The 72,089-nt window shown below is 37.5% G+C and overlaps 3 protein-coding genes across 7 annotated transcripts in view; 2 read left to right on the top strand and 1 right to left on the bottom strand.

The window, feature by feature from the left end:
• The window catches only part of LOC113079180 (transmembrane protein 161B-like), a 19,942-nt gene extending 15,976 nt beyond the window's left edge, over positions 1-3,966 (top strand). The window contains exons 10-12 of the mRNA XM_026251389.1: positions 837-1,011; positions 1,600-1,696; positions 1,784-3,966. Coding sequence (XP_026107174.1) covers positions 837-1,011; positions 1,600-1,696; positions 1,784-2,049 — 538 coding nt within the window. The 3' untranslated portion in view covers positions 2,050-3,966. The remainder of the gene's footprint in view (positions 1-836; positions 1,012-1,599; positions 1,697-1,783) is intronic.
• A 26,043-nt stretch (positions 3,967-30,009) lies between these two features.
• On the top strand, positions 30,010-35,707 carry LOC113079160 (cyclin-H-like). 3 transcript variants are annotated; one of them, XM_026251367.1, is made up of 10 exons: positions 30,012-30,317; positions 30,534-30,663; positions 30,869-30,991; positions 31,086-31,159; positions 31,234-31,444; positions 31,582-31,745; positions 31,825-31,895; positions 32,618-32,720; positions 34,518-34,581; positions 34,665-35,707. In XM_026251367.1, the coding sequence occupies exons 2-10, from the start codon at positions 30,547-30,549 to the stop codon at positions 34,695-34,697; spliced, it is 960 nt and encodes a 319-aa protein (XP_026107152.1). In that variant the 5' UTR covers positions 30,012-30,317; positions 30,534-30,546; the 3' UTR covers positions 34,698-35,707. The 3 variants fall into 3 exon arrangements, with proteins under 3 accessions (XP_026107163.1, XP_026107159.1, XP_026107152.1); XM_026251378.1 differs by lacking the exons at positions 34,518-34,581; positions 34,665-35,707 and adding an exon at positions 33,620-33,710 and having other exon boundaries at positions 30,010-30,317; XM_026251374.1 differs by lacking the exons at positions 34,518-34,581; positions 34,665-35,707 and adding an exon at positions 33,499-33,594 and having other exon boundaries at positions 30,010-30,317.
• Positions 32,809-67,310, bottom strand: LOC113079136 (ras GTPase-activating protein 1-like). Of its 3 annotated transcripts, XM_026251344.1 has the most exons (27): positions 66,328-67,310; positions 53,319-53,471; positions 52,684-52,819; positions 52,429-52,499; positions 51,234-51,351; positions 51,094-51,125; positions 50,280-50,332; positions 49,192-49,342; positions 48,354-48,432; positions 48,135-48,258; positions 45,353-45,509; positions 45,044-45,131; positions 44,232-44,312; positions 43,742-43,899; positions 43,575-43,651; positions 42,531-42,703; positions 42,205-42,364; positions 41,166-41,308; positions 40,942-41,057; positions 39,354-39,440; positions 39,201-39,268; positions 37,423-37,511; positions 37,244-37,321; positions 36,998-37,132; positions 36,260-36,339; positions 34,412-34,511; positions 32,809-34,172 (listed from the first exon to the last, which is right to left on the bottom strand). In XM_026251344.1, exons 1-26 carry the CDS (start codon positions 66,696-66,698, stop codon positions 34,448-34,450), a joined length of 3,042 nt encoding a protein of 1,013 aa, XP_026107129.1. In that variant the 5' UTR covers positions 66,699-67,310; the 3' UTR covers positions 32,809-34,172; positions 34,412-34,447. The 3 variants fall into 3 exon arrangements, with proteins under 3 accessions (XP_026107129.1, XP_026107137.1, XP_026107141.1); XM_026251352.1 differs by lacking the exon at positions 34,412-34,511 and having other exon boundaries at positions 66,328-66,698; XM_026251356.1 differs by lacking the exons at positions 32,809-34,172; positions 34,412-34,511 and adding an exon at positions 34,769-34,832.
• Positions 67,311-72,089: the final 4,779 nt, after the last annotated feature.

Raw genomic sequence — 72,089 nt, 5'->3', positions numbered from 1 at the left:
ATTTAATTATTTAAATCTGTTGTATTTAATTGTCATATCAATAAATGTTTTTATTGAATTTATTGAAAGCAGTTTACTCATCTACTTAATAGGCAATAACATTTCTGTGCATGCTGCAAACCATAGATACACAAAAACACAGCATAAAATTACAAATCACATCCATTTTATTTGTTTGCTGTACTCCATATCTGGTGGTTAATCTGATACCACTTTTGAATGGTTTATACCACTTATGTTTGTTTGTCTGTTATTTGTTTATTTATAAGTTTTCAGAAATGGTTATGGGTAGGTTTAGGGGTAGGTGTAAGATTAACGTTAGTGGCTCAAAATAACGTTTTAATGTTATATTTTTACTAAAATTGTGTTTTATGATGTTTTATTCTTTTAACATTCTGTATAAAATGGGTAGGTTTAGGTTCGGGTGAGGTATAGGGATCTTACATTTATCAAAAAAAAAAATTATAAAAAGGGAAAATATACATAAATATTAAAATAAATTAATCCGATATGCATTGAAAAGCAGCTTTATGAGCAAATTTCTATGGATAACTGACTGGTCAGAGAACACGTTCTATCTGTACGTATTTGAGGTTGTTTTTACGTAAATTCCGATACATATCGAACCTGTAATTACGTCCAGATAATGCGTAAATGACACTGTAAATACGTAAAGGCACATACGTATTGGACAGTTTTAATTTACGTCTAAATATGTACGTTTTGATTGTGAGATCAGGCTGATGCATCACATTGATGTGGTGAAATAGGTTGTGATTGCCATTTTTCTGTTGACTTAAGATGATATATATTTTTTAATATTCATCTGCTTTCAGTATGTCTGAGAAGACATACGATACGTTGCGACTGTGGGTGATCCTGCTTCTGTGTGTGCTGAGACTAGCCATGATGCGGCATCATCTCCAGGCCTACCTCAACCTGGCCCAGAAGGGCGTCTTGCAGATGAAGAAGGAAGCGGGACGCATTAGTACCATGGATCTCCAAAAGATGGTGTGTAGAATTTCTAAAACCTTACAGATCCTTACAGATAAACAGTTATTGCAATGCGAAACCATCTTATTTTGCCCGATATCCCATCTTTCCCAAGCCTCCAATCTTTAGGAGGTTTCTCATGTGATTTTTGATCTCTACTGGTTAATAAATGCACTCAGGGACCCTCTTGTGGCAACTTCTCTTGGGGCCTGCATTACAGTGTCGACATTCCTCAAAGGTGGAAATATGTCGGTATGAAAAAGGACTGCGTGGCATTGTTGCCCTCAGAGCTCTAAAATGAGGAGGCTATTTGAGTTTAGTGGAGCGCAAGGATCAAAACCCACAGCACTCCACAGCTGGAGCTGAGGAAAAGAGCCCGTTTGATGTTCCAAGCCATAAGTGAGACTCGCAAATGGCTGTAGAGTCGCAGGGGTGTCTGGTCTTACATCTGCTCCCGAATCATGTGCTTGCAGCCTCCCTCTGTACTTAAGCTCCCAGTTATGGTTTCAGCGAGTCTGTTTGATGAGCTCCTCTCCTGCCAGGCTGCTTGTTTTGAACAAAATTTGCCTAAATGTTTTAACTGCAAATTTGTTTTTCCTCACACAGGTCGCCCGAGTCTTTTACTACCTGTGTGTAATAGCTCTTCAGTACATCGCACCTCTGGTGATGCTGCTGCACACTACTTTCCTGCTAAAGACATTAGGTGAGTAGATTAATTTCTTCTTGACATGTTCGCCATTGCCCCGGGTAGGGTTTCTTGAATTCTTGAGACTCTTGTTTTAACCCCCAGGTGGATACTCGTGGGTGATTTACCCCGAAGAGAATTTGCCGTGTCTGTCAAATGAGGACTCGAGCCCCGCTGAGGTGGGGCAAGACGAGGTGCAGGCCTCTCAAACAGTGGCCCAGCTATCGGTTGCTCTCGGGGGGCTGAGGACTGTTTTCTCCCCCTTGCTTTTTCGAGGGCTCCTATCCTTCTTCACTTGGTGGATTGCCGCATGCCTGTTCTCCACCTCTCTCTTCGGCCTCTTCTACCACCAGTATCTAATGGCTGCATAGCATCAGGAAGGGCTTGTTCGACTGAACTGTGCAACACGAGGTCCTGAAACATTCCCCCTTTTCTGCAACCATATCAGCCGAGTTCTTCTCTGATGGGCTTCCTCCATGTACACAACATAACCAATACATAACCAGCCACCACAATAATTCAGTCAATGATCGGAGGATGGCGTCCAAAGGAGACCTCAGAAAAATGCTGTTTTTAAAGGGGATGGCATCTTTGAACCACCAGAAGGTTGAAAGCAAGGGATCACTCATGGTCTTTGACATACTGCATTTTATTTTTTAGAGTTTAAAATTATGACAGATCAATTTCATAAGAATGATGATTTTTTTTAATAGTGTTTTAAAGTTGTTTCACTTCTCCGAAGTAGAATCTGGGTTCTGCTTTAGGGGAGTTTTTCATTGCTGATCCGTGAAGATGAAACAGTGTTTTAGTCAGGCTTGAAGGGTGCAGTGAGGGGACTGATCAAGGTGAACAGTATGTGTTGTTAAAGGTATATTTATTTGTACATTTCAGAGGGACTGAAGTCAGCCTTCTCACAAGCAGCGTTTCGTTTGACTGTAGAAGACTGGGAGATAATTTAAGTGTGCGTGTGCGTGCGCGTGTGCAAGTGACGGTTTGTGTGTTAACATCAGTGCCTGCAGGCTCCTCATGACACCTGCCGCTGGTGGGTAAATCTAAAAAGGGCATTTTGAACAAGTATAAAAGCTAACTCAAAAACTGTCTAAAGCACTGGCCTCGGCTCTTCTGATAGCCTTCCCTGTCATTTAACCGGGCAGATGTTTCACTTTGAATTTCTGGTGGCATCAAACACATCCTGTAAGCGTGTCCTGTGTTTCTGTATGCAGCCTATTGATTTTCTGTAATGCATCAAATAACAGGATCGGATTTGTTTCATGTGAAGGTGCCAAGTATGCTTGTACTCCCCGGTGAGTGTGTACAGTACTTTCTGCTGGAAATCAGAAGCACACATACTGAGGTACGAGCCAAAGCAGAAATATGTGGCTTGATCACAAAGAAACGTCTACGCGTTGTAATGAGGTCCACTTTAATATTGTGAGATTATGGGCACTATAGTTACCAAAACTGCACGGAGACATATCTGAAATATTTTGTTTTTGTTTCATTTTACTCTTCATTGGTTAGTCTTTTTTAGTGTTAACCTACTGTAAAAGTCTTATTCTCACCTTCCATTTTGAGTGTTTGGAAGGTACACAGACAATGAATGTATTGATCCTGTCAGATGTTTTTTTTTTTTATTATTATTATTATTATTTTAGAACAATTCTGCTCCCCTTGGGGCCTCTAATAAAGAGCCACATATGACAAAATCTTGGCTTTTAACAAATAACAGTTGAATTAGAAATCCAGGGATATTTATATTGCAAAGGATCATCCGTTATTATCAAAATCCCAATATACAATCATTATTTGTTAGCAATGTGGCAGTAAGGTGCTTTTGTGAATGCTTTAGCTGTAAACATTCACAATTTTTGGTAATCATTAACAGGACCATTTTAGTCTTACACTCAGCTATAGTTTTTCTCCCTTTATTTTGATTTTCTCTCCCCAACTACTGAACATTAAAAACAAGTGACCAAAATTAATCAAAATATTTATTAATAAAATCTTACTAAGTATATCCCCCTTTAGAATGTTTCGAATAAGCATGTATTTAAACATTTTTAACACTAATGCCAAATAACAGTATATGAGGCTCAGAACTGAGGCATATTAATTTGAGATATTCAAGGCAAATCACTCTTTTCTGTTCCACACAGTGTTCCAGTAGTGAAGTAGAGGATCTCTTTTAAAACCTGAGCCTAAATGGATCTGTTGGTCTCTAATACATTTTAAGTACTCGTCTATATTTATTACTTTTCAGTTTGTTTAATAAATGATTGTCAAGAAAATCTCATGACTTTGTTTTACTTTCCTCTACTCCATCAAGGTACCCCTTTCTCATCTCCCACAGTATTTTGTTGACATATGATATTTACCTTTTTTTATTTTTTATTTTTTTTTATACACAATTTGGTCATGTTACTCCCTCTACATCTACTGCTATCATGAATAAAATGAATTTGCACCGTGAAAGGTTCTCGTCCACGTGACGCTGGGCCTCCTCTTTTAGTTCCCGCTCTTGGATCATTGAGACAAATTCCAAAACAAACAGCCGAAGAGGCTCTTTTCTTTTCCTAAGAAGACTCCATTCACACAAACCATTTTATCCGAGGCCCACAAAACAGCCCCTTTGAGGGTCGTCATTCCCGGTGCTCGAACGAGCGAATCTTCTCGAAAAGGTATCTTTTTAATGACCAATCCGCTGTCTGCGCTAAATAATGGGAGTTTCATTATTGTGTTAGCTCAGTTGAGAGCAGCAAAATAAATAATGAGAACTTGTAATAATGGGTGACCTAACCTTGTTCTTTTTGTCCAGAAATGAATAGAGTTAAAGTTTGTGGAAGCTAACGAAACGAGCATGGGTGCTTTGGTTTTGGACCGAGAACTGTTTTCAGAGACAGCTAGATTTTCCGTAATGCAAATATCCTTAATACAGTCTATGGCAAATACACTTTAGAACAGTAGGTTCACGTGCTTGCAAGAACGTGTTGGTTGCAAAACAAGACATATTTGTGTGATTTACGTAGCTGCATTTGTTTACATGTTTTAAGATGAGGGGAATGAGAGCTAGCACATGATCTGTCTGTTTCGTTGTTGTTTATGATAAAGCATTTGTGGATGGAAGCTTCTTGTAGTGTCAGTGTAATTCAGTTGACTACACTGCGTGATAGGAAACAGAAAAGAGCATTTGGACAGAAGTGACTGCCCCCTTGTGAAACCATCATGTAATGACAGGCTTAAAATGAATGAGATCCCAGAGAGGATTACATTTTTATTGCATGCCTTGTCACATAAAAGGTTCTACATTAAAAAAAAAAAATTATGTAGTTTAAATATTTGCTTTTTTTTTAATTGGCTATATCTCATTAAAACATTTGAATTATATCTTGAAGATATCGAGGGAGCACAAAGAAGGAGCTGCTAGATATTAGGAAAAGACAATCTGAGAAATATAATATTGTTTAAACCTTTAAATGTGTGTGTAATACTGATTTGCGTTTCTTACATATTTATACGTCAACGAATGATTTAATATATCATTGTATTTTATTGCAATATACAATGAAAACATTAGTCACCTTAATATTGAATTCAGAAAAAAAAAGGTTTAGATCATAAAATGATAACTTTTTTTTATTTTTTTTTTATAAAATTACATTTTATAAGAGCCAAACAATCACATGCATGCTTAATTTTCTGTTCATTGCTCTATTTAAATTAAACAGATTAAAAAATAAATAAATAAAATAAATAAATCCCACACATATAGCAAAGCTTGCAAAAACAAACAGTATTTATTACAATGTTTCAGTCAAGTGACCTTCATCAGGCTGGTGTCCGCTGATCTGTAATCCTCTTTAGCCCTTAGTTGCCCTTGATGTGTCCCTTGTGCCTCTTGTCTGAACTGTGGCTAGTGGTCAGAGGGCAGCAGAGGTCAGCGAGCAGTCACCCGAAGCCCCCGTGGGACACCGCCATTTAGATTCCTGCACACCAGCACTATCGCTGATGATACTCAACATATGTATGAGTAGAAACAGAAAACAAATACCTGTCAGTGAGTCTCCTTATTAAAAGTCACAAAGCTGACAACCTTTCATATGAAACAGAGAGCCTTGTCCTTTTAAAAATAATCTGAATGAATAAAAACAGAAAGCTGGGCTGAGTAACCAATGCATTTGGATAAATTTGTTAATTAAATAGGAAAATACTTCATGCTGTTACAATTATTGTTATTATAAAATCTGCCTCTAGTGGAATAGTGGCTAGTATTTTTGCCTAAAATGGAAACACAAGGTTAGCAAGCATTATTTCTGTTACACTAATGAATGACTGGAGGATAATAAGAGAGAAACAATGTATGGAGAAACATAGGATGTGCTTAGTTGCACGTGTTATTAATACAATATGAAGGCCTATCTGAGAAGAAAAAAAAAGTAAGAAACTTTGCTTCATACATGATATTTATTTCCACAGTCAGACATGACCACTTTGCCGCCCTGCTCTTGCGCGGCTAGTCTTGGTATATATGTGGTCATAGTGAGGATCCTATACAGAAGTATTTGTCACCGGGGAATGGTTGCCGCTGGAGATAGTTGCCGGGTGCAGTGGCTGGAGGTATGTTCTGTCTAGGCCATAGGAGCTGACTCCCCATAAGTCACCACTGGAGGTGAGAAACTCATATTATGTCCTCTGTTTGCTGGCCTGAAAGACAGGGGAAATAAGGGTTGGTCTGTATTCGTCTGCAAGTTTGCAAGGGACGTATTTCAAGAGCGGCAAAAAAGTGATGTGCCACTATTGTGTGAATGGCCCCTGCTCACTTTGCTAAAGCCTGCCCATTTGCCAAAATATTGCCTCTGTTACCTAGCAACAATTTAATTAGGATGGTGCATGCAAGGTGGGGCTTTCTCTCAAAATGCAGGATTTTTTGTGTCCCAATAAGAATATGCCATATCACATTATTAGCTTGAATTCTCTTCGAATGACCTAAATTACTTTTTAATCTTAATAATTACCAGTAATAAAAGTAAGCCAACCTGGCTTTAAACTCATTAAATGTAGTTATTAAAAGTAATTTAATTATTTTAAAAAATGCTTGTCAAAAACGTATAATTTGCGACAACCATTTTTTAAATCTGGTTAGTTTATCCATGTTTTTTTTTTTTTTTTCATCTTTCATTTAATTGATCCTTTTGTGGTCCCTGCCAAAGATTGTGAATTAGACACATATGTGTTATGTGTAATCATATGGCAAATATTTTTTTACTTATAGACTATGTCGGATGTCAAATGAGACAAATACATATCCTGGTACTGCATAAAAAATTCTTCATCTTATATGTACATGAGCACACAGCTGAAACAATCATAAATTGTTTGCATTACAGGCAAAAAAGCGCAGAAATGAGCTGGACACTACTAAAGCTAAAAATATTATCACGTATTATTTGTTAATAAAATAACTATCAAATAAAGCATTATCACGTTACAAAAACATCCTATTAATTAATGCTGAGCAATACATTTGTTTAGAGTATTTATTCATCTTTATTAATGGAAGTTACTGAAAATACAGTTGTTCATTGTTCATGCTAGCTCAGATCCATTACATAATATGCATTTAAAGCTGTAGTATTTTAAAGTCAAATTCTCTGTGACCTAATGTAAAATATAACTGTGCATCCAAATTATTCAACAAAGCCTTGCCATAGAGGGTGATGAAGGGGTGCGAGTGGAAATGATTTTAATATGAAAAATCAATTGACTTCATAATTGTAATGTCTTTATGTTCAAAATTACTCAAAGGGTGTCAGTTTCAACAAATCAAACAAGAATACGTTTTGCCATTGGCATCTTCCTGTCCTAAAAGGTGATGAATGAGAATTTTTGATCAAGCTCCCGAAATGACAGAAACTCATTTTAACCAGCTGCTTTAGATACCTCATCATCTGCCGGAGGTGTGCGATTCATTATTTTTCTCTCAGTTTAGAGTGTAGGAAAACACACAGAGTAGTTTTAGGTGGTTTATAGGATGGCACAAGCAGATGGTACAGGAACTGTGGATAATATCTGTTCTGCAGTGCCACTAAACAAATATTTTCATCATTCACCAACTGACTGCTGTAAGTTAAATCTGGCAAAATCATATTCATGAAATAGCTTGACATATAGTTAGAGTAAGCAGTCGGTGTGGAACCTTCCTCGAATGTGATATAGTTGTCTATTTCTGATACAAAATTATTTGACAGAGACATTGACTCATTCAAAGCATGTAAATTTAAATCAAAGTTAATGACAGGGTCTCGGTTGACATTATGTCTTTAGTAGTTCTGCCCAAAATTTGGGCCTTGATATTAACAATATGACTAGGCAAGGAAACATTTGTGAAACCGTTGTGTGATATGTGATCGTTGGCTGCTGGGATCGGTTCGCACTGCCTCGTGTCTGCTCCTCCAGACACATTGCCAATCTTACAATGGTGACAATAATGGTGGCCCATCCTGCCCCGCCACTCCAGACAATAGGAAAGGCCCGAGGCCATATGCTGAGCCTCTTGACACGGGTTCGTTTGCAGGATTGTCTGTGGGAAAGCAGGAACTAGGACTATGCCAGACATCGAAGGTCAAGAGGTCTTTCAAAAGAGATGACGTGGTCGAGCTCCTACCATACATGCGGAAAAGAGGTCATTTTTAGTGAACTGGCTTATTTTAAGTCCTTTATTTCCATGCTTGATGTCTTGGTAAACTGTACAATTATTAAAATCATAAAAGTGCATATTTTCCAGAATAAAATTATGTCGCCATAGCAACGTAGCTGCTGCTAATTACCACCCATTACTTGCCGTGTTATTTAAAGAAAAATAAATACATCCCCCATCATCTTTCAAATAAAAAAAAAAAAAAAATTGCCATGGCCCAAAATGACTTTCATTATCCCATGCTGTGATTAGCATTCACACAATGTAGATTGGATGTACGGCTTTGTACGCACATATACAATTGCACAAAAGACGGACGGCCTTAGGCTGCTCCTCTTTACCCTTCCCCCACACTTCAGCGTTCCCGCCTCCCTTCTCCTCAATGCTACATAAATAAGCATCTCGCTCCCTGTACCGCATTAATCGGAGTGTAGATAACTAGCTGCACCCTCCATTCCCATTTTATACTCTTTTATTAGCATGACACTGGTTAGAGGCCTGCTCTGCTACGATCTCTTTGGGCTCCTGATTAAAAAGAGGACCCCTCAGAACACAAATCTCCTGTCCCCTTTCATCCCTGGCCTCATATAACATGGCTCTCTGATCCATGCTGGCACAGCTAACTGTCAAGAATACCTGTTCGCTTCCTTCTCATCACCTACATCCAACCCCATTCCAGCTTGTGCCTCTCCAAGTGAGAGTAATTGTTGCTTTCAGCTGAAAGCCAAGCCTTACAGATTTAACTCTGACGTATGGGTGTCGCCCAGGACAAAAGCAAACAAAAGAAAGCGGGTCAATGTTGGCGTTAAACAAGCCAGCATCTTTTGTAGGGTCACTTTGCCACTTGAAAATGTTCTCCTGTCATAATCCACTCTGGTTTGAGAGCATAATTCCTGTCTGCATTGGATCACACCATCTCTCTTTCTCTCTCTCTCGTTCGCTGAAGGATCCAGACCCAATTGTGATCCCCCTATGCTAGCTCAGCTCAACAGGGTCTCCTCCTGTCTTGCTCTGATTTCAAGGTAAAACGTCTCATTAGCTCTGGCCCTTGAAAGACACCCGCTCCATCTCATATTCAGTTATACATTCCCTTTGAATAGCTTGTGAGAGGCAAGAAGGGAGAGAGAGAAAAGAAGGCAGGGGTGAGAGCTGATCCAGCTACCTGAGAGATAGGGAGGGGGAGGCCTGCTGAGGCCTCTGTAATTTCATGCAATCATTACTGCCTTGTGCCACAGATACATTCGACTGTCATTTATGCCTTACTTGAGGATAAAAGCTCTCTAGAAAAAGGAAAGTAGAAAGTGTCTCCACATTTGTATATTCTTAATATGCTGGACAAATGAAAATGGCTCCATGATGGTCAAATTATTTAAAATACTGCTAAAAGAAATTAAGGAGCATACTAGATGCTTTTATAATATTGCATTTGGATTATTTAGTTCATTATGGAGGTATTTAGTTCATTAAGATGCACTATTTAAGAGTTGAATAGTCCATCTTAATGAACTAAATACCTCCATAATGAACTAAATAATTAAAGACGTTTTAGTCTCTCATTAGTAGTAAGTTATGGTTAGGGTTAGTTCATCCAAAAGTGAAAATGAGCCCATTATTTACTCACACTAGAGCCATCTTATGCGTATATGAGTTCCTTCTTTCAGACGAATCCGATTGGAGTTATAATAAAAATCAAGCTGTTTAATGGCAGTCAGCAGGTGTTGCAGTTCATCAGTCATAAAGAATTGAAATAAAGTGCATCCATCCTTAAAAAACAAAAAAGTGCCTCACACAGCTCCAGGGGGTGAACAAATGCCTCCTGTAGTGAATCAATGCTTTGTAAGAAAAAAATCATACATTTATATCAAAATCTGATCAGTCTAGTCAAATTTCATAAAATTATCACAAAACTCATGATTTTTCCCTTTAAATACTAAGAATTATTACATTTTCAAACCTGCTCTATTCCCTATAATGAATTTATGTCTTTATTTTAATATATTTGTTAATAGGATTTGAAAGAAGGTCTCTCAGCACACTATAAAAAACTGTATTGCTAGACCAGGGGTGTCAAACTCAGTTCCTGGAAGGCCACAGTCCTGCAGAGTTTAGATTCAACCCTAATTTAATGCACCCGATCCAGCTAATCAAGTCCTTCAGGCTTATTTGAAAACTTCATATATGTTTGAGCAGAGCTGTTGCCCTCCAGGAACTGAGTTTGGTACCCAGGTGCTAGACTAATGAGACTTCGACTTGATTAAAGAACTGCTGCATTGTTAAAAAGTTAGCTAGAATTCTTATTCCCCTTGTGGAAAAAAAAGTGTGTGGAAATTCGTTAATCATAGTGTAAAAATGCTTTGCCCAATGATTTTCATAAAATTCCTCAATAATGATTTTACAACAGGCGGGCAGACTGAGACCCTTTCCAAGTACAGGCTTTAAGGCACCAGAGAATGACTGGAAGTTACTTTGATGTGGCCCTTTGCCACAGTGAATAATGATCAAGCCAGCCCTCGCATCTCTGAATAAGCTGGGAGAGTGGTGCCATCTATAATAAGGACTCTCACCGTAGAAAGCTGACAAGAGCTGAAGTAAGAATACAGCAAAATCTACAGAGAACTCTAGAAAACAGAATAGCTCCTTTATACCCCAAACTCAGATTAGAGCAGGCTCAACAGCTATGCCATGAAAACCAGAATGTTTTAAAGAACCTTAGTTGGCGAATCCTCTTCTCAGGTCCAGAATGGAATGGTAAATGACAGGAAAACACCTCAACTAGCTCTCCTCCTTTTGACTCCTTGATTTGATACATCCCACTCTAAGATCTTTCTTCAGCCCCAAAGGATCTAAGGCTCTGAGTCTCTTATGTGTTGTGTGAGTGTATGTGTGTGTGTGTGTTTAAATCTGTTATGCTAACCAAAGATGCATTAATTTAATAAAAAATACAGTAAAACATAAACATAACATCCAGAGAATGAAAATTTGTCCATCTTCTACTCACACTTGAAGCATCCTAGGTGTGTGTGACTTTCTTTTTTCAGAATAATTAAATCGGAGTTATATTAAAAATTGTCTTTGCTCTTCCAAGCCTTTCAGTGGGGTAAGCAGGTGTTTGTTGTCAACTGTTCAGAAGACGTGAAATAAAGTGTGCATATCTGTAATAAATGTCCCTCACACGACTCCGGGGGGTGAATTGGGAACCGGAAAACTTGCAGGCAGAAGATGGAAAAAGTATAGCCCCTTTCACACTGCACGTCAGACCCGGCAAATTGTCGGATCATTGCCGGGATGTCTTCTGTGTGAAAGCAAACACGTCCCGGGATTGATTTCGGCATTGAACCCGGGTCAGGGACCTAGTAACATTGCCGGGTTCAACCCGGGACGAGCGCTGTGTGAACAAAAGCCAGATCTAATGCCGTGTCGAAGTGATGACGCGCATTTTATCGCGCAACTCTTTTACCGGCTGTTTTGAAGGAAGAACAATGTTCGCGATGAAAAAATATGTGCAAACTGTAATGAAGCAGAGATCAGTTTGTTCCTCACTTTCTGCGCTGATGCCAAGATCGTTCGCTTTCTTCAGTTAAAGTATATAACGTGCCTAACGTTTTCGACTCGTACATTACACATCACGCCCTGATGTCACATGTTGTTACGAGATCTTTACGGGTTGTTTGTGAAAGCACGCACATATCCCGGGTCATCACTGGCAGTGTGAAAGTACAAAATCTAGCGACCCGGGAATAATTGCCGGAACACTTTACCCGTGTATTTGCCGGAATGGCAGTGTGAAAGGGGCTTATGTGTCACACGCGCACCTCTGGGAAATGTAGGAGCAAAGGAAACTAAATTTCCTTACTTTAGCAAAGAAAAACTCTCCTCTTGGCTTATTTCTAAATCCTCCGACATTTTTCTTTACAAAGCCTTGTTTTGTGCTTCTAATTCATGACCAGCGTTTTGTTTTGGTCTCTCTCCATTCTCGTCACTAACCACACAGCGCTGACGTACTACAACATCCACCTGCACGTATTCCGGATCCCAACAGTCAGTAGAAGTGAGTAAAAAAAGTGTTTATTACATTTGAAATCTGAATATTTATCTTACAAAAATGCATGGATTCACTACAGGGGGCCTTAATTCACCCCTCGGAGCCATGTGAGGGACGTTTTATTACAGATGCATGCACTTTATTTCACGTCTTCTGAACCGTTGACAACAAAAACCAGCTTACTCCCATTGAAAGCATTCTAGGTGTATGCGACTTTCCTCTTTCAGAATAATCCAATGTTCAATCCAACAATAATCCAACAATCCCAAAGTTATATTAAAAATAGTCCTTCCTCTTCCATGCCTTTCAATGGGGTAAGCGGTAGTGATTTACCCAGCCCGCCCCACAAATAAAGTAACATTTCTTGACCCGCCCCGGGGACATCACAAAAGTTACACTACCTTCGTATCGTAACCTTATCAATATAGGTAATTGCACTATGATGGTTTGTTCGTGAACAAATCTTTTAGGTGAACGAATCATTCTCATTAACGTAATCCACTGACCATAGACAGTAAAAGACTAATTTCTCAATCAATGAAGTTCCTCCCACAGCAGCAAGCGAGCAGGGCTCATAAATAGCTCTGTGAACTATTTCATCCTCTCAAAAAGAGTTACTCAAGATGTGACGGAACATGTGACTTGTTGAATATAGTGAACGAGTACGATCTTCACGTAGGTTAAAGAGTTTAATGAACTGATAGATCTCGTTCGTAAATGAAATCATAAAGGCAAATCAGTTTTTAATAGTAAATACGTTCGTTGACTTAAAACATAACACATAAGACACTCTTTTTCGCCAACTGCTGGCGTATTTGTGTAATATGAAGAAATGGTCACTGAACGAATCAGTGAATGAATCATTTTGGTGAATGAACTGAAAATCAATTAATCTCTTAAAACAATCAACATTTCCACCACTAAATTCCATGAAACATAAATGGATTTTTTTTTACATTTTGTTTTTAGTGACCCGCCCCAACCCGCCCCTCAATAAAGTGTCAATTTCTTAACCCGCCCCGCCCCGTTATGAGAAGACCCGCGCATCACTAGTAACCGGGTGTTAGCTGTCAACTATTTAGAAGACATTAAATAAAGTGCGCCCGAAGGGGTGGGTAGAAAATAGACAAATTTTCATTCTTGGGTGAACTAACTCTTAAAACATAATTTGAGTAAGATGTAACTCTTTAAATACTAGAATAACTAGGTTATGTTCATAAGTTAGAGACAAACTCTCTAAATTCTTTAAGGTCAACTTGTTGAGTTTGATTCTGGCTAGATAAACTCAGACTGAGCTTTGACAAAGACACATATATACATTCAAGAAATTCTGCTTGTTGCTTATCTTTCATCTTCTGCCTTCTGCTCTTCCTCCACATTTGCCTCTTGGCTGGTAGAAGAGTTATCATGACAACCAAGTTGACTGACTTTTGACAAAAAACTAAAAAAAACTACACTTAATCTGACATGCCAGAGTGAGATCAGTGTACTTCTACAGAGATGTTAACTGTAAGTCATAGATAAATGAAGTCTGTAGTGCCCTGTCACTGATTTAGGGATGAGCAAAATCAAAGCTGAGCAAAAGAAAGCGCAGAGACCCAGAAGCAAATGCTTTCCTCCACAGGTATCACTTCTTGCCTTGTGGCACACTGCAGGGGCTAAAATGTTCTGCCCAACCGCAAGCGGAATTTGAGCCAGCAAAAGGTATACCGCAGATTAGCTGCCTGCGCTGTAGCCGTGGGCAACCTCTGAGATTCACGTGTGGCCCCTTTCACGTGTGCGATTTCCTCCATACATAGCGCAGAATGGAGTCGCAGTGGATGACGGACTCAGATGCACTCTTGGGGAGAGGAGATGTCCTTCAAAAGAGGATGGTATCAGCAGATTTATCATAGCTTTGTTCCTATGGAAACTTATATGATGTCCAAAAAGGCCTGTGAACAACTGAACCGACTTTCTATTGATTAAAGTACAAATGCGCTGAATGAGTTTTAACTTGTCTCCTAACTGATACCAATATATTGAATTACCAGGGTTAGAATCCCAGATGTGAGGTCTGAGATACAGAAATTCAATATTTTTGCCACCCTTAATTAGCTTCAAATGATAGTCACTGCATCCTCACTCTTTTCCCAACGCTCTCTCTCTCTCTCTCTCACACACACACACACACTCATAAATACTGTGATTCCCCGCCGAGTGCCTGAGGAGATGAAAGCCATCGCATCTGCACCCACCTTAGTGTTGTGCAGTGCCTCTCAGGAGGGGTTCCCAGCATGACACAAAGCAATAGTGCAACCCACACACACACTTACCTCATAATCATCATGTAGATAACCCCTCAGGAAATCTAAACAAATACATATCTCACAGGTCACCAATGAAATGTATAGCCATCTGTAGGACTAAATGGATTTACAGTAATAAACAATCAAGGTTTAAATCTTTTACTGCACCCAAGACCACCATAAAATATTTTTTTATAATAACAGAGATGGTTAAAGTCACAATGAAACAGAAGTACCGACAGATCTTTTCTCGCGTATTATGTATATATATGGGGATTATCGGAAAATAAAAAAAATGTAGGGGAGGGGACTTAGTTCTGTCCATTGGTTGTTGATTGGTTTGTAAGATGTGGAGAAAGATGAACGTGAGCTTACAGGACTGGGGTTAAGGTGGCCTAAATTACTGAAGTCCTGCAATACATCATCACTGGAAAATTTAATAATGGAATTTTGATTGAAAACTACAAGGTCAAAAAACAAATAAAAATAAAAAATAAATAAATAATTCCCAATAAAATAAAATACATTTAGAAAATTGATGGAATGAATTTTCATTTCACACCAATGTTAAAATATATCACTCCAGAATGGCTTCTTGCATTAATGTGGGCTGTGGGTGTTTATAATATTATTAGTGAAGGACCATCACCTTTTCTATGTCATGTATTAGAGTTATGGATTATGTTTACAAACAGCATTTTTAAACGATAGCCTAACAGCAATAGATTGTGTTGATCTTTAAAACACTCTCACTAACACCATCTCCCTGGTCTCTGCACTCGACTAATAACATTTACACTTTTGTCTGGGCAACTCTGTGCCCTTCGGTACTCTGGCTCCATTCATTCTTCTGAACAATCGCTTTAAGGATTGTACCAGCGGGGCCATCAGTGAACACCCCAGTAATGGTGTGGGAACCTTGGCCATCTGGATGAATATTTACTCTCTCATTATGGCAGGGTGATGCAGATAAATAGCTGTCCATGCTAAAGATGGGATGGAGAATGGAAAGAGGAGCAGGGCGTGAGTGAGAAAATGGCTGACAGTCAAGGAAGCAATTACTGGACAGAGACAACCGTTATGCACACTGTGAACTCAGGCAGATATGAATTTATACAGGACAGATATGCATATATTTATACTGTGTGAATATTTCAAATAAAAATTCCTTTTTACCTGAAATGTGAAACAAACATCTTGAATGTTGAAATGAAAGTGAAACATTATTTAGCTGTTTTGTGCAATGTCAATATTCACTTTGAGTATGTAATTTGTAAATTAAAGTGATACTGAAGGTGAAGATATCTTTTATAGACTAGTCAAATAGATATATTCTTTCATTAATCTGACCAGACATGTTCACATTTCCTTGTATTGTTCCAGATAGTTCCAGTAGTTTAATGTGACTGCCATTCTCCCCTCATTATTGGCTGTTCTGAGCACATGGGCCAATATTAGCCAACCATGCAGCAATGACTTCACCACTGCAATGATCTCATCTTGCTTCTCCAACAGTTTTACCCTACTTTCCCATCAGGCCTTGCTTTTCTACCTTTATGCATGCTTTTTATCTCTCCATCTTTCATACACACACACAGTCAAAGAACCCCTCCTCAATGCACTGATTAGAGAACCTGTGCACTGAAGGCCTTTAAAGGGGCAGCAAGCTGGAAAATAACCACATGCTGTCCTGGGCAACTCCACCACTCCCAGTTATTCAGTTTCCAAGGGAGCCATTCAAGAACTTAAGCTGCAAGGCAGGCTCCCACCCTAGGTCTGTCATTCACCTAGCACCAACCCTCACTGGGTCAAACATTGGAAGAGCTTCTCTTTGATGAACAATAGGGAACATGCGAAAAGTGACTGATGGATGCATGGAATGAAGTAGGGCAGTGAACCTTAGAAAGTGTCCCAGGAGACCCCTTTTGTTCATCTCAGCAGAGACCAGCTAAACAGAGGTTAAATATTTATTTAAACATATTCATATTCTTGATGAGGGTCTACTGTTTCCGAACTGATCAGACTTATTAAGGGAAATCAGGTGTTACTTACAAACTAACTGTGTATTCTCCAACTATTTCACACATTCCTTAAAATAAAAGACCCCCTCATTAAACACATCTTAAGGCCAAACACTTACTTGTAGATCCAAGACAGTTTTGAACTCTTGCCCTTGTAAACATTCCTGGGCCCATATTCACAAGACATTTTATCTTACCACTAAGAGTTCTCCTAAATAGCAGTAAAAGTTTTTAACAAAGAGTTTTCTCTTAAAACCTAATCATAAAGCTGCTGAGACGAACTTTTACTATGGAAAAGAGAGAAGTCTTAAGCGAAGAATAAGGATGGGTTTGACCTCGTTGCTATGGATGATATCAGCATGCTTACTAACTATGCCCACAGTTGTTGTTGTTGTTGGGATAACCTTCAAAACTGAAGGTGATACCTTTATAAAAGATAATTATCGTCAAATATTTCTAAAATGTTTACGTTCTGAGGCAGATTGCCAGCAACAGCCTTTTATGGATAGTTTGTGGCTTGGTCTTAGTGACTTAGAAGTCCTCTTCACTACTCCTAGCGTTTCACAGACAGATCTAGTTTTAGCACTAAAATGCTTTGTGAAATACTTTTAGATTAAGGACCAACAATGTATGAGTCCTTAATTTAGGACTGACACACCCATTATTTTTTGGAGTTATGAGCTACTTTTAGCCTTATGGTGTTTAGAGAATATGGGCCCTGATTATTGAACCTTTGACCCATGGGATGTCAGCCATTCTACTTGCCCTGCCCTCCATATGAACCTAAGTCAATAGATAAACTGGTAAAATGGCTCATTTTGTGTGGAAAGGGAGGTGCTTGCTTGACCAGTTCATGTTCTAAGAACATACACAATTTGTTTCTAGCTTGTTTCTGCTCTCAGAACAGACAATAGGCCTTGTGTTTCTTAAAACCCCATGAGGGACTACTATCTAGGAGCTTGTTTGAGCTTGAACACAGGCCTGGTCAAAGATGGGAATGGTCATAGCCCTTAACAACTTTAACCTATGACCTTTTACTAAAGGACCTGCCCCAATGGCCAAAGAACACGGTCACAGAATATGTGATGTAGAACTAGAAGAGAATGGCAACATTTCTTTGTATAGAGATTTTATATTTTCAAATATAGATTTATAAAAAGATTTATATCAAAGCTCTCAATTTACACTAGTTACACTAGTGTTGTCAGTCTCGTGAACGTGGGTCACAGTAATTTCTGGGCAAGATTTCTCAGCTAATGGCTGATGCAGAACTTATGATGTGTGATATTTTAATTGTGGACTATTAAATTGCAGCGTGGAATGGTCACAAACATTGTACAGAGACACCTGAATTGTAGCTTTGTATTGGGGTCCAGAAAGGGCAATCTCAAAGTAAAACATGTCAAAATAGCCTTTGTTACAGACATGGCACACTTGAACAGCCCTCCAGGTCTACTCCAACATAACAATATTCTCAGTAAGACTGATGGACTTTTGCCCCGACCTAAAATTTTGGGCCTCTCAACTGAATAAGTAGAGCTGCAGGGGCAGTTGACGCTGGCGCCTGGGCCTCTGAATAATCCCATGCATCTCCCCACAGCTCCATTTCACCCCATACCCCAGCTCTTCTCCCTTCCCTGAATTCCTCCCACTGTCCTCCCAACCCTGACTGTGCACTGGCAGGTAAGGACTCCGATCAGGCCGCCACTCACACTCCAGGGTGATGGATTAGAACACGTCCACCCGCCGCCTGCTTTCATCTTTTGCCAGTGCTTGGATAGGGGGCTCGTCCGGAACAGGAGCACTTTCTCCTCTGGCCCTCCCCCCTTTTCGTCCTACCTCGAGGAGGTGGCTTGGGGTGTGGGGCGGGATACAAACCAAGTGGCATGAAAAGGAGGGTAATGGGGGAGGGGCGCCAAGAAAAGCTGTGGAGAAAAAGAACGGACATTGTCCTTTTCAAATGGATGGGAAACGATTCAGTGGGATTTGCTGGCAATTATACGGTGCAGGACTAATCAATTCAGACTATTCTGGCTGTGGAGTGGACTGATCCAATAGAACAAAAGGTCGGTCAGCAGGAGAGGTACCTGAGAAATGGGTCTGCTCGGTGTAAGTAGCATGGGGCAACACTTCTCCCTCCTGAACAGCACCAGAGCATATGGACTGGCTATGAACTTATTAGCCAGCGGATTAAGGGGTAAAAGCAAGGACTCGGGGGGACACCACAAACCTCTTTCACTTCGGCACTTAGGGGTCTTACCCCTAATAATAAGATGATGATACCATTAAAAAGACCTAAAAAATATTCCTGCTGAAAGCACACATACTTCAAGAGGGGTGGTAGTTTATCATGTGTCATCCATGCTTAACACACAACCCACAAAATCCTTATCACGCTAATAAAAGGGATCATATTGCCCAGTATATTCATGAGCAGATCCCTCACACAAGGAGCTTCTACGGTGTGTAGGCTTCTATCCGGACTTTGATGTGATGAGGCGGGTGACAGGTGATCCTTGGCCCTTTCATGCCTGTCAGCAAGGCTCCATGCCTTCAACAACCTCTCATCACCTAGAGACAGTCAACAACCTGCTTCAATGGGCCTGAGGGACCCGAGGAGGCTCTATCTGGTGCCTACACAAGATGAAGCTCACAACACTTAGGCCCCGTCCACACGGAGACGCGTTTCTGTGAATACGCACAGATATTTTATCAGATAGGCGTTTCGTCCACACGGATCCGGCGTTTTCACAAGGTGAAACCGCTATTTTTTTAAACCAGGTCCCAGAGTGGATAAATTTGAAAACGCCGTCTTTGCGTTTTCGTCTGGACGGCTAATCCATATATTTTCTGAAACGATGACGTCATCAGTCCACGTCTCCCCACTAGTCAGACACCTCTACATCCCGTAACAGTAACAAAAACATGTACAAACACTGAACAATTGTCTTTTTATTAACTAACATTAACACTGATTAATAAATGTATTGTTCCATGTTTGTTTGTGTAACACGCGCAAGGTTTACGAGCATAGTCCAAGTCTTCTTCTCTGTTTTTAGTGTATCTCTGTGGCAGAATTACAGCGCCACATAGTCTGGCATGTATACTACATCATTTTGCGGTTTCGTGTGGACGCGGATATTTCTTGAGATGAGGAAAAAAAAGATCGGATTGGGGTAAGCTCCGTCTTCGTGTGGACGAGGCCTTAGTTCCAGCAGGGTTAGTATTGTCATCATCTCAGCATGAAGGGGATAATCTATCAGTCCTTTGATAATTCTTACCACAAACTAAGGACCCTGTAGTGTGCATGGAACTGGAAACACCTGGTCATGAAGACCAATCCATAGAGAATGGACCTAAAAGTCCAAAAAGACAATAACGTAGAGGACAGCTGGAGTTATGACATTCCATGTTATTGTCCATTTTTATATTCTATGTGATTCCTCCTTACTCTGTTGTGTGACTCTGTGTAAACTGTTTTAAGTATTCACTCTTTCTCTAATGTCTGTCTCTCTTTCTCACAACCTTTCTTTAAATGAGCATTAAAAGCGAGAGGCAAGAGTTTAATAGTGAGAAATTTTACTTTGTGTGGATGTTTGTTTTTTACTTCGCCTGTACCCTCCCCTTTTTCTTTTTCTTTTTTTTTTATACCATGGAGGTCAACTTCCATAAGGATTCTTTACAGAAGAGCTAAGAGTTTGCTCTTTAATGAGGGGGGATCTCAACAGAGCTTCGAATGCTTCAGTCATTATCATCTGCTTGTCACATGATGCTGGGGTTATCAACTTCAGAGGCTTGCATCTTCACTGGCATCTCTTGAAACTTCAAGGGGAATCATAGAGTATACCTCTTGCTTGTAAACGTAAAGACAATTCGGCTCCTCCATTTCCCTTCCCACACATAAAAATAGGATGAAAACAGTCGATGGCCTTGCTGTATGATCAGTGATGTCATTTCATTCCAATTTTTCGCTCACAAGTTTCTGCACATTTTTACCATTGGAGTCTTTCTATAGAATGATTTCAAAGCACATTCTTTGACAAAAGAGCCAAGGGTAGTACAGAGCTCTCTATGGTATGTCTCAGCATAATTGAAAAGCTCTATTGGCTGGCGAATTCATGATCTAACTGTTAACTGCTAAGCCTGTGTACTATAGCATGTTTTTATAATGAAGACAGATAAAACGCATAAGAGGCCCAAGCTTTTGTGACTACACCTTTGACATTCAGCCATCATAAAATAGATGCTTAGCTGGCACAGAGCCACATCCTTTCTAGTCTGGCTATATTAACTTAATTAAATCAAGTTAGATCCTGTCTTCTGTCTACAAGTCTTTCAGCTCAACCCATCAGTAATGACATGGATATACTGCATTTAGGCTATCGAAAGCCACTACAGCCATCTTGAGTGCAAATGTACAGTGACCCATGTCCGGTAAGGTCACGGATGTTTGGGTATGTGACCGTGTTCTGATGCAGAGGGTTTGGGGGCTACGGGAAGCAAAAAGTTGTTGACACCCCGACATGCTCATACCGTGACGGACACATGGAGAACTTTTGCCTTCCCCCCTTCTTATTCTTCCTGGTGCTGTCAACCTGGGTCAGTCGGCTGTCAATGTGGCTATGTCTGTGTGAAGTACCGTGGCATCACGCCTGCCTGTCAGTGTGTGATAGCATGCCTGGAGGTGACCACAGGGTTGTGGGTGTGCCAACCTCACCCCTCTGGTAGCAACTGACATTGCCCATCCATTTCGCTCCATGGGTTTGTCAATCAGATCATCAGTTAAAACAAAGAGAGAGATATTGGTAAATTATGAAAAATATCTAAAACAAACAAAAGAAAAAAATTGACAATTCCATTATCATGCACCCTATCTCATGTTGTTCCAAACCCATATGACAATCTTTCTATGAAAGTATAGAGAACCAGGGATGGTCAAATTAAACTACAACAACAACACCAAAGCACTTCTGAAACATTGGTACATATCTGTGTCAGAAGCTAAAATTTTGTTATTTAATTTATTTTTTATATCTCAGTTTTTAAACAGCTTTTAAATCTGATTTGAGCTTGTTTAAATGTGGTGAGTCATGATCAGCCATGTGACGGCCATGAATTGACATTTTTAGCATCTCTTGCGTCAAACCTGGGTAACACATTTTCAAGTTCCATATTTGAATATGAATTAAATATTTGACTACACAAATGAGATTTGAGAGCAACAGAGGGGAACAAGAATTTCAGAGAATAATGACTCAAATGTTGATCTCCAACACACAAAATTATTGCATGTATGGCCTCAAAAGGACTTGACCCTTATTGTTAATAGCCTACTAATCCAATCATTTACTTGCTTGCCTTTCAAAAACTTGATTTAGCCAGAATTAAGATAAAGGAGAAAATGACAAATAAAATGTTAAAAATCTGGATTGTTGTTAATGCATATTATTTGTGTAGTATACTGTAGCATCGTCCATATTGTAATATTTATTATTTAATGTTGTGTGTATTGATCATAAAATATATTATTTTAATGATTTTTTTAATGTAAAGTTCTCACTGCTTCACATTAACAGTTCCTCAAATATATATGTGAGTATTAAACTGTAAATGATGAATTCATGCTCTAAGATATAACAATTATTATTTTTTTTTCTAAATCCAATAATATATGAAATAGCATTCATAAATGGATTGCTGCAAATTCATTTTACACTCACAGGTTTTTCCATGTAATTAAAAATCGATTAGACAAATTTAGAAAATCCTTAAAATGGCCATTTACCTTATATACATTTTTTAAACCGCCACCAAACATGATAAAACATATAAGCTACTGATATAAATTGAGAGGAAGGGTGATGTAGAGGAAACAGAGTGACAGAGTAGCTACTGATCAAGCTTCTATTGTCATGGATGCAGCTTGTCAATCCTGAAGAACAGAAGCATGGCATCTACATTTTACGACGCCCTTCCTTCTTTACTTGTCTTCCCTCGTCGCAATTACGGGTTCCCATGTCACTCACCAACACCAAACACTGCATGGAGGATGAGACGAAAAAAAACCTTGTTTGAAGTTCAGCTCTCATTTGAATGACAAAAATTAGGCCTGCTAACACACCGATAATAGAATCAATTTGCACACATTTATAGGCACCAGAAATTAAAAGCGACAGAAAATGAAAGTCTCCAAAACAAACGAAACCGCAATTTCCGACAAAACACTGATTAAAAAAAAAGTCTGATGACAAACAATGTGAACAGTTCTGTAATCCTGCTATGTGCTTCTTTCCTTTCCTAAAAATTCCTTTTAACGCAACAAGGGAAACTGGCAGACGAGGGCATGCAAAAATTAATAAAACAGAGTACAGATTTACCTTTGAAATCTCTGAATTAATCAGCAAGTAAACTATTACATTAAAGCATATAAAAGACCTCTTTTTCTTTTGCTTTCTCTCTCTGTCACGCTCACTATACACATGAAACAAAAGCTAATTGAAGCGTACTGTTAAAAGGGTCTGAATTTTTAAGAGGGGCTCATACAGCTTTTGTTGATTTAGGTTTTGCACCATCTATCAGGGTTCACAGGACGAGGTTTAATCAGGTAGGAAACCCGGACAGAAAGAGGTGGGACGGGGCATTGTGTTGGCGTGAAAGCAGAACCGAAAAGGGGCGTCATTTTACGTTTCTTTACTTTCACCTGCTGGGATCCATTTGGTCTCTTTCAAGAAGAAAAAGGGGCGAATGCAATGAATAAAGAAAGACAGGCGAGTAGCCCATAAAGGCAAGTAGCTTAATCAACAGCCACTTGTAATCACCACAGTATTAAACTCGACTGTCTGTCAGTTTACCACAGTTTCAGCTCCATCTTTGCCCATGTAGTTACAAACACATAATCAAGTAGTGGAAAGCTAAATAAACTCTCCGATTTCTTGGTTCTTTAAGTATGTTATGTTCAGAATGTTGCTAAACATGCAAGGGAGAAAATGCATACATTTAACAAAAGCACATCAGGGCAATTTTTCTCGGCACGGTCACCCATTCAAACAATGAGGTCATTGCGCCATCTTGGGGTGGAAGTGGGAACCTAAAATAATTAAAAGGTGTTAAGAAATATACAGATTATACTGTGTATATATATATATATATATATATATATATATATATATATATATATATATATATATATATATATATATATATATATATATTTCTTGTTTTATTCCATTTTGTCAAATTTTGTACTCTTATGTTATTTAAGAAAAAAAATTAGCAGACATCCTGAGGGAAAAATAGAATAAGGGATGTGAAACAAATTCAGATTTTCAAGGGCAAAGAATCAGCGCTGTTTTATTAGATTGTGAATGATTTACCATTAGTTTTTCAGCTTAGTCTATTATGAAAATCACTTTGGAACTAATGACCACAAGGGGGCCATCTGCAGTTTTAATATAGAGTCTAATTAAAGTCAAATCCACACAGAGGCACGCATTTCACACACACGCACGACTCAAATATTATTATGGAAACTACCTTTTAAATTATAAAACCAGCATGCAGTATGATAAAAAAAAAAATCATGTGGAGTTGTTTGGAGGGAATATTTCAGATGTCATCTAAAATTTAAAATGCATTTATTGTCTGCTTTGACAGAAGTGCCATGAATTGAAGTTTGACAGTTTTCTGATGACCTACCAAGAATATCCCATAAGCTTAAAAGTCATATTGTCATGTTAATCAATAGGACATTTATTTGCCTTACAAACCAAAAGCCCCCTGCCAACACCTTTTAAAATAATTTGCCATACAGTAACCTATTGCTTTTCTCCCCCTGAAACAACTGTCATCAATTTGTGTAGAAAATGACATATTTGAATGGCGTATTTTTCATTTGTCAATGTCAGTAAACCCTTCTTACTCTAAGATGACCACACTGTCATTTCGACACCCTTATTTTGTCGGGAAAATAAAATGTTCACATGTGAAAGCCACATAAAACACATTTAATGTGCAGTATGCCTGAACATAAGAAACCTATTATAAAAAAAAAAATATAAAAAAACATACCACCTACAACATACAGACACACCCTCACAACCCACACACACGTATGGCAGGGTCAGAGACCCAGTACATTGTGGAGACAGGTCATACATTACTCAGCCAGGTTTGTACATGCATCTTTCCTTGAGAGTGCACCGACTATTTAGAGAGCTACAGACATGGCACTTGGATAAAAGGGTCATTCTGCAGGCTTTGCAGGGCTGTGTACTGTGAAGGATTGGATTTTCACATGAATGCTTGCACTCTCAGGCTGCCCATCCTCTTCTTCGTCCACACTGAGATAGCTTTTGAATGACAGATCTCAGTTTCTGATTGCTGTCTGATTATCTATTCACCTCCAGCTATATTGACTGGGCACACTGCTATTGAGAAGCGTGGCAGAATGAGAGTGGTCAGAATTTAGATTTGGGCATACTGGAGTGTCCACTTAATTAATTTTTTATTAGTCACCAGTAGTGAGGGAAAATTATTCATTACTTTTAAAAGCTTTGCAATAAATTAAACACTTAACAGCATAGTTTACCTAAAAAATGAAAACTAAGGCTTATTTGACTAGCCCTAATTATGTTCCAAAACTATATTACTTTCTTTCGTCTGTGGAACACAAAATGTATTTTGAAAAATGTTTCCTTGTTTGTGTGTTCCAGAGGAGAAAGAAGGTCATTAAGGTTTGGAACAATATGAGGATGAGTAAATTATGACATTTTTATTGAACTGTCCCTTTTAATATAATCTGATAAAATGTGATTTAATTAAAGCCTCCCATAGAATCTTACAAGCAAAGAAATTAAAAAGGAATTATGCACCTGAAAACATCAATGAATGAATGAATCATCCATTGCCGAACTGTCAAATCAAATCAAAGTCACCTTTATTTCTATAGCACTTTATCCAATACAGATTGTGTCAAAGCAGCTTCACAGAGATAAACAGAAACATTTTGGAAGTGATTCTGGAAACTGGAAGCTGTATGCAGCTCTCAAAGACAATAGTGTCATTATTTAGTTTAAGTCAGTTTAGTGTTGGTTTAATTCACAGAGAAGTTAATCAGCTATAAGCAGTTCTACAAAATGCAACAATGTCATTATTTATCTCAAGTTCAATGTTGAATTGGTTTTTTTTTTTTCAAACTAGCCGTGTAACCAGTTTTGAAACTAAAACTTAAAGTAGGCATTGTAAAGCTTGAAATGCCCTGAAAACAATAGGCAAATAAGATGCAGTATTAAGCTGAGGAATCTAGACAGAGCCCAATTAGAGAGAGATGGTTAGGATGGGACCTGTGGTGTGGGGTGTGTGTGTGTGTGTGTGTGTGTGTGTGGAGAGGATGGAGCTGATGGGGGAAGGGTGCACGATGCCAACCTGAGACATTTTGACTCCACACTTGGATTCACAGGCATACATTCACTCCGTTAGCAGACTAATACACTTCCACACACACATGCATAAACACACACACAATCGGTCATTGCAGGCAACATGATCTGGGTGGCAACACAGTCAACACTGTGCATGGTGTTATGACGCCATCATGTCTAGTGCAATCCCTTTTGTCACAATGAGGACCAGAAACCAATAGCATCCTGCTATCATCTAAAACGTTTTATGTGAATATTCATTGTTTCTGTCAAATGCATTTTCGAAATAGTTTGGTTTTGTCAATATAACACTTCCAATGAGCCTAACAGTACATCTGACATAAACCGTCAACGGGTTTTCAACCTGAAATTGTAGGTAAGCTATGAATACATTACATCCCTTGATCATGGCACAGTGCCAGCCAGTCTGCACGCAGAATAGAGAATTGATGAGGTCATGTGATTTAGTAGCTGTTTGCTTCATGGAGAGAGCTGCACTTGTCCATATTGTAGCAGCTAATATCACAACAGCCCTCCGTCGGTGTCCATGGCAACGGGCGACAGAAAATGAAAGGAGGAAATTAAATCATGCTGTCATGGGGGCGCATGCATTAATTTTGCATAAAGAGTGGATGATATGTGAATGCCTGGGCTTGCCTTTGTTCAGTGCTAGTGTCTGGTAAACATCCAAATATGACGAAGCCGAAACCAAAAACTTGGGTTTAAAAGCAGTTGAAAAGAGAAAGAGAGAGAGAGAAAAAAAATAAAATAACTATCAATTGTCAACTATCAGTTGAAAAATGGTTCTTTTCACTTCAGGAGGAGTACTTTCTCTTTTTTTATCTATTAAATATAAAATATTATAATTATAAAAAGACATTGATTTCTTTGTAAAAAATACAATAAATGAATAACATAATTCTTTAATGTCAAAAATGTTAAAATTAAAACAAAGAAATAAAATAACATGTCTTAAATGTGGATTTATACATCACTACAGTGCAAGAAATTGACATTATATATTGATAAAAAAATGCTGTGTTATTAAATATTAAATCTACCTATGATGTCAATGCTGTCAATGACTTCATCTAAGTGTAAAAATACTAAATCTGATAAATGAATATAATAAATTGTGTAAAAAAAAAAAGAATTTCATTATACTCGCCTGAAGAGGAATAATATGTACAACATTTTACAAAAGAGGTCCAAGGTATTGCACCGTGGGCATAAATAAACATCTTCCGGCATATTGCACTGAACTTAGTGAGCTGGGGTTCTCTAGAGTTGAAGACTGGTGTTAAGTTGATAAGGGCCAAAACGGAGCATCTGAACGGATGTTCTTGATCATTTTGATGGTTAACGTTGAATGACGTTCTGCAGGTAGTAGTAGTAATAGCCTTTTAAATCCTATGGATGATTTTTCAAGGGCTTTGTGATGCAAGGTCACTATTACAGAGCCTATTGCAATCAACTATAACAGAGATAAAGGGCAGGGTCAATACCACAATAGAATACACTACATACACCTTCAATATGTGCATAAGACATACTTCAGCCTGAATACAACAAAACAAGTTTATTATTTGGTTAGACCAAGGAGCTTAACAAGGAGCTTCGGTGCAATAATTTTCAACTTTGTGCCTTGCATATCGAGGGGCCACAGTGACAGCTGTTCATCACGGCGACAGTAACACAAGACATTTCTATCGCTCCACACCATCAATTTGCCAAGCCTGGACATTGATTTATTCATAGCCATCAGTATGCATAAATTGCCCAAAGTACAGAGAGGAAATATTGACAGAAGATAAATAAAGATCAACTGAGTCACAGTGGACAGTGTCAGATAAATCTGATTTCTGTACAACCCAGTTTAAACAAACTGAAACAACAATACTAAAAGACATCAGTTGATAACTAAAGTCATCTGCCAGAAAATAATTCACAATTTAAGGATTAAAGCACAAGACATTTTACTCATCTCCACCTGTATTGAATACCAATACAGACAAAATGTCAAAATTTAAAAATTCCTTGGCAGCCTAAAGCTGCGTTTCCAGGCTGAAGTTCAGATCAGCTGCTGCGTGACAAACAGATCATGCAAATGACCTCTGATAGATTCAGAAGTGGGAATCTTACAGTCTATCTGTCTATACCTGTGCTACATGGAAATTAGATTTTAATTTGACCAGACCGCCTGATAACAGTAAAACACTGATTGAGGGTCGAAGCTGCCATCGAAGATGTATTTATACATGAAGTATCGTCTTCGAGTATCATGATCCATCACTTTACCAGTTTTTGCATCTTCCCAGCTGCCTATAAGGCAGAGCTTGGATCTCATCAATAATGCAACAGAACATCATGTTTATGCAGTTCACACAATGACAGAGCACTAGTACATTACAGTGATTGTAGCAACAAACTGACAACATCTCTACATGCATACAACAGCCTGTGCCCACTCAAAAGCATAAAAAAGTTATTTAGGTTAAGATACAGTTCCTCAACAACAGGGGAAGAAAGTGTAAAAAAGGCAATGAATACTCACCTTCTGATTCTGTTTTGAGCAGGCTCTTATCGCTTCATGGTAGCACAGCACACAGGAAAAATAACTCTAGTGCAATGGTGATATGCAAATTAATGGATCACGCTGAATACAAGGACATTTATTATTCATAAATTACTCATGTTTATGCAAATTAGGGTACGCTGCCCTACGCAAATAAGAGGTTGGAAATTCATTCCGTCTTGCTTAATACGCTTTAGTGGCGTTTTAAAAAGGCAAAAATTAACTTACTTTTATTCATGTTTTAAAAAAGTTAATTGTCATCATCATACATTTTTTGTTAAAAGCTTTTATTTGTGTGTAAAAAATAATTCATTTTACAAGGTTCAAACATTTAAATCAAATTCATAGGACAAATTAAACCTAAATAATGTAATTAATCATACAAAATAAAAGCTGGGTTAAAAAAAAAAAATACTACTTGATGGAACCACCTTTCCAACATAGGGTATGACAAACACTTGGCGCCCCCATGTGGTCATCTGAGAGAGCGTCTCTGTGTTCTACATGTCCCGGTACGATTGTGCTGAAATAATAAAGAGTTATATTTACACTACAAAATGGACCAGTCTCTAAAAATCGACAACACGCATTAGTCCACATTGATGTTTGGCTTGAAAACCGCCACAGATCTTCCCAAAACATTATCAACCTCTTTTTCAAATTTATTAAGAAGTTTAAAGTGCCAGAATCCAGTGGCCAGTGTTTTCATAGCCTCCTTCATTTTCCACAGTGAAGATACAGTGACCGTGTGTAAATCACAGTAGGCTCAGCTGTGACCACTGTCGGTTCGAGTTTCGGAATGCTAAGTTAGATCCTTCTTGAGTCACTTTAGTCTTTCTTTACTCAGATTGTTGATCGATCGCACGCACTTGTGTCGTCAGTTTGGTCGACACTAATCGAGCTGAAACATCTCTCGTAAAGTTACTCTCGGGTTTAAACAGTGTTCAAATTGGGGGGAGGGGCATAAACATTAAGGGGGAAAATGATTCTAATAAACACCATTATAAATCTGCATGTGTGGAATGAATGAAAATGACTTTAACTGGGTGTGATTCGCCTCTTGTTCAGTATGACGCTCTGTCTGTGGATCAAGGAATGTGGTACAAAATATCATGGTTTTGAAAAATTGAGCTATTGATCTCCTTCAGATTTTTTGGAGGGCCACTTTCCTGCTCAGTGTAGCTCCAAAACACCCTGCTGGAAGTCTAGTAATGTTGGTAATCAAGCCCTTGATTAGCTGGCTCAGGTGTGTTTAATTAGGGTTGGAGCTAAACTCGACTGAACTTGACACCCCTGGGGTTTCAAGTGAAATAATTGCTTTATTTTGTTAATATGAACCATAGACTAAAAACAAGTTTGATGTGGATATTTTAAACAAACTGTTCAAAAGAGTCGATTCACATAAATGAGTCAGATTCGTGTGAGAGAGGAACACAATCGACATCATCGAAGAGCGACTAAAGGAGGCGTGATTCGTATGCGACGCATCTCGCGCATGTCTACTGTTGAACCAAGGCAGAAGGTTTAAAGAAAGATTAATAACTCAATCGTTCAAAACCATTTGATACACAGACAGAGCCTAACTGCGTGCCCAAGAGGGGTGAGACTGAAATTTTGTAATAATTTTAATGAGATCTGAAAACATTACTTTAGTTAACTGTCTCGGTAACGCACTACAATAACTTGTAGTAATTCGTGAGTAAGTTAGTAGAAAAAAATATACTAAACGAAATGTACTTGTACCTACTGGACTTCTGCACGAGAGTTAAATGCACGTTATCCGGTGTGTAATCCCAGTTGTATCTTCTATCGACAGCCTTGCATTCAACATGTATCACAACAGCTCTCAGAAGAAATTCTGGACTTACGAGAAAGAGGAAAACCTGGATAAATTAAGACTAGAAGCTAATCGGAAGTTTTGTTTAAAAGGCATGTCTAGTGGTAAGGTAAGTGACACCTGCAGGGATTCTCTATATGTATTTATTTTACATGCTAGACTACAAAATATCCTTCTATCTATCTATCTATCTATCTATCTATCTATCTATCTATCTATCTATCTATCTTTAAAGTATCTGTACAGTAATTCAGTCATTTACTGTGTTAACCGCATAAACATCAATCACACTTTGACTTTGTTCTGTCTTTCAGCCTGGAATAAATGAATCCATGTTTCTTGATGAACAAGAAGAGAAAGTGCTTTTCAGACACTATGAAAATAGACTGCTAGAATTCTGCGCCATGTTCAAGCCTGCGATGCCTAAAACTGTTGTGGTAATAATGAATATCACTTTTATCAGTTAAAGGTGGGATCATCTAGCGTGCCGTTCTGGCTCTTTGTATTTTAAAACCTGTATATGAATTTCAGGGCACAGCTTGCATGTATTTTCGAAGATTCTATTTGAACAACTCTTTAATGGAGTATCACCCTCGGACAATAATGTAAGTGTATTGAGTTGAATGAGATGTACGATCATGAGTCATTAAAGTTCTGACCTCCAAGTCCTTTTTTGCAGGTTGACCTGTGCGTATCTGTCGTGTAAAGTGGATGAGTTTAATGTGTCCTGCACTCAGTTTGTGGGGAACCTTCAGGAGAGCCCAGCAGGACAGGAGAGGGCTCTAGAACAGATTCTGGAGTATGAGCTGCTGCTCATCCAGCAGCTCAGTTTTCACCTGGTTGTTCACAATCCTTATCGACCCTTGGAGGGCTTTCTAATTGATCTGAAGGTGAGGCTAAAGTCTGGTTGTAGATCGTCCCACCCCAAATGCACGTTCTTGGTTGAACCAATGTCAAATTGTCGGGCTGCACATTTAAAAAAAGTTGCTAAACAGATTATATAAGTGCATTGTTTCTCTATTCTCAGACCAGATACCCATTGTTAGAAAACCCAGAGATGCTGAGAAAGAGTGCAGAAGACTTCCTCCACAGAGCAGCAATGACGGATGCCGGGCTCCTCTTCTCTCCGTCTCAGATCGGCCTCACTGCCGTCCTCAACAGTGCTGCACGTGCTGGCCTCAAGATGGAGGCGTAGGTTCCTCCTTCAGCATTGAGATTCTAGCAGTTGAGATGGTAGGACGTTAAAAAGTATTTTCTTTGACATTTACAGATATTTGACCGAATGCATGGGGCTTAAGGAGGATAAAGAGACCCTCTCAAAGATGTATGAGTCAATGAGACGTAAGTATTCTTCTTGTCTTTTTTTTTTAAATGTTACTAGATAAGAGATGAATAATGCCAAACACTTCTGCAAAACCACCATAAAAGGTCTCAGATATTCAGTGGGTAAATCTGTGGCCTGTAATTTCATCAAAATGATTTTATGAGAGGTTTATCTCCTGAAAGATCTATGTGTTGTGGAATGCCATTTTGATGAATACCGATCCATTCGAACCCTTCCATACCTTAACCCTATGAAGACTTCATGTATACTACTCAGAAGTCTAGAATGATTTGACTGAATTTATATTTCTAATGGTCATAAAAACCTTTTGATGTAAAGACTTAAATGGCCAACAGACTCATGTAACACTGAAGACTGAAGGAATGGATGCGGAAGGTTCAGCTTTGCATCACAAGAATAAAGTACGGTTTAAAATTTATAAAAAATTATTTGAAATACTTGTTCACTATATTTTTGATTAAACAAATGCAGCCTTGGTGAGTGAATTCTTTCAAAAATATAGAGAGAACTTACCAACGTAGTGTACTGTATATCCATCCATCAGAAGTTTTGATTTGTTCTGTGTTGTGCATAGTAACTTATTGGACAAATCAGTTATTTGGAAGTTTGCTGTGTTAAGGATACAGTGTCGTCAAAGATTATTATTTACCTGTTATTGATGCATTTAGGATACAAATGTACAATGTGGACCATAATATTGTGTCTGTTTTCGTTATAGGAATAACTAGTCTTATTAAAGCATATGAGCTTCCCAGAGCTGAGGAGGTCAATACCTGCAAACAGAAACTGGAAAGGATTCATGCTGAATTTGCCACAAACTTGTGAGTATTTGCTGGAAAATATAAAATCGATGCTACAACCCTTACAATTTTAATCAGATCAGTCTGTTTAAAAAGCACACAAAATGAATCGTACTAAGAGTTTTATTCAGCCAGGTTAGTATTTTTTTTTTTTGTATCTAAGATGCAAAAGTAGTTGGTTTTTGAGTATAAAATAGAAAAATAAAAATGCGTGAGCTACCTGAAACACACACACACGCAGACAAAAGGTAAATCTGCATCATACTTTTCATAGATTTGCTGGGTCATAAAATGCAGCTAAATGTACCACAGTGAACAACGCGAGCGGTTTCAAGTCAGGTGTAGTGAATATACACCTTCCACTAGCATTGATATATCACCATGTTTTTAGGACATGGCACATTGGTTAATCCAGACTTGTACTATGGTAATCACTGATTACAATGATGTATATCAGAGTACCATGGTATTGCCATTTCTACTGTGTAATGGTACCGTCGCCATACAATGCATCTACTTGTCAAATCGACCAAAGGGCATTATAAAAACGTAAACTGGAGATAAGTTTTGAGGTTTTAGATAATTCAATAAGTAGTAATACACATCAAGAAACAGCCAAATTAACTGAGTTTGACAAACACAAACAGGCTGATATAATATGAGATAGTTTTCTAGTCCATAGGTGTTGATGGTTGACTCCTTTATGATGTGAAATAAACCAGGAAGCCCATCATCTGCTTGCCCCATTCTGAGGAAAAGTTTTAAAATGAATATGAGCTGGAGTTTGTTGTCATTGTAGGTTAGGTGGAAGAATAGGGGGAAGGTTATTAGAAGTGAACGCATGCACCAGCCTTGTGTAATCTATCCTCCAAAATTGAATCGGTCTCACTGATCAGCTCATGTATCACATACAAACACAGGTTTGGAGATAAAAGCCAGGATCCAGCATCTTTTCAAGCGAAGCAGCTCAGAAGGTAAGATAGGAATCTTTAGATCTAAGCCTACCTGCATCTGAAACCGCAGTTGAAAATTGAGTGTAGAAGGTTTCTTAAGGCTTGCATCGTAAGTGCATCTCTCTTCCCTGATGGACAAGAGCAACGCAGTGCCAAAGTTCTTGCTTGCTACAGATGCCAGTCAGTCTAGGGCTCACGGCTCCCAGGTTGATTTTGCAGACGTCTCCATGAGGGGTTAATTCAACAGGCATTTCAGATTTACGCTCCGTTTTGGTTACTCTGTTGAAGATTTTCAGTGTAGGAAAATCCAATAGGTAATTTCTTCAGAAATAACATCTCTACGCATCTCTTTGATGGCTCAATTTTGAATCTGTTGGTTTGAGAGATTGAGATCGGCAGTGTGTTGCCTAACTAGAGTCCGAGCATCCACCTTATTCCGAGTCTTGCTGTCTTTGCTACCAATGTTTTCTCTCAGAGGACCTGGATCGTGGTTGCTACAGCCATAAAGGTACATTCAGTTCTGCAAAATAAAGACAAAATTAGGCATGGTGACCTTTCAGGATTAAGTCTTGAGGGATTGATAAAATCAACTTGATCTTCACAGTGTGTGCATAGAATTTCTTCTAGTTCACAACAGTTATAAAAGACTGATTATTTCTGTTGATACTACAGTTAAAGAGCAAATTGACAGATGAAAACTACATACGATTGTGTAGAAATAGTTATGAGCTACGATGTTGCACAAGTTTGCATGCTTACATGTGTGTGAGAGTGATGGGTCACTAAAGACAGTTACTAAATGAATGCAGTCTTCTGACGATGACAGTTTATGGTTCTGATGCTTTCCTCTCTCCATGTCCTTCAGGAAAAGAAAACATGGATATGAAGATGATGATCACGTCGTGAAAAGGCAGATGGTTGCTGATGAAGTAAGTTTATTTGAAGATCATTTGTTCCTCCGATGCACATATTCGGGCTACCGCTTGATGCGTATGGATTTTTTGTTTTGCAGGAGTGGACTGATGAGGATTTGGATGCATTGTGATGATGAAATAGTTTTTTAAATTGGCAACATCCTCAACAGTTATTTCATTGAACAGTTTTGAGTTATTCCTATTGCCATCAGTGACGGAGGATGCAATTGTCAAACTAGATTTGTAAATATTTCAGCAAAAGTCTTCTGTAAAAATAAAAAAAAATATTTTTTTATTGTTCACAATTGTTGGGTTATTTTATTAACACAATATTACCAAGAGCATAGTGCATTTACAGTACTGTTCAAAAGCTTGGGGTCAGTATTTAATGTTTTTTAAAGAAATAAAAGCTTTTCAGCAAGGAAGCGTTACATTGATCAAAAGTGACAGTAAAGACATTTATGCTTCAAAAGTATTAAAAAAAAAGTATCATAGGTTCCACATAATGGTTTTCAGCTGACAAAAAATAATAATAAAAAATTTCAACAAATGCATATTAAAATGATTTCAAAAGGCTCATGTGACACTGAAGACTGGAGGAATGGCTGCTGAAAATTCAGCTTTGTCAACACAAGAATAAATTACATTTTAAAATCCACTGGATGAGCAAGAATTGCCTGCAATTTCAATTACTGCTGTAACATTTGTACTTTTTTCAGCCTTTTAAGTTTTCTGGGTTTTGCTCAATTGATACATCACAAATGCTGTTGATAACCATAATAATGGTCCTTTATTCAAAACCAAGAACTGAAAACAGACGACAACTCGGAAGTCTTATTTTCAAAAGCCATTTGCATGAGCTGATCTGAGACAGTCAGTACTTTATAAAACATTTTTAATAAGTGCATGCAGTCCTGATACAATCTGTACTAAATTTTACTGCTGTAAACTTTTATTTTTTTTTACCTTAAATTTTCTCCTGAGAATGTGTCTGGCTTTGAATGCGTCTCAGGGAAGACTGAACCAATCAAACATTGTACAATATGGAAAACAAATCCGGTTACCTCAAATTATATACTCATGAATCCAGCAAAAGAATTTATTGTTCTGAAGTAAAATAATCATACTCTCTGAGGATGATAAAAAAAAAAACTCCAGTCTACAGCACAATTTAAACGGAACAGTAAAAAGGAAAAAAAGAACACTAGGCTGAGCACATTTTGCATATTCATAGCCATGTAAATCAGTAACAAAATTACAGTATAAAAAGCATTTTAGCTCATAATCCAGTTATAGAGGAGAATCGTTGCAGCCTTGTGTCAGTTCCGTTTCAGATCAAGCAGATGAAGAGATACACTTTTGCAGCCTGTATTTAAAAACCTCATTCTGTTGACTTGATGGGTCATTCGTTTGACCCCTCTGTTAAACCGATATTTACCCAAGATACCGAGAGCAGTCGAACCTAACGAACTGGTCGTGTGATTATAAAGTCATTGGTGAACGGACTTGTTTTGCAGCTGTAGTTTGCATAGTTCTCGTGGCACAGACAATGAGGCGGAGGAAACGGGATTGATGGAAATACGTGGAGGGTGGGAGCTGGCATGGGGATGAGGGTGGAACATGCTGGGATCCCATTGGCTACTCCATGAAGATAGAGACAAACTGACAGATAAAATGACGGAGGTGGAACTACCTGGTGATGTTGGATATGGCATATTGCTCCTGTTTCTGCTGGAGGAGCTCAGCGATGGCCAGCAGCTTCTTCAGCACATGCTGTGAAGAAAGGAAAAAGCCAACAAGAAATGACTGCATTAAAATGAAGTGAAGCCAAAGGAAATGCATTTATTTTTTTGTCTCGTTTTCTTAAGATCACAACTTGTGATGCTGACAGACATTTTCTGGTCTCTGGTGGCCTTTTCATTAATGTTTACTGAGCTTCAATGATGCATAAAAACAGCTAGATGGAGAACTACAGAACTGAAAAGAGTCAACACCATCTTAAAACTGCAGCACACATGAACTACAGGCCTCAGTAAACTTCCAAGGAGCCTCAAGATCACTTTATATAATTTAAAGTAAGATTAAACAATTTAAAGTAAATGTTTTGAATAATGTTTTAAAGCTTTGATCTGAAAAAGTAATGTAAATGAATGCCATGCCATGCATTTTTACAACAAATGCAGATTGTATAGGTATGCCCAAGCTCTTAAATATTGAACTGGGTTGAAATTGTTGAAATATTCTTTGTGGTTTTCTACAGACAAGGACTTATAAATGAAAGTTGTAATATTATTTGACAAGTAGTTGTGTTATAAGCATGATGATAACCAGTCAGTATATACATTCATGTCTGGGTCATTTGATGACCGGCTGACTGCACATTATGTTTTATATATGCCCTAGCTTTACTTATCTTAAGAGAGACACATACCTGCTGTACTCCTCTCTCATTGCTGAGGGTGCGAAGTTCATCAGAATGAGTAGCACAGATCTCATGCAGGGCAGCAAGGTCACGGGACAAATCAGTCCTAAAGTGCTCAGTAGATTCCGGGAGATCAGGAACATTCTGGAGAAACAGTACAGAAAGAATGTTATAGGAAAGCTACTTCACACAGAGCTCACAAACTTAGCCGCAGACAACCCATGCTGCTTTAAAAATGGATTCAGGGCAGTTTACCCCCAGCTCATCCAGAAACATGATCATCCTTTCTTTGTTGTTCTTGATGAAAGGATTCACCCCCTCCATATAAGGCTCCTGCAACACATCACCACAAATGCATCTCAACATTAGCATTCACGGGACTACTTGACCTATTCAGCTTTACTCATTTTCTAGCAGTGTGAAAATCCAAATACCTTAGCACCAAATTCCACCAGATTGGCCAAGTTCTGCACAGACTTTGCTACCAGGGTGAGCGTTCGGCCTGCTGTGGAGGATGGAGGGTCTGCAAAGACAAGACACATTTTCAGCATTGCTGATATCATACTTAACAAGTTTGGGTACTGATGTTCATTTCATTTTGTACACTTTTTTTGGACATGACTTTTACACATTAAAGGGGTCATATGATGCTATTTAAATTTTTCCTTTCTCTTTGGAGTGTTACAAGCTCTTGGTGCATAAAGAAATTCTATAAAGTTGCAAAGACTAAAGTCTCAAATCCAAAGAGGTAGTCTTTATAAAAGTTACGAGTCAACCATGCCCTATTAAAATGACTCGTTCTAACTCGCCTCTATGTCTCCATCACCATGTGGTGACATTGGCACTGTCAAATGTTCACGCAAACAAAGGCAGCATAACTTTTATTCTTGCTGTTGCCGCCGCCACCACCACCATGTTGTTTAGACGCTGTGTTTCATTGTTAAAGCGAAACTACTTTGTTTGGCCTTCCAACAGAGGACAAAACTAGAAATCAGTGGTTAAGTTGTATTTACAACACTGTTCCAGAACAGATCAAACCAAAAACCGTATTTTCCGGACTATAAGTCGCACCTTTTTTCATAGTTTGGCTGGTCCTGCGACTTTTACGGAGGACGAGGACTGTTTCCTGTGAGGGTAGCCTACGATGCCGATGTCTGTTTTTATAAAGTGTGGCAATATCAACTTTGCAAGTACAGTCTGGCGCTTCTGACTCACAGCCTGTTAGTACGTTTACATATTTAAAGAATTTGCCACTGATGATTCAAATGTGAGTTTTGAGCAGCGTAGAGTAGCGCTTGTTGTTTGTCATTTCTCCGATCACAAATGCAGGTATCTGCGACATGGCTTTATGTTTAAGCAGCGCGATATGCAGCACAACATGTAAAAATACAGTAGAAGTCATTATAATTAGTAAGTATGTCCCTACTGGATGCAACAAATGCCTCGCTTGTAATGGGTTTCATTGTTTCTATTTCGTCGTGCCTGGACACGTCATTAGGGTGTAACATTTCCGTCACAACCTTGAGACATTCAGCCAATCACAACACACAGTATAGCTGGCCAATCAGAGCACATCTCACTTTTCAGACTGATGAACTTTGCAAAAATCAATGTCTTTCAGAAAGGTGGGGCATAGAGGAGCAACAATAATGTACATTATGTGGTTTTTGAAACGTGAACCGCATAAACGCATTGCATTACACCAAATACACAAAAATAATTTTCTTTTCAGCATCGTCATATGACCCCTTTAAAATTCAGTCTTTTTTTGTCGTATCACATTAACTTGGGTTTGCTAATGTAGTCTGTTGTTCATTAGCTTAACTAAATAGTCTATGAAGTCTAATGGTAACTAAAACTGAATATATTTGTGGAAACTGGGCTACATTTTTTTTTTTTTTTTTTTTTTTACCTTTGCTGTATAGAAAAAGAAAAAAATCTACTGACCCCAGACTTTTGAACCCAAAAATTCTCAAAAAATGTAAACATCTATGAATTTGAACACTTCTAAACAACTTCATATATACTTAAATCTGATAATGAATGATTTATCAATGAAACCCACAGAGTACTTTACCTCACTATGACATTTTTTTTGCCTTTTACACATTTGGACCGTTAAGTGCTCTTCTATCAGACTGATGCTAAGAGGTGCAGAATGAAATATCTGAGTGGGTACTTGACCTATGCTGCATCTGAAAGAAGCACTCACCAGCAATGATGTTGAACATTCTGGGGTTGAGAATGGCAGGGCAGATGAGCCTCAGGAAGACAAAACCACTGGAGGACAGAGGCAAACACATTTTGACACTTTGCAAGATGTTCCTTTGTAAACAGGAGCAAATGTAGCTTGATAATGTGTTACCTTACAACTCGGGTTCTCATCGTAGTGTTGGTAGGCCATTTCTCTTGCACAGACTTCTGTAGACAGCCATAGATGTACCTCAGGGTCCTTTGACGGGGAGGAAAAAGACAAACTATGAATACTGAGGCCGTATAAACAGCATTTTATGATAAAAAAGTATATAATCAATTTAGTATGACATAAGGATGCACTGAAATAAAAAATCTGGTCTATATGATAAGCTAAAAATTATTTTCTTGTTGTGCCTGACCAATAAAAACACACGTTAAAAATTTATTTTGTAAAAAAAATAAACATGTTATATTCAAGCATATTGAATTATATTATAGTGATTTTTTTTTTACGTGTCAGTAAAGACATTTATAATGCTACAAAAATTTATAATTTTAATAAATACAGTTCTATTGAACTTTCTATTCATCAAGGAATTAAAAAAAATGCATCACAGTTTCAACAATAATATTAAGCAGCAGCTTTTAAAATTGATAGTAAAAATAAATGTTTCCTGAGCAGCAAATCAGCACATTAGAATGATTTCTGAAGGATCATGTACCACTGAAGAATGGAGAAATAATGCAGAAAATTCTGCTTTTGCCATCACAGGAATAAATTACATTTTAAAGTATAATAAAACAAAAAACATGTATTTTTATTTGCAATATTATTTCACAAAATTACAGTTTTTACTGTATTTTTTATCAAATAAATGGCTCCTTAGAGATCATAATAGACTACTTTTAAAACATAAAAAAATCTTTCCAATCTTAAAAGTTTTACTAGTAGTGTATATTACATAAGAATATTTTCGGTTAAAGAATTAATATTATTGCATTGTCCATTTAAATGAGTAATTCAAAATCTAAATTAAATATCTAATCTTGACCTAGAAATATTCAATATTTGGCAAATAAAATTTAATTTAATTAAAAAAAAAATAAAAATACATTTTTGCATCCTTATCCTACATAGAAGTTATTTTAAAGCTGCAGTAAGTAAATTTAGTAAAAAATATATTTTTTACATATTTATTAAACCTGTCATTATGTCCTGACAGTAGAATATGAGACAGATAATCTGTGAAAAAATCAAGCTCCTCTGGCTCCTCCCAGTGGTCCTATTGCCATTTGCAGAAACTCCATCGCTCCCGGTAAAAAAATAACCAATCAGAGCTGCGGTCCGTAACTTTGTTTGTGTTCAAAATGTATAAAAATGTATATAATAAGCGAGTACACCATGAATCCATTTTCCAAACCGTGTTTTTAGCTTGTCCTGAATCACTAGGGTGCACCTATAATAAGTGTTTATATTCTGACTATTTTAGATTGCTTCGGGGGTACCGCGGCGGAGTAACCCAGTACCTTTGTGATTCTTCATAGACATAAACAGAGAGAAGTAGTTCCGGCTACGATGTTCTTCCGCAAGACGCAAGCAGTTCTGTTTATTAACCGCTAGAGCATCAAAAGTTACCTACCGCAGCTTTAATGAAACGTTATGCCATGGGAAATGGTACAGTACCACATTTATAACTTTGTATTACAAGGCAGTAATGCTGATAGGACACTGCATGGTGATGTGCTATCATGCTTACGGGGGCAAGATTTCAGCAGCCATGAATATCTTCTCCACCAGCTCCGACAGGATGTTGAGTAAATGAGCTAGATTCAGGTTAACATCCTCATTCTTCTCCAGTTTAGACGGGTTCAGCTATGGAGGAAGACCAGAAAACACTTCACAAGAGGGAAATGGTTTCTCACTGCTAGTCTAATTTATTCACTAACAGAGAGACATGATCGTTGTGTTTAGTTCCATTACTTCACAGGACTGCTTGCTCTCCATGATCTTCAGTATGGTGTCTTTGAGTGCGTGGTGGACGAAAGGAGTTGCTGTGGCCTTCATGTACTGCTCCATCAAAGTACTGGCCAGAGTCGTGGCACGGAACAGTGTCGTGGCTTCATCTGCAACACCAAAACAAAAAGCTACATTGTAGAGATGTTCACAATGGCAAATAAAAAAAAAAAGGTGCACAATCCTTTTTTATAAGCAATGAATTAACGTTACACTAATCATTCCGTTTATACTGAACAGTCTCTAAACCTTTTAAAATTCTGAAGAAAATGTAAATGACTATCATAAATTAAATTGTTCATTTAAATATATAAAATTACATTATAATTACACCACTATTCAAAAGATTCTGGTCAGTAATCGTTTTTTAATGGAGGCTAACCAATGCTGCATTTATGAGATCAACAATAGTCCAAATGTAATATTGTGAAATATGATACCAATTTTAATTAATTTATTTGAAAGGTAGAATATTTGGAATATTTTAAAATGTAGTTTATTCCGGTTATTTCCTTTAGAAATGATTTTAATATTTGCTGATTTGCTGCTAAAGAAACAGTTTTTAATATTTTTGTGGAAAGCGCGATAATATATTTTTCAGGATTCTTTGATCAACTGAATATTAATTAGGCCATGCTAATGTTGCTTCATAACCTTCCTGCATAGTCAAGTCACGATCTAATTAATATTCATGAGTCAAAGTTTTACCACCATTGAAAAATCCATCCACATACCATCAGCACTCCTAATACTGGTATCGTGACAGCTCTTCTCTGAACACACTGCACATTTTCAATGTGTCTGATTGCTCAGTCTATTACATAAACAATCGTTCATTGTCTGAAAAGTGGAACTGTATAAAATGCACAAATAAAACTGTCAAAGCTTTGTTATGCGGCTGAAAGATGATGAACAAGCCTGAGGGAAGCTGCCTAGCCTCAGTGCAGCTGTGACATCTGTTTGCTGTTGAATACCGGAACTGTGAATATTACAAAGAGAGCCCTACCCTCCATATTAATTTCTCTGTCATTCAACGTCCTCAGTAGTGGAGCTTCGACTCGCTCGTGTCTTAAGATACGGAGCAGGATGCTGGCCAGCAGGGTGCGGTCCTGCCCACACACGTGAGCCAACGCATAGATCACATGATAGTCTCTCTGCAGGATGAGCTGGGGATGGACAGTGAGAGAATGTCAGCAAAAGATACTTTTAGCATGAGGTTAAGTGACAGTAATAGTTCAAACCTAAAATCCTTTAATATCAGATCATATCTTCAACTACAAGGCTACATCCCCTTCTGTGAAAAGTGTAGAAAATGACCATGTGTAAGCACACCTCTTTGAATTCACTGTACTCTTCCTCAGGCATGATCTTCTCCATGGAGTATCGCACTCTTACTCGGAGTGAGCCTGGCTCGATTCCCTTCAGCGGCACATAGGAGCTCAAAGGAAACCACTCATCGATCATCTGGCCCCTCTGCAGTTTGGTCAGCTGGCAACGCATGAACACTGAGACAATATAGAAGAGACACTAATTAGAGAGGAGCAGAAGGCCTGCTTTGCTTCATCTAGTACCAGCAGAGGGCGCACTTTTGCAAGGAAAAGTAGCACAGGGGATGTTAAAGAAAGGCGAAATTGAAATTGAGCTCTATGGTAATCAATAGTCAATTACCACAGACAATAACTTAATAACTTTGAAAAAATAAATCTCAAATCAAGTTGCATTAACATTTAAAATGAATAGTCCGGAGCACAAATCATAATTCTCTTCAATAAACTACTGCTCTAGGTTTGGGGTCAATACTTCTATTCAGCAAGGATGCATCTCTGTTTCAGATTTCAAATAAACAGGTTTCTTTTTTAACCTTCTATTCATCAACAAATCCCCGAAAAGAATGCATCATGGTTTCCACAAAAAATGTTTTGCAAATATAATGATAATTAATAATAATAAATGTTAATAATAAAAGCACCAAATCAGCATATATATATATATATATATATATATATATATATATATATATATATATATATATATATATATATATATATATATATATATATATATATATATATATATATATATACACACACACACATACATACACACACACACACACATTCCTTTTGTCACACCAGCCACTCAAATGTCTTACTGTATACAGTTTTATTTTTGTGTGGTTAACACAAAGACTTTTTTGCAGTCAGAAAACCATCCTTAAATTCAAAATCAATAACAACAAAAGTCATCTAGTCAGTATCTCATTTCAGTATCTAAAATAGCTTGCAGTGTTAATATTTAGACCAAGTGTGAGGTATTCTCAAAATACATTTAATACAATAATTAATTATATGGAAATCAACAGGTAATGATACTCACAGATGTCACTTTCTTTGCTCTTCTTGGACTTGTTGCTTAAGCTTATTTCAAATCTGTTGATTTCGCTCGACAAGTCACTGTGAGAGAAGAACAGTCATCAGAACCTTAATCGAGCATCACTTTTTTCAAAGCCTCCCAATGAGTCTTGAGAATCACGATGAACTCACTCAAAGATGAACTCCTCGGTGAACACAGGGTTCTGGCCCTCTCTAGGATGAGTCTTGGCCACCTGCACACTGTTCAACGAGATGGTGCAGTAGGGGTTGGTGAAGTGTTTGATGGGAAGTTTGTGGGCCTCCTCCACATACAGTACTAAACTGCTAACCTAAGGTGAGAGAATGACATGTAAATGTTAGATTTGTCTGTGCTCCGTTATGAATAAGTGATGAGATGTCAGAGGCAGATGACATGTGGAGCTCTTTTCTAAAAATATGCCTGTGGTAATGAAGATGATGATGTTCTTGTTAAATTAAGCCGAAACTGCGTGACTGGGATCAGGTGCTCTGAAAGCGGTTTTCATCATCCTGCTCACCAGCATCCAGACAGCTCAGCTGTGGCCCCTTCTGACAGCACATTCAGAGTCATCCGAACACCTTAACTCATGATTACAGGAACGGAAGCTGGCACTTAATGAAAACTGTGAGACTTCTCTCTTACCTGACGCAAACGCTTGCTGAATGTGATCTGCAAGGGTTTCCTAAGGTTACTGCAGAACGTCTGCAAGCATTTCATCCAGTCCTGTGAATGCAGGACACAAGGTTTGTTTAATGACTTTCGTTATTTAACACTTTTACACAGGCTTGGTTCAGACATGCAGTAAACTCAGCAGTAACAATTATGTGGAATTTGTCAAATCTGTTTAGTGTGTGTTTAGTGTGTAGTGTCTTATTTTCTTTTTAATTTGGGTTACATTTGAAATTATTTTTTATTTATAAACTAATACCTTTATTAAGATAGGATGTGTTAAATTGATCAAAATTGTCAGTAAGGACTTTTATACTGTTACAAAATATAATGTTATTTCAAATAAATGTTGTTCTTCTGAACTTTCTATTCATCAAGGAAGCCAGAAAACAAATGTAGCATGGTTTGCACAAATATTAAACAGCACAACTGTTTTCAACATCGTTAATAATAAGAATTCTTTCTAATGCACCAAAAATTTGAATGATTTATAAACTATCATGAAATACTAAAGTAATGGCTGCTGGGAGTTTGCCATCACAGGAATTAATTACATTTGAAAATATATTCAAATTGAAAATCTTTTAAAAAATAAAAAAAATATTTGACTGTCTTTTCTGTATTTAATGTAGCCTAAGCGAACTTTTACTTTTAATAGATTTGTATATATATATATATATATATATATATATATATATATATATAGAGAGAGAGAGAGAGAGAGAGAGAGAGAGAGAGAGAGAGAGAGAGAGAGAGAGAGAGAGAGAGAGAGAGAGATGTAGTACCTGTGCCAGTTCAGGTGTCTCCCCAGCAAAGTAGAAAATGTACTGCTCCTCGCTAAAGTGCTGAATCACAACCTGGAAACAGTTTGGCCTGGGCAAAAAGACAACATCAACATGAAACAAGTGCATCAAAATTGCTTCTAGGTAAACTGGCCCCAAATACTGTGGACACTTAAGCTATACTTAAATGTTTGAATCTTAGAAATGTCTTTCTAAATATGCATGCAAAATATCATACCAAGCGCATCTGCAAACAAATAATGATCAGATTTAAGGACACCAGGGACTTGAGTTGCATTACAATTTGCATACCTGCCAAACAGACTGTCGTGGACCCCGTACACAGAGCAAACGCTCAGATCGATTAGTCCCTTGGGTTTGGTGGCTCGTTTCTCACTCTCAAAGTAAATGAGCTGAGCGTCGTTGCCCTCCAGGATGAAGTACAAATGCTTCCAGCGCTTACCCTTACCTGTGGAAGTACAAGTGAAAATGTCAGCAAGATGCTTCAGACACATTAATCTACTTGAACATTTCTGTTTAAAAATTCTGTTTAAAGCAGCCAAACCACGGGAGAATATCTGATTTATGTCATGAATTTAAAAGATAAGTAAATTAATTATTGCACAAGGAGCCTGTATGATAAAATATTTTACTAAACATAAACCAGCTGAATACGAAATACAGCAACAGCTTAAAGGGTTAGTTCACCCAATAATCAAAATTATGTAATTAATAACTCACCCTTCATGATGTTCCAAACCCGTGAGATCTCCGTTTATCTTCGGAACACAGTTTAAGATATTTTAGATTTAGTCTGAGAGCTCTCAGTCCCTCCATTGAAACTGAGTGAACGGTATACTGTCCATGTCCAGAAAGGTAAAACAAACATAATCAAAGTAGTCCATTTGACATCAGAGGATCAGTTAGAATTTTTTGAAGCATCGGAAAAAAAATTTGGTCCAAAAATAGCAAAAACTACGACTTTATTCAGCATTGTCTTCTCTTCCGTGTCTGTTGTGAGAGAGTTCAAAACAAAGCAGTTTGTGATATCCGGTTCGCAAATGTATCATTCGATGTAACCAGATCTTTTTGAACCATTTCACCAAATCGAACTGAATCGTTTGAAACGGTTTGTGTCTCCAATATGCTTTAATCCACAAATGACTTAAGCTGTTAACTTTTTTAATATGGCTGACACTCCCTCTGAGTTAAAACAAACCAATATCCCGGAGTAATTCATTTACTCAAACAGTAGACTGACTGAACTGACGTAACGGCGTCATTGGCGATGATTCAAGTCTTCGGTTTACCTGAGCTCATAACATTAGCACAGAATCAGTTCAGAATCAATCACCAAAAGAATCAGTTCAGTTCAGACGCACTGTGTGTCGGTCTGCTTCACGCTGAATCACACATGCGCAGTATCATCAGTTCATTGGTTCACGAATCGGACGCGTCTGACAGATATGGTTCTTGACTCGAGAACGAGTCAATCTTTCTTTTGTTATGTGGCACGGCTCGGTGTTCATCTTCAGTTCTCTCTTCACAGCAGTTCAGTCAGTGTACGGAGTAAATGAATTACTCCGACAATGCTGAATAAAGTCTTGATTTTTGCTATTTTTGGACCAAAATGTATTTTCGATGCTTGAAAAAATTCTATCTGACTCTCTGATGTCACATGGACTACTTTGATGATGTTTTTCTTACCTTTCTGGACATGGACAGTAGACCGTGCACACAGCTTCAATGGAGGCACTGAGAGCTCTCGGACTAAATCTAAAATATCTTAAACTGTGTTCCGAAGATAAATGGAGGTCTTACTGGTTTTGAACGACATGAGGGTGAGTTATTAATGGCCATTTAGATTTTTGGGTGAACTAGCCCTTCAATGTCAACAAGAAACAACAGATTTCAATTTGATTCACAAGCTCTTGATTTGAGTCAAATTTTTAGAATAATTTAAATATGTCAGTTGGTTATTTATCAGGTTCAGTATGTGTCAATTTTTCAAAGGGGAAAAGTCCATCAAGTTCATGGACACTGAATGACTCTTCTGAGCGAAGTTTACCTGTTTTATCGCCCTTTTTCTGCAGAAAAAAAATTGACTGATAATATGAGACATGATGCATTTCTGTAATTTATACTGTCTTTTAACATATTTCATAATGTTAATTCTTGTTTATTTGGTACTGTAACTAGTAGATCTGTCATGTCACATTAAGCACCAAAAAAACATTAATTGTTAGAAATTTCCTGATAAAGCTGGCATAATTTGAAAGCCAAGACTTTGTTTTATATCACAAGTACCAGCACAAAAGCTTATCGTGACTGTTTAATGACAAGCATCCTGCAGTTCATGTTTCGTGAAGTTCTGTTCATGCATCAACTGAAAACAGTAAGAGACTAAAAGATTTCTGGGAACTTAGGATTGAAGAATCAATAAAAATTGACAATGGATTAAAACAACCAAGCCCTAATCAGAACTCTATAAAAATAAATGTGGCAATGCACAAAGAGGTGTATATCGGCTAAAATACTTACGAAACAAACAGGTACTCACTTCCTCATTTATTCTTATCATCAATTGTTAAGAGGAAATTGAATTTGTACATGTGGAGCCTGTATAATGCAGCCAGGATTTGAGACATGAAGATTTTAGCACACATTAAACCCCCTGAATATTAAATACAAACAGCTGAATACTAACCAGACAAGATGTCAGAACTAATTCAGATTCATAGCCTTTGATCAGTGAGCACACCCCACAGAGCGCCGAATCTCTTATTAAGCAAAGTCTCTGTCAATGAACAGGACAGCTGTGTTCAGGTAAAAGCGTTGCTGTTTGTTCTGTGTAGCTGATCCTGAGCTGACTGTGATGAGTCTTCCTGTGCATTTCACAGGTGATCAAAGACTGTCATGGTTTGACAAAACCACACTCACATGGGGCTTATGTGCTACAAATTACCCACATCCTCTCGTCCCACTGAGAATGACTGAGCACTGAATTCAAATGTAACAAATGTGTGTCAAAGAGCCTGATAACAAGTAAAAAGTCAATGGATGCAGTTGGCTGCATTAAAGTAGCCTGCGGTACCTTTGTTGAAGAGAAGATATCCTTTCTTGACAATGTTTTTGTAGAAAGCATCTTTTGTTTTCCGTCGAATAGTGTTATAGATTTCTCTGCCGTCGACAAAGTCGGAGAGGACTTGCTCTTTTTGCTAGATGGCAAAAAGGACACAGTATTATGCTTATTATTGAGACTATCTTCAGTGATTTCTGATATCTGAGTTTATTGGTATGAGCTTTCATTTACCTGGACCGAGACAGGATCTTTTAGAGTGTAGCCCTCCACGATCTGCTCTTTTCGGTAACGTTCGATAATATCGTCAACACTGCCAGGAAAAGCATTGTTTAATTAGAGACCAGCTAAATATAAAGCGGAGTGGCTTTTAGTACTATGTGTAAAATTACATAGTGTTACATTTTTATTAAATCAGCTCTGCAGCATAATATATGGGACCGGGTTTAATCTCTAAAATGCTTTGTTCAGCATCAGGCAGCAAAAATATTTGGACAGGCAAATATTTTTGAGTATATGACTGAAATCTGTTTAGTTATTATTAGTGTGAGTATAAATGGGGTTTGCATGCAAGTTAATTAAAATAAAATTTTGTGCTTTTTCTAAATTATTCACCTATCTATGTAATAATCAAACACTTAAGTTAGATGTGTTCTTTTGTATACAGTTGTGGAGCAAGTTTTTAATCTTTGCAACCAAATCATTAATATCATAATTGTAAAAAAAAATGTAAATCCTTTTTTAGCGATCATTGTGCAATATGCAAACACTGCTATTTCCTGATGATGGAATCCAACATGGTGCCCTCTGCTAACTGCTTTGCGTGGTATTGCTATGCTTTTGTTTGGATATTGCTGTTATGTATGTGCACACATTCTGTTACTATTTTTGGTGAGCTCACCAGGAAAAATCCCAGACAACTATGTTGTCATTGCAGTGAACTATTGTATTGTATTATAAGATGAGAAGACAAATAGGTGTTTCAGAGCAGGATATGAGGTTCTGTTTTCAGGCAGACCCCACAGGATGCTTTCAAGTATTGGCACTTTAAAGCATTAGTCTGCAGTCCTACCTGTCATAGTACCGCCCTCCCATCATGTACTGGTTGTTGGGAGTGGGGCTAATCTTGAACCTTTGGATGTTCTCATTGGTACGAAAGAAGAGGGAGTAGTCGCCCGGTGTGTTGTCTGATGGCCTGACTAGAAAGCTGCAGACCTGACCAACTGAACAGAGAAGCAGCATATTAGAGGTGGTTTAAAACAGATTTAATTGGAAGTTTAAATAATGCCAGCTTCTGTTATCCTCTAATCTAATAGTTATCTTTAATGAATTTCCCCTTTATGTTTGGGGGGGGGGGGGGGGGTATTAAGAGTGTGTAATCTAAGATAATAAAGCCAAATACGGGTCTAAAAATTACTACAAATTATGTATATAATACCTTATAATGAAGCCTTTAATGCATTAATAAATCAAAAGTGCAAAAGTCTGTTCCTGCCACAAAACAATTGTATAACTTCAGTGGGTTTGGAATGACATTTATTTTGGCTAATAACAGATAAAAGACTAGCATATAATAAATGTACATTCACTTTGGCATTTGCTAAAGATTAACTTTAATTAAGATTAAAGATTAACTTTAAGTGAGTGTTAGATAAGGGCAAAGGTAATCTAAATATAGAGAATAAACATGTATAATTAAATATCCAATATCAACGAACACCTTTATTAATTTTTTTTTTTTTATAGAATATTGGCAAATAATTACAGAAGCCAGTTTCTGCCACAGAATAAAACGAGATAAAAAAAAGGTAATTGGAAGTTTGACTCTCACAGACTTTTTCCCTCAAATCTCTGAATTTATGTCACGCAACTTTAAATTCACATTGCAATTGCACATTCACAGTTTTGCAATTGCAAGAAATTAAAGTCAGAATGGTGAGATAAAATCGATTTAAAACCAGAATTGCGAAGAAACACACACTTATAAATAATCATACATTTTTCTTTAGGAGGAAACTATTACTTTAATAATGTCAAAATATGTTAGTGAAATTCATTGCTGTCTGGTTGTAGCACATCATCTGATATCACAGATATTTTTTTTATTATGTTTATTACACAAACATGTAACAGCCAGTGGTTTATGTCAGACTCATGTACCTGTCATTAGCAGGTTGTATGCTTCTTGTTTGCTGATCTTCCTGTGGTACCAGCTATGAAGATAAAAAAGGAAAAACAAGAGGAAACAGGAAATGAAACACAAGCAAGCAGGGCAGAGAGGGCAGCACCCCATGCCTCTGTGAGTCAGAGCAGCCTACTACGGTCACAAACCCGCCTCTATCAAATCAACAGCCTGAGGCTCAAACACTCCGATTCATACACATAAGTGCAATATTTTCCCCTGATTCTGCACATGTTTCTTCTGCTATTGTACAATGAACTAAAATTAACTGGGCAGAAGAGATCTACATGTGAAACTACAAGTGGGTCACAGAGAGAATTCTCACTTCTTGATTTTGGTCAATTTGGATACGATTATTAGTATTAGACAAAGAGGACAAGCTTTGGCTGGTTAACATGAACAGTTCACAATTAGATGTTGTAAAACACCATTCTGCTCTATTGACAGTTATTCAAAAATAACCATATATTCGGACCAAAAGGCAAAAGATAAAAATCACAATTGTTTTTTTTGTTTTTTTTTTCCAAGTAAATGTTTCACCAGTTCCCATTTTTAGAGGGCTATTATAAGGTCAAAACAGGCTTGTGCGATAGTCCCGTAGGCAGTGTGCCAACGATAGCCCTATTACATTTCGAGTGTCCCGAGTTCAAGTCCCAGCTCGAGGACTTTTCCCGATCCTGCCACCCCCACCCTGCTTCGCTTCCTGTCAAAACTTAATGTCCTATCAAATTAAAGGTAAAAATGGCAAATGAAATAATATATATATATATATATATATATATATATACTTACATTTTTCCCTCATGGGGATCCTCTTCTCGTCCCTGAGAATAAATTCAAATCAATCTATGAATCAATGTGTGAATCCTCAGGAAGTTTACTGGAATCTTTTGTAAGGAGCTTTCGAAGAACAAAAGCTCAGAGACACTTACCACCTCCTCCACAAGATCATCCACGATAAGGCCCTGTTCTTCTGTCCGAACATTGGTTACCCACATCCAACCGTCATCCAGTTCATTGTGAACGATAAAAATGTCTCCTTTGAGAAAACTTAAGACAGACAATAAAGTTTATGATTATATAGAAGAGTAAAAACTGAACAATAGAATGAAATGATCGCAGAAATTCCAACAAATTGTTTAAGATTATAAAGGCTATAAAAACTTGTTATTTTTCAGATCAGCTTTTTGAAAAAGCTTCTGCATTTTGAATGTAACAGGAATAATAATTGTGAAACGTTTCCCAAAATATGTTTCTCAAATAATGAAGTTACTAGAGGGTTCCTGTAAGAGGTAATACTTAATGATATTTTGAAATTGCTTTTTCAGAATTATAAGGCGGCTTGAAATGTTTAAATTTAGGTAGGGACATAGTCCTTTACACAGGATTTTTCCAGCTTTTATTGCAATCTAAATTGCTTGCTTTTTGTAACTTTCTGTAAGAGCCACTGAACACCACAGAGGAAGAAGATTATTCCAACCAGCTACTCAGGCGAATCATCTCATCCCTGGTCCAGGAGAACCCCAGCTCTACACATTTTTGATGTCTCCCTTATTTAACACCTAATTTCTGTCAGCAGCTCATTACTAGAGGCTCCAAGACCTTAACTGCATCCAAGTCTGCCAGCTTCACTTCTATTAAGTACATGGAATGAATAACCACGTCCAAATACTCATTAAATGGCATGCAAAAATACTAAAAAATGACTTTCATCTGACATTTTAAAGTGTAATGCACACTTTAATATTGCATGAGGACACAGGAAAGTCTTCTTATACATAAATGGTGGGAAACAGCATCATTTGTCATTTTTAGACCCGCACTTAGACTCATTAGCTTATATTACAGTACACACTTTTAATACTTTTTTTTCCAAACCTTAAAGGGGAAATCATTAAAGATAAGTATTAGTTTAAAGGATAACAGAAGCTGGCATTATTCCTAATATTAATTCCAATAATTTTAAATGTTAACACAGACTTAAACAGAGGTTGCATTATTGAATTTATTCTGCAACTAAATTGCACACAATATGGTTGAGATTCATGCTTGGATTTACTATATTTTGTGACATTAAACATGCAGAAAAAAGTCTGAATCCTGAAATGCGAGAGAGGGTTTTTATACCTGATTTCATCAGTTTCTGGCACTTTGGTGTATGGAAGTATGGCCCTCACTCGCCGCCTGTCCTCTACTGGCTGTAAGGAGAATGAAATGTTAAAGCAGCACCACAAGGGACCACAGCACATACTACCACTATGGTGATCAGCACTGACAGATTAACAAAACCTAATCTGGATGCACAACCTCAGATATAGCAACAAATAACGAAAAGCACATGGACAAGCGGTATCAATTGTAAAGTTAGAAGTTCTGATGTACCTCTGGGGGAGCCACTGGAGATGACAGTTTTTCACCTTTCAGTAGGCAAGACACATAGCTGTAGTAACCAATGAGGTCTGACAGGGACGAGAAGCGCCGTCCACCGATGTAGTAATCTCCACACATCGCAATGATCCTGAACACACACACAAAGCAGAAACGGTTTCGCCTTTCCGCAAATACAACAGGAGCACATAAGCACTTGTAGTGGTTGTAAAACTCAAGTTTTGCATGTTTACTGAAATGTAAGAGCTTTAGTCAACTGCAACATGACAATGCGACTCTCAAGCATTTGCCATGGAGAATTAAAATTGATATACTACTGGAAGAGTTGTTTGTTTGCTTATTGTTTGTGTCATTATGAGCTGCACAAGTTGGTTCATTATAGATGAAAAATGGCTTGAACTGTAGGTTCTTCCAGGTTTAAACTAAATGACAAATAATGTCAACCGTATGAAAAAGCTATAATGTGCAGCCACAATGTTAGGGTGCTGGAGCGGGTTTTCAGGGAATTGCTATGTGGTTGCTTTACCGGCCCAAGTCACCTCTAAGTCTCTATAATATTCTGATCTTTAGATATGTGAATGTGTACTGTGGCAATGTTCAGTGTGCTTGATCCTGACAGCCCAGCTCACCTGAAGTGATTGACCACATTGGTCACACTGAGAAATGACAGTACAAAGGATCCAGGCCGGCGGTCGCTTTCCCTGATGAGGTAGCTGCCCGGTACCCGAGCCTGACGCAGTCGCTCTTCTGCAATGGTTCTGTCCAACATTCCATGGTACCATCTGAAAGAAAGCAAGCCAGCACAGATGACGGAAGTTAGTCGACAGTAAATCAGATTTTAGTGTCTTCCTCTATTTGGTCCATCAGCATTCATTTTAATGCAGCCCTGAATGTTGGAAAGTGCTGAAGTAGGTTTTTTTGAAAGGCTCTTTTTGGCCTGTTAACATAATCAAGCCTATATTTAGTACATTATATTCCAAAGCTCTTTGCAGATTTGAGAAAAACCTTTGCTATGATTCAGTAACTGAAAAAAAAAGAAACTTGCAGAGATTGCATTAGAATTATTATTTTGTATTATTTGAGTTTTTAAACTCACTCAACAGAGATATGACAGAGCTCCGGACGCAGAATTTCTCTTGACAAAAGCTCATGCGGAAATATCCAAAGTGAAATCTTGCTCTAAAAAAGGAGCCTCAGCACAGCGAGAAAATTTAAAAAGCTTTTACCGCAGAGCCTCAGCCATCAAAAACATGGAGCTCTCTAAATTAAACAGTAGCTTTTCTAACAGCACCGCTTAATTTTTCAGAGATTTTCAATCCCTGTAGAAAAAAATGAAATAAAACACTCTTGACTGATTTTAGTGTTTTGCAACAGGGTGTCAAGACAGACAGTAAAAGACAGAGCTGAGTTTATTTAGCTTAACACTACAAAAATTATATTAACCATTGTGTCATGTTTCCTTGCCAAGCCAACCAAGCATAAGTGTCCTCTAATAAATATTCAAACAGGAAGAGAAAAAAAAAGAAAAAGAAAAACCTTCATGGTCCATATGTGCTTACACTATTTAGATTCACTCTTGCTGCACAGTTAATGTCATTCAAACAGAAACTAACAGCAAGTCAATTAGCACTTCAAACTTGACAAAAAATGCACAGTCAATTACAGTACACAAGTCAGCACATATGTGTGTGTGTTGTTGATGTGGTGGAGAGGAAGTGAATGGAGGAGGTGAGAGATGAGAGTGAGACACAGGAACGACTGTGATATTTTCAGAGTCTTGGCCATAATGAAATGCCACACTGACTGCAGACAGCATGCATCCCTCCCACACTCAAACTCACTGTATTCAGACGGAAGCGCAACTTCTGTTTTATGCTGAATGTCAGTTTTCTGGGAAGATTTTGTAATGTTTTGCGTACAAGAGATGATGCATTTCAACTCTTGACATTTCTGTTGCGCAGACTGTGCAATTAAATCAAAGAGAAAATGTAGGCAGGTAGGTGACAGACAGACAGAGACCGATAGACTAGAAGTTAGCATGACTAGAGGTTGTTGGAGACCAAACATGAATGGGGGGAGAAACATGCTAAATTACATTAAAATAATATTTCAAACTATAACAATAGACATTATACTATAACACAAATCCTTGGTTCTAAAAAGTGAGTCCAAAAATATAAGAATTATCAGCCAAAATGTAGTGCTGTGATGGTCCCAAGTGTACCTTATAGCACATATTATGCAGTTTGAAAAGTAAAAAAAAAATTATAATTTAAAAGATGAGAATCACACTTGGTCATGTAAACTGTTGGCCCATGTTATCAAGCACAGTGATAAAGAGCACAGGCATAATTTGCACACTACAGGCTTAACTAGGCTAAGCTCATCCCCCATCTATATTAATTTATTGAATATGCAGGCTCTATAAAGCAAGTGCTATGAATAAAACTGCACCGTTAGCAGAAGGAGAGTCGCTCGTAATTCCCAGAGGCTGGGTTTTCTTCTCAGCGGGACTGCCCCGCAGCTCTGTATGCTATAAAAATGACATCAGTACAGGGTTATTAGCACACTAGATAACGTGCTCTATTAAAACTTCCAGTCAAATGATTCAAATGATGACTGTCATCCTCGATACTGGCCATGATGAAGGCAAGATGATGTACTAGCAAAAGCATAAGCAACAAAACTTACACACCCTTGAGGTCTGTTCACATCGACAAGCCTTTAAATGGAAATACTGCCCATTACATATCACATGATTTTAGTGACAACGTCTCTTACAAATATAAAATGATATTTTAGAATAATATTATCATAAGATAATCACTCCAGTATTTTTCTTTTCCTAATATATCACTTTATATTAAGTATTATTTTTATATTTTATTTATAAAATACTGTTAGGTTTGGGGTTTTTCAAAACTCACCTATGCTAACCAATGCTGTTAAAACAGAAATATTATTCAACTGTCAATTATCCAACTACATTTTTGTGGAAATTTTGTGGATTTGTTTTCTGGATCCTTTGATGGATAGAAAGTTCAAAACATCAGCATGCATGTTAAATCTAAATCTTTTGTAATCATTTTTGTCTTTACTATCACTTTTGTTCATTTGAATGCATCCTCGGTGAATAAAAGTTAGGGGTGTAACGGTACACAAACATGACGGTTCAGAACGTACCTTGATCTTGATGTCACAGTTCGGTACGTTTCGGTACAGCAAGGGGAAAAACTTTTTTTTTTATAAATTAATAGTGGTTTACTGAACAAATTGCTCTCTCTTTAAATAAATTCACCTATACACATATACACACACCTACTCAATACATACACTCAGTGCCGCTGCTAGACATTTTGGTGCCCTAAGCATAATTCCTTTATGATGCCCCCCACCCCGACCCCAATAGACTGTTTTTGCCAGTTTAACTTTTTATTTTATTACCAATAACACACAATAGCAGCATCACAGTATAAAACTTAAGAACACTAAAAAGAGAAAGAAAATCTTCACAGCTTTGCTGACTTTGTAAACGGTCAACAGAATAGCAAAATAAAAAAAATATCTAAATAATCAAGACTTTTTTTTTTTTTTGCAAATTCAATGTCACTTTGAATAAATTAAATTAAATAATCATCAATAAGTACTAGGGCTGTCACTTTTGTGAAAAAATCTTTTTCGATTTTTAAGACATAAGTGTTCATTGAATCGATTGTAAAATCGATTTTCCATGTCTAAAAAAAAAAAAGTTTCCTTTTTCAACGTCAAATAACGAACGAATGTAAAGAGAGAGCTGGAAACACTCAAGTCAGCAATATTTCTTATTTATTGGCATGAAGTTTCATGGCTAAATTTTCGGGGTCCAGAGAAGAGCGTTTTTTCATTACAATTGTTCATTACAATTAGCAGCAGCACGCACATGCAGCACATTTCCCGTACTTTCTAGACTAGACCGGACTAGACTAGAGCAATTATTAAATATCTTTTTTGTTCCCCCTTTTTGTTTCATATACATGGCTAAAATGTGCATAATATTTCTATAGGCTAATGAAATAATACCAGCATGGGAAAAAAAAAAAAAAATCATTAGCTATTTTTGGTGCCCCCTCAGCACTTGGTGCCCTATGCACAGTGCGTGATGCGCGTGTTGGGAGCGGCGGCGCTGCATACACTTAACAACTACCTTACTAACTATTAATAAGCAGCAGATTAGGAGTTTATTGAGGGGAAAAAAATAATAGTTAATATGTGTTCCCTAATGTAAAGTGCTACCAAATAAACTTACACCAAACTTTTGAAAGGTAATTTACACACGCACACACTCTGTAATGTCAATGAATTTCTTCATTCCATGTCTGAAATGCTGTACTGAGGTGAATTAATGTCATTTTATTAAAAAGCTTAATCGACATTTAACTTGTTTGCATGCCCCCCCAAATCATTCTTCCTTCATAGCACTGGAGTTCAGCTCCTAAGATGCCAAAGCCAATAACATGGCCTATGGGTAAACAACAGATCCCTCTGCACATCCAGATGGGATAAAGACAAGCTCATCGTCCTGAGGAATGTCAGATCATGTCAGAGCTTGATCTCTAGCTGGTGCCTTCAATGAATAGAAACCATGAAGTCAAAATAGCAAATTACATCATAGTCTCTTTTCCTCAAAGGAAACTGATACTTGGATTACATTAGCTGACGAGTGTACTCTGCCAAGCGTCCAGTGGCTTGCGTGGTGTACTTGACAAGGTGCAGGTGAAAGTCTCATATCCACTTATGTGACTACTAGACTACATAATGGACTACACTGATGAATCACTCAATACAAAGCCTGCCAGCCTTTCTGGTTTGGCTCTTGGATTTCTGTGAAGGATCAAAAGTGATTTAAAGATGAAAGTTTGAATTTTAAAATCAAGTTTTGCTGAGCTAAATTGAGACTTCAAGACATACAAAATACTAAAGGACTACCAAAAGAAGGGACTTTAAATATGACTGCAATACAGCAATTATTAAGTTTTACAGTATCTTACAGCAAATTTGTCTTAAAAAAAAACAGCTATATTGAAAACACAAGGAAATAATTGGAAATAATTGGAAGAAATGTATTTTAGAACTCTCAAAATTGACGTGTTTTTTTCCCATCAGATTTGTAATGTATTATTAATTACAATAATTACATTTTATTTCAATGGTTTAATAAAATTGTAATACTCAAAAAACAACCAATTAATGAATACATAAAACTTACAAATACAGCATTAAAGAAAATACAATAATAGGTACTATATTATTGTAACATTTGTAATAATATATGAAGTTATTTTTTTCCCCCAGTAATTATTGGTTAGTCTGTTTTACTTTCTTATCAAAACATGCATATTTGTAATGGACTTCATATTTAAAAAGAAGTCTTTTTGCAGTATAATATTCATAGATGCTGGTCCATATCGTGATTTCATAAAAAAATTATCTTTACAACTGAATTCCACAATTTCATACATATTTTCCGCATCCCGGGAATCATATGGCCCTAAATGTGTTTCTCAGTTGAACCATCAACCATGACAACTAATCCATCACAGCTAAAATATGACAGCTTGAATTGGAATATCTACATCAGATCTGCAGAATAAACACAATGTCATTTCGGATAGGTTGCTTAAAAAATCTGCTATAAACATAATTTCTCAAAATAAAATTAAGCAAGAGCAGGAATCAACGAGAACTGACGCTTCACCTTTAACTTCTCAATAATAATTACCCTCTCATGCAATAATCTGCCTATTTTTCAGTAAAGGTCAAAAGCCAAGTGCCCTTAAAGGAAACATCTTCAACACACTTTGATCTCGAGAGATCTGCGGCTACACATTTGCATTCGAGATGACTAATCCCAACAGATATCGAGCTTGACTGCGAAAGGCTGTTGCCTAAAACCTGATTCATGCAAAAGCAGAGGAACAGGAAGTATGCTGAGGAGGACAGCTGACACTTTTTCAATAACACTCAAACCACTCACATGCCTTGACACTCGTTGCACTTTCTGTGCCTCGCCGTAATGGAAATCAGCTGATATATGCAGCACTGCGGACAAAAATAAATGATTACAACCACAGACAGCAGCGGGTCATCAGCAACTTCATTCACAGCCTTGACAGTCGGGAGCTCTGTACAAGTTAACCATGTGTTCGTTAGCCCACAAACAGGACATTATAATGTCACTCCACAAGAAAATCACAGGCAGTTGCTTATTTGACTGCAAAATTAACCCAAAAAGAGAGTGAATGTTTCAGCACTCAGGCACTTAAACATCAGAATTAAGCACAAACCCCTCAACAATGGCTGCATTTTTTGATCCATACTAGCCTTTTGAATCGTTCACCAAAAATGACATGAAAAGATACCGCAGAAACAGGGCAATATGGATGTTTTATCTTCATCACTGGCTCACTGAAGACAGGACATGACCTTTTTCTGGTTAGTCCATGCCAGCTATCAGCGAGGGAGTTGGACCTCTCAATTTACAACAGTTCATCTTGGAGGAAGCGAGGGCAGAGCGGGCTTGTTGAGACTTGATTGAAGGGTCATATTCACTCTCAAAAGCTCTTTCAAGTAGCTACTTCAACACATCCGTCTCTCTTGATGGGTCTTGACTACATCAAAAACTCCTCTAAAGATGTCATGTCACCGCTCATCAGCATGACAGGGTACTAAAATTGCATCGCCCTATACACAAAGAGGACACCAAAAGGCCTGATGCTCTCCGCCTGAACTGCAGAAAAACACCCACCCACTGTTGGAAAAACTCCCTGAAAGTTTGAAACTAATGAATATTCAACTTTGCCCTCAAATGGTTTGAAACATTCATAAAGAAGAAAACGCATCACTAATTCAACAACTCTTAGTACATGCACTATGTAACCACGCTCAACAGCAAATTCAAGCATTTAACATCTTTCCAGAGACAATCACTTTTCATTTGAAATAAGACACTGTTTTTTAGTGTCTAAACACATTTATGATTATACTAAAAGTCAAATTATAACAAATATAACAAATACAAACCTTTAAATATCAATACAATGTATACAAAATAACAAAAATACAGTACATTTGCAATATATTAAAATGGAGGAGAAATATTTTGGCCAAATAATAAATCTTTATAATAATAATGAATCTTAAAGCTTTAAGGGGTCATGAACTGAGAAGTCAAAATTCCCTTGATCTTTTTGACATGGGGTCATTGTACTATAAAAACATCCTAAGTTTAAAAATTCTAAACTTTCATTGTTAGTCTAAAAACAGCTTATATCGAAGTCAATCTGCCAAAACACCAGGTTGTGGAATGTGCCTTTATGACGTAATAGTGTGGCTAAAGACGTCTGTTTAGCCCCGTCCACCGAGCTGCACACATGTAGTGTAAATAACTATAGAGGCAAACACAGGTCTACACAGAAATCAAATGATAAAGATGCTCCGAAGACAACAAGACGCTGTTCAGTGCCAAGTTGTACAAAAACACTTTTGCATTGCCTTCCATTTGATCCCAATTAAAAAAAAAGAGTGGATGAACTTTATTTTTAATGAAGATCCAGACTGCATCAGGAAAAACAGCATCAGGTTTCAAAAGCAAAGCACAGGATTTTCAGAAAGATTGAAACTAAAAGACGATTTGTGCCAACTAGATTGGATCTGACAGTAATGTCGCATCACACAAGTGTGAGCAACTGTTTTTATAGTGTGGTCACTATTGCTTTGTCTGTTATTACAGATAACGTTTGATAAGTACTGAGTATTTATGCATTTTTAACCTAAATCAGAACAGCGTCCAAAACAGGACAGAAAATAGCCTTGTTCTTCTACATTATGATTTATTTTTAATGCAAAAGTCTTGATAACATTATAAGTGGACCTCAGTGAACAGTACAAAATAATAAAAAAGGCAGTTCATTACCCCTTTAAAAAGAATAATAATAATAATTGAATATGCACAAATTAGTTTTTTAAAGGAAAATTCTATATTTAATCCTTTTAATTTATGGACACAAAATATTACAAGAAACACACATATCTTATAAATGATAAATGCCATTCTTCCATTACATTTTCGAGCGATGAAGATGAAACAAAGTGTTTTACACAATTAACTGAAAGAACCAACTAGATGCTGCTTATTTTAAATCAGAGATTATATTTAAGCATCTGTCTTATCAGTGTCAAATTCACTGTGAATAGATCACAAATGTGCAATAAATCAGACAGCTCTTAATATTATTAATAAGTGAACGTAACAGATTTAGCAAAATCGAAAATAAGGAAGTCCTTCACGCCATATTCTGCCAAAGTCTGAGCTCTGAATGGCAGAAAAATTATAACTCGTGTCCCACTTACGCTGAATTCATCCTCTGCTGCATCCTCCTGGGCTGTCCGGCTCGCTCTCACTCATTCACAAAATAATCCCGCTCTGCTGCCGAGTCGCCGGGGTCTGTCTCACCAGACAAACCTCCCAGCTGGTTGTTGCCATGTCCCAGAAAACCTGCTGTTTGAGCGCACTCACCACACAGCTCTTTAAGTCACAGAGTGGGGTGGGTTCCACCTCACATACATTTGCACAGTCTTAGCTGATGTCCACAAGTGAAATAATCCACACTGTTTATCACTCCTTTGAGGGCACAATTTAACTAAGAAATACTGGAGAATGTAGATTGGCCTTTTATGTCTTTGATCTGTCAGTCACTCAAATAATGCAAAGTATGAAACGGATCGGCGAAGGAGAGCAGGCGGGACGTGAAGGGAGGGGACAAATGGAATGCAAGATACTAAAAGCAGTGGGAGGACACAGCTTGACCACACTCCTATTGTTCATTGTGTCTGTAAATAATATTCAATTTTGGGTAAACTATTTCCTTAAGCAGGATTTATGGATCTCACACCCTCCAAATTCAAACTTGTGTATTCCATTCCTGCCAAAATAAAAACGTCACAGTCTGTAAATGAGCGAACTCGGCAGGTCAGAACATCAGTAACCCACTGGTTTGCTCAACAGCCAACCATTCTACAAAGTGCCTGGACTAGCAATGCCATTTTTTTTTTTTTTAAGTTTCCACACTGGAAAAAAGGTGGAGATGAACAGGGTCTGGGAGCAGCTGCCAAACAGCTTTGTTTTCCTTCACACATGATGGAGTGTCACAGTATGTTAGAGTCAGCACACGGGGACTGTCCTCTGCCACACAGATGGATGACTAAAGAGCCCATCTTCAGCAAGCAGTTACGGTGCGGCAGGAGCCGAAAGGGGGTCACACAAAGGATGGATTAAACATCCTCAATGTGCTGTGTGCTGAGCCATGAATCTGCTGCTATCTGCGTCTTTTTCAAAGAAAATATTCTTAGTGCCTGAATGTAAATCTGAAAACTTTACGTTGAATGAACTCTTATTTTAAACAACAGCCCTGCTCCAAAACCAAATGAAGAAATGATGAAGAAAACTGGTCCAAACTTAGTAAAGTTGGTCCAAAAGTTAAGTAACATAACGTAACGTCACAAATATCCTTTGCAGGGATGATAATCACAGACTTCAGTGAGACAAGCTTAGTGAAACATTAAATCCAAGAGAGTGGATCACGCGGCAAAACACTTATAATTAATAGTATTCATTTTATATTAAAAACAGATAATTCACCAAATATCTGTTTATGCTATTGAAATGTACACACCAACAATAAAGTATTGCTTTGTTAATTTTGCACTGCCTTCACTTAAATAAATAAAAGTTTCTCTTGCTGTTAGCGTGACATACAGAGTATGAGACATAATTATCCTTGTGTGACAAAAACCTTAACATTTCCAAAAATTGGCTGATTATTCAGCTTTCACAATATATTGCTTTGTCTTTTTTGTCTTTAGATAATCCATATAAGAGCTGAGCTTTTATAGCATTAGACCATTTATAATGGGGAAAAACATCCTATCAGCTTGGCCTACATGACCTACATTCTTCTAAAGAGAAATCAATAGATGTCCAGAAACAGCCAGTGAATGTTCTTGCAATAGCTACTTGAATATATACTGGTGCTCAGATGTCTTAAAACATGGAACAAGGAGGTGGTTAAAAGTTAATGCAGAAGACTTTAATTTAGAGATAGTTAAACACAATTCTTGTCAAATAAAACTGCTGCTTTAACTAAACACAAAAGGTAATGAACAGTCAAAAACAATGAATTAGATAAGTTGTTCAAGGCTATTTGAAAACAAAAAACTTTTTCTCGAGCAGAAGTCTCTTGACAGTTCTTTTGTGCCACTTGGCATTCCAAAGTCCCTGTATTTCTCAAAAAAAGGCAATAAAAGGCACAATATGTCAATTTTCGCTGGTAGAGGTCGCATTTTCAAAACATTAACAAAGGCGGAGCTTGATGACACTATGAAGGAGAGGGGAATGATGGGAGATTTCGTTTTCACCATCCAGAGATGTCTGAATCATTGTCATGGATGTAAGTAGGTTTTTTTTTATGTATAGTAAACTATACAGAGCAAGCGAGCAAACATTTACAATGTCAAGGAACAGTATGACTTAAGTCTAGCATGAGTTTAAGTGCTCTCAGAACACTAAGTAAAGCTGTCTATACACTGTTGATGACTGAATATCCTACTTACATCATACGTACATCTGCATTTTTTGTTTAGGATGAGGGAATTCATGAGAGCAGAATTCAGTCAGCGAGTGTACGCACTGAACAACAAAACTCTGGTGTTTCAGCGATGACTCATCTGAGCGGCTCTGATTGGCTGCTGCATTCATAAACTCAATGGACTTGTCTGTTATTGGTTATGAAGCACAACACTATAAAAACACAGAAAGTTCAACACTGAGCACATCTAATTTTAACGCTGCAGTCAACACTCTAAGCAGCATTTTTGTCCACGTGTGTTGCCATAGTTTCTAAAAGCAGAAATCAATAGTACGGATATTATGTCATTGATAGGTAACAATGAACAGGGATAAGTCATTATTTAAAACTGGAATTTCTCTGGATGTAGAAATCCTTTGGAACTTTTGTGGAAAATGTAAGTACACAACTGCATGAAATATATCATACTATGCAATCGTTTTTTGGGATGTTGTATTGCAAAAATCCTACATACTGTGCCTTTAACCAGCATGGGAGCTCAATTAACCCTTGACTGACAGTGAGTTTGTTGTTCAACTTCTGATCTAGCAGACACAATATGCATCGCTGTTAATCTCCAAATACAACTCTCTCTTCCTCTCTTTCCAGCTCTTGAGAGAAACCGTTTATGACTCAAAATCCTTTCTAATCTTCACGGAAACAAAAATCAACCTGCTCTTTCTCCACAGAGCTGTTTGTTTGCGTTCCAAGGCCTGGTCCCGCTCTTCATGTGCTGTCTTTTTTGTTTTTATTAAACAGTAGAAAGCATCTGTGAAATATGTATTTCGCTTCTGGCATCATTGTTTATGAATGAAGTGCACAGCAGATAGGCGTGAATGATTGTGGCTGTCTTCTGTGCGCAACTAAACACTACCTTTAGTCACACATTCTGACACACAGCACCGCATCCAACTCAGAAAATGTGCGCCATGTTGTGCTGCCATTCAACCTACCAGTGTAAGAAAACATTGAAACAACTGCCACCATTTAAAAGAAAATTGATAGTGGATCAGGAATGATAAAATCAAGAGAATATGTTGCTATACACGATGTACAAGTCATGCACTGCCTTCGCAAGAAGTAGGGTTCATTTTGGTGTCAGAATATATACCAAAAATAAAACAAGCCAGCAAGTTGTTAATGTCACCTGCATCTCATGAGACACCCGCATACTTCCTCTTCTCTGCTAAAGACATGCCTTGAGTCATAAGCCGACACTGGCTTTTATTATGTCACAGCCCAAGTCATTTTGAGCAGATGAGGGCTGAAATGTGAATAATACCTCATCGTGGTGCAAATTCAGCAACCGCTGAGTGCATGTGGTAATATAAGTTTATGGAGCACCTCTGGTTCATTGTAGGTGCATCAGAAAGCAACACTGTCCAGGCTTATAGGCGAACGAGTCTGTCAGAGTAAATAATCTGGAAGCTCTGAGGAAACTTTCATCATAAATGGGTCACCAGTCTACGGCAAAAGTGTATCTCAAGAACTAACAACTGTATGCAGCAGAGCAGCAATGCACAAATCACAAATAAAACTACTGTGGCATCACTTCTATGAATTTTGGCATTTTCTCATTTGTAGTATGCAGCACGTATAAAAAATAAATAAAAGTTAAATTCTGAAAAGACCATCTATGTTATTGAAAGCCAAAATAAATCACCCTCTATTTTCTGTGACAACATTCAGCACTTTCAAAGAAACAACTGACAACCAACAGGAAATTATATCTGAACTATCATTGCGAAACACTTGATTCACTTTTTTTTTTTTTTTTTTTTTTGCTGCTTTCAAGTATCTTATTAAAATATTCTTCATAATATAATATATAATATATTTTTTCTTTAAATATTAAGTATTTTAAATATTGAACACCGACAATAGTTTTTGTATTTTTGATGAGCTGAAACAACTGTGCACTATATAAAACTTCAGGCCTGATTATAAACCAGCTCAAGCAACCAAAGATATGAGAGAGCTACAATAAATTACTGACTATCATTTAGCTTTTTGTGATACAGGCCTGACATTTTTCATTAGAATCAGATAATGGATAATGATAATGGATGACACAGAAAGCAATCACAATCATTTATCAGAAACTGTGGTTTCACAATGTGTGCGGAAGGAAGGTCTAGATACACCAAAGACATTCAAAATACCATATTACTGAAATGCATAGGTCAAAACCCTACTCTACGACTAAAAAACTTATGCAGTGGCAGAACACAGTGAAAAAACTTGACACCAGACTATATATATCTCATTAGGAAAAGTTGTAAAGTTATATGGATAACCCATAACTAAATAGCACAGCTTCAGAATACATAACCGCACATTCTGCAATATGAGGAAGTAAAATATATCATATGAAAGTCACCACAATGACTTAATAATAGTATCTGTTAAATGTAAATAATATGCATACAAACAGATACATGTGCTAGTTATCATGAATGCTTGTCAACGGTCTCAAAACCTAGTAAGCTTTACTGTCCAAATGGTAACGGAAAAATAAAAATGTTACAGTAAATATCTAGCTAATACCTGGTTAAATGCAAGTTACTTTACAATATACAGTAAACAAAAACAAACAAAAAAATGGTAACAGTAAAATATATTGTGGATATTTTTTGTGTAAAAAAAGTAAAAAATAAAATAAAATAGAATATGAATTATGGAAGATTATATGTTACACAAACGTTATATTGAACAAGAAGTAGTTTTATTTATTTATTATGGGTATATTGTATGAATTATTATTTTGTTATGAGTTATGTACACTGGATTGCTGCAAGTTAAAGGGAAAAAAAATGTAAAAGCCTGCATTTTTTGGTAATCGACCCATTAGAGGTAGATAGCTAACTGCTTTTTGAGACACAGCCATTAACAGAGCTGCAACCGTCCCATGTTAGAAGTGCTTTCCCATAATGAACTCCTAACAGAAATGATACATGTGTACGAGATTAATTCTTACTGATTGGTGGGCGGCGCTGAGAGGGGGAAAACAACCTCCTCTTCCTCATATTCTGGCCCATCCTGTTGATCACTTTCATCCACACTGCCTTGCGGCCCGATTTCAGACGGCAGAGGGGGCAGCGGTAAAGGTGGGAAGAGTGTGGGCCCGTCGGTGGGCGACATCCTGCTGCTGCCCGGCCCATCCGAGGAGGGGGACTCGCAGCCGGCCGCAGCAGTTCTCCCCGTGAGGTCCTCTCCTCCAGCGCTCGGGTAGATCATCATGTCAGGGTCCGTCACCCGGGCTCGCTCGGGTTTACTGTAATGGAGAAAGTGAGTCGAGTCGGGGCCTCTGTTGCCGTCCGATCCCCTGTCCTCGCCCCTCACCTCCATACAGAAATCAAGAAGACAGCCTGAGCGTCTTCTCCAACTCTATTAAAGCTTCTTCTGCTTCCAGGCTTTTAAAGCGACGGGAGAAAGTTTCCTTGAGGAGAGAGGAAAAGAGCACTCTCACTCTCTCTCTCTCTCTCTCTCTCTCACACACACACACACACACACACACACACACACACACACTCACATTAAGCGGCTAACACATGAGTTTAGGTCTTCATTGTTTCCTGAGTTTCACCAAGAGAAGAAGGGCTTTTCTGAAATAATAGAGGTTAAATGTCCGTGTTAAGGAGAGGATGGTGTACCGAGGCCCTGGTTCGGTCTGGTGTCAGTTGTGGGCTTTTATTGTCAGTCTTTCGGGGTTGTTATTTTGTTTCCAGTGAGTTCAGAAAACGCGCCGATCTGTTACTTTGAACGCATCGCAGATGATCACGGACGTCTGACACGCTCCTCCTTATTCGATTCCGCACAAAGACTGCCTTAAAGTGTATTCTTCAGCCGTGAATGGTATTTTCTTCTCGAGATTGCTGGACTGGTGAAACATTTGCCACAGCTGCTCTCAGTCCCACTCCTCACCCTGTGCGTCCCCGCTCATGCGCAGACCAGGCTAGCAGATCACCGAACTGATGCATTCACATCAGTGAGCTCGGCAATCGTACATCATTTATATCAGCGTAATGATTTATGTGCGTCAATTTGTCATTTTAAAATAGGTTAATATAGATAGATGCGTTGTGTTAATAAACTAGTTTTGTGAGATCATAGGTACCGCAGATGAGTCATGGTTTCCGCGCGTGTGTGTGTGTGTGTGTGTGTGTGTGTTCAGATTCTTTTTTGTAGTCACTGTAACTATTTGTGTGGCATTTCAGTTTATTGCCTGTCATACACAGATCATTGCTGTTCTTACATCAACAGATATTTCTGCTCTGTAGTAGGTACTATTTATTGTCATTTAAAAACACGAATAAAACCGTGATTTATCTTGTATCTTCCTAATTTGCGTAGTATGTAAAGTAGCCTATATGTATATGCAGTGTGCGATTTGCAGGGGCGATGGGGATTTCCCCCCTTCTGGTCTATGCATCTCTCTGCTGAATTATTATAAAAAAATGCATATAATGTGTGTGAATACATAATGTGCGCACTTTTGTAGTAAAAGTTTGTATGTTGCGTAACGAAGCACTGATCAAAATAAATTGAAGCAAACGTAATTGAATAAGAAGGCCAGATTTGTCACGTACTTCTATTCAAAATATCATAAGCTTGATGATTGATTTTGCTTTCCTGGCAGAAATAACATTGTAACCAAGAATTATCATAAAATATCAAAGCTAAAATCTCAAGGTCAAATCAGAATATTTGTTCTAAAAATGTTTCTGTAGCTCCCAAAAATATTATTTATAGCTCCACAGTGATTTGTGATATTTTCAAGAAAAATATAAAAAGAAAGAAAGAAAACATAACCCATTCTGGTTTGTTAACAAATCGCACCCATAGGCCTATGTATGTTGCTCTTAAAATTGAGCTGAAAGCGGACTGTCCTCAGCATCTTGACTGCCAAAGATAAAGCGATTGATGGTTTTCAGTCACGTGACTAATTCGAAGCCCTGGCCGTCAAAACATCCATAGATCTGCAGTACAAGACTGTCAATTTTCTATCTGTTCCAGTCCAAAAGTATTTAGATTAGGCTCCCTCTCAAAAGAATAAAACAAAGTTATGTAAACAAATTGCAAGTTTTGTCCATTAGCAATCCATATAAAGCACCTGTAGCAATAAAAACAGCGGTAGGCCTACATTATAAAACGTTTCATGTAAATTACACTTAAAGTGCCTTTAAAACAGCGGTCAGCGAAGGAAAGCCTTGTTTTGCCCTCCACGTAAACGTTCCTGTGACGTCACGTGAAAATGATCAATTGACCAAAAGAAATACAATTTAAAATCTACAAATTGTGAATTTACTATTTAATATATTTTTCAATCTAAGCATGAATTAAACAAACATTTTTAAAGTCAATTTCAATGTAAATTATTTATTTAATGTATTTTGCAATATGAATTAATATAGCTGTTTATGAATTTGTCTGTTTAAAAAGTTATTACTGTATTCCTATTTGCACATTAGAATTTTTATTTGCACAGTTTTCTTCATTTTATTTTTAACTGTCACTAGACCTCCATGACTGGGCTGGTGTTTATATCCCTTAAGAGTTGAGACCATACTCACAGCTGTGCTTGAGTGGAGGGAAAGATGTTGCTGTATGCAAGGAATCAGGCAATAATCTGATGTAGCCATGGGAACTAAGGGCTTGCAGATGCATCTGTGTTCATTGTTCCCCATCTACAGTCAAAACATATCTGCCTCAAGTGCTGAGGACACTATATAAAGCTCAATGACATTTCTCAAATGTCAAAGGAGGCGACTGAACACTTGCCTCTGTCATGTTGATATGGACACAGCCTGTACATTGCTGTGTCCATCCAAGTAAAATGATTTGCACCTATTTTGTGCTCTTATAAATAGTTTTTTAAATAGAATTTCGGGGATATCAGTATTAACAGGGAAGTGTTCCAATTTGTGAATACAGCTTGTATTGAATTGTTTTATTTTGTTAATTTACAAAAGAAAAATATCTTTTTTCTTTAGTAAAGTTTTGTCTTTTATCTTTTTTTCAGTTTAATTGTCTAGTTTGCATTTTCTTCTGTTTATATTTCATTCTTACAAACTGATTCTTGAATAGTAGTGTACAGCCACTATACAATTCCAAAGTCTGCAAGATTTTATTTTATTTAAGAAAGTTTGCTCTAAAGTTGCCTTTATACGATCAAAAACAGTAATATCATGAAATATTACTGCAACTTTAAGTGTTTTTCATTTTATTATATTAAAATGTAACTATTTTGTGATGCCAAAGCTGAATTTACAGCATCATTACTCCAGTCTTTAGTGTCGCATGATCCTTGAGAAATCATTCGTATATGCTGATTTGCTGCTCAAGAAACATTTTAATCAATGTTCAAAACAGTTATGCTGGTTAATATTTTTGTGGAAACTGATATATATATATATGTGTGTGTGTGTGTGTAAAAAAAGAACAATATTAATTTGAATTAGAAACATAAATATATTTACAGTCACTTTTGATCAACATATCCTTCAGGAAGTTGCATGATTGCTGATGGGTTTATCATAATTTGGAGCCAACAACACTGAAGAATCTTAATGGCATAAATTATCACATAATAATGCAATCAAATAAGAATCATAATGAAATATTTTATAGATTAATTCACAATTTCAGTACATCCAATATTATCAGTTCTAAGCAGAGTCTTATATTATATTAAAACTAATAATAAAATAATAAAAATTAAAATGCAAATTTTTCTATGAAGGTTTTTTTTCTTCTTCTCTCTCTTTAGTCAGAACACTGAAATATACTGTCAGGAAACTGTGCAAGATAATAACCCTCTCCCATAGATTCTGTAATAATTCATTCCTTTGTGCTCATAAGGAGTGAGGCCATGTTGTCTCAGTGGTGTGATTGGGCTGTGCTGCGGGAAGCCAGTTTCTGTTGTGTGGATGATTTGTAGGGAAGAGGGATGACTCTTTGTCCTGCTGCACAGGCTGCTGCTGCCATGGCGTCTGCCAGACCCACAATAATGAGATTCAAAGCAGAGTGCAGCTAATCGTCCATCTTAAAGTGTTAGCCAAGTGGAGGAGCACAAACACCTGCTGATGACAACTAGCCCCTCACTTTGTCATTATGGACATCTTTTTGTGTGTGTGTGGCACTGCTGAAGCCTCTTTCAACATAAGATGATATAGGGCAACCTGAGATGAACAGTGCAAAAATCCAGATATCTGTGCTGAGAGCAGATCATTGGGAGCTCTTACACCACAATCGGTGCTGGTCATATAATTAGAATATCATCATAAAGTTGATTTATTTCGCTAATTCCATTCATAACACTCATAACATCTGAGCAGTGCCACAGACTGATCAACTCCATGCCACGCTGCATTGCTGCATTAATTCAGGCAAAAGGAGCCCCAACTATGAATTGAGTGCTCTACATGCTCATACTTTTCATGTTCATACTTTTCAGTTGGCCCAGATTTCTAAACATCCTTTCTTTTGTATTGGTCTTAAGTAATATTCTAATTTTCTGAGATACTGAGTTTGGGATTTTCTTTAGTTGTCAGTTATAATCATCAAAAAAAAAAAAAGAAAAAAAAAAATTGAAAAACATCAGTCTATGTGTGATGAATGAATACAATATGCAAGTTTTATTTTTTTTATTGGAATTAGTGTAATAAATCAACTTTTGATGATATTCTAATGATATGACAAGCACCTGTATATCAGCAACAACCAGTAATGCCAAGAAGGTCATATTTTCATGCCTATGGCACCCCACTTCTGTGTCTTCTAAATAAAAAAGCCCCAAAATAATTATAAATGTATGAATACATGTAACTTGGCTTGGCATTTTGTTGTTTAGTAATCCAATGAAAAACATAAAAACTGTACAACACAAACTATTCTGGGGCCACTGTATATTGTAGCATTGAATAGCCTAAGAATTATTTTATTCTACACCTTTCTGAAACAAATTGTTTTAAAATATGCGGTGCTACTAAATGAACCATTTGGGTTCCCCTTTCAGTTCGTAGTGTAAAGAACATTTAAATAGCCTAAATAATCACACAGAAGAAACTCTGGTGGATGTTGGAGGGTCAAACTGTATGCCAATAAAGAACCTTTAAGTTAAGAGTATATGTATTCTTTTTTAGGTTTCTGTACCTTTAGATAAGTAGAATAATACTTTTAACAAAACCCAACATATATTTCCACCTAAATGTATAAACTCACTACAGTCAGGTCAAAATGTCAGCAAATCTTTCTCTTCATTAATATAAAACTTTAAAACAGCTTTAGATTTATAAAACGTCTAGGTCATGAAGTGTATGTAGGGAATTTAGCATCATCACTATCTTGTTGAAAGTCTTGAAGGAGAAAAATTACCAAAAGCAGACAGTGCCCTTAAAAATAAATGTGAATTTTATATTTATAAAATGAGGAAAAACCATGAATGTTTAAGCAGTCTTCTAGCTAACTCAGTGCAGTGGAGAAGAGTGCTTTCATACACATACAGTAGACAAAACCTTCTGGATTTGGACAAATTAAGGTCAACTCATGGGAAACCTCATCATTATCCTGCATTTCTGTTGTGATGTACGGCAGCATGATCTTAACAAGACCATGACAAGAAGCAGATTTATATTTTTCTGAAAACTTTCCCATGCAGCTAACAAACATGTCCCATTGATTTAAGAAATGTTGTTTCTGAATGATTTCTTAATCGTTGCAAGACTGAGAAGAACATTC

This window comes from Carassius auratus, chromosome 5, assembly GCF_003368295.1.
Source record: "Carassius auratus strain Wakin chromosome 5, ASM336829v1, whole genome shotgun sequence".
In the NCBI taxonomy this organism is placed as follows: domain Eukaryota; kingdom Metazoa; phylum Chordata; class Actinopteri; order Cypriniformes; family Cyprinidae; genus Carassius; species Carassius auratus.
The sequence above is the reverse complement of the archived record's forward strand: the minus strand, read 5'-3'. Positions and strand labels throughout refer to the sequence as shown.

Bases quoted from the DNA above. Each gene is read 5' to 3' on its own strand.
- LOC113079160 (XM_026251367.1), top strand. From the start codon at position 30,547: ATGTATCACAACAGCTCTCAGAAGAAATTCTGGACTTACGAGAAAGAG. The intron at 31,896-32,617 runs GTAAGTATTCTT...TTTTCGTTATAG, and splicing joins GATGTATGAGTCAATGAGAC to GAATAACTAGTCTTATTAAA. The intron at 32,721-34,517 runs GTGAGTATTTGC...CATGTCCTTCAG, and splicing joins GCTGAATTTGCCACAAACTT to GAAAAGAAAACATGGATATG.
- LOC113079136 (XM_026251344.1), bottom strand. From the start codon at position 66,698: ATGGAGGTGAGGGGCGAGGACAGGGGATCGGACGGCAACAGAGGCCCC. The intron at 51,126-51,233 runs GTAAGTGTCTCT...ATTTATTCTCAG, and splicing joins ATGATCTTGTGGAGGAGGTG to GGACGAGAAGAGGATCCCCA. The intron at 43,900-44,231 runs GTAAGAGAGAAG...CTCTCACCTTAG, and splicing joins TCAGCAAGCGTTTGCGTCAG to GTTAGCAGTTTAGTACTGTA.